This window comes from Callospermophilus lateralis, chromosome 7, assembly GCF_048772815.1.
Source record: "Callospermophilus lateralis isolate mCalLat2 chromosome 7, mCalLat2.hap1, whole genome shotgun sequence".
NCBI lineage: Eukaryota > Metazoa > Chordata > Mammalia > Rodentia > Sciuridae > Callospermophilus > Callospermophilus lateralis.
Window position 1 is genome coordinate 15,694,319 of NC_135311.1, and position 72,089 is coordinate 15,766,407.

Below are 72,089 nucleotides of genomic sequence, written 5' to 3' on the forward strand. Positions count from 1 at the left end.
ATGATAAACAGTAGGTAATGTGATTGCTCTCCAAGGGTGAAATAGGAATGAAGTTTAGCATCATAATAACTGACTGCAACAGAAGATATTTTGAGACTCATAATACTATTTCCATTGTGAAAATAGAATTGAACTATTTTATTGGGGGAGAGTAATTAAGCATTGTGAAATATATAGAGCACCTGTACTTAATTTTAATTAAGTATTATTGATTTGATGTTTACCTGGTGAACTTCCAAGTACAAACTCCAGGAAAAAGAGGAATTTGCCAATGCAACCTTAAACAACTTAGTGTACACAATGTGGGAGAAAAGGTGAAATAAAATCTAATGGGCTAATTGAGAATTTTGGTTATTGCACTGAATAAATATATAGAAATTTTTTGGCTCAATTTAAAATAATTTGGCAAATAGTAGAGCAGAGGTCAAAACAAATTGCTTTACAAGTCCTCAATCAATGCTTGTGACTCTGAGCCAATAGAAATCAGGGACATAAATTACAAATAAATGTCAAAGATGACTTTTTAAGTTTGCCAGAAATTTTAATTGTAGGTCAAGAGTTTGGAACATTTTTCTTCTGCCACACACAACTAATTAGATATCCTTAACAAACAGTTTGCTATAAATGCTTTGGGCAGGGCATTATGCATAGGAGTAAAAAGAGGAGAATTAATGATGGTAAATGATTTATATTTCAGACAGAAAACCTGTCACTTCTGTTGTTACTAAGAGATAAATAGCATAAAGTTTTTAAATTATGAATTTAGAATACACCTTAAGTTGCCAAACAGTAAGAGAAGTTTAGGCTTAACTGTTGTTGCCCATTTTAGGAAACTGTCAAAAACTTTTGCTCCCTCTGAAACAAACATTTTTATAGTCCTATAAAAGTAAAAATGTATAACTTGATGACTGATCAAATAGAAAGTTAATTTGGCTTAATTTTACAGCTTTAAATACTAAAATGAAAACAAGTAACTTGTCATTCAGTCAGAGATATGCTCCTTTTTGTAAAGAATTGTTTTACTATGTAAATAGATGTGTATATGTGTAACAATATGTATATGTGTGTGTGTATATATGCATGCATGTAGGCATATATAAATATGTATCTATATTATAACACTAGTAATATATTCCCTTATAGATATTGTATCTGTGATGGCTCTGCACTGGCTCTGATCTGTCTTTCATCTTTAATTCACTGTTGTATTGAGATGTTCAGGATATCTGGGCAGGATTAGTCCAATGTTTCTCAGGAAGAGAGTCAAAGTAAACTCCCTGAATCACAAAGAACACAATCCTATGATCCTAGCTATTTTATCTTAGTGCTGGAATAAACTCAGAGAAGAAACTTTACAAACATTTATCAAGTACATGATATTTTGCCTTCAGGCCTTTATTGAATTAATTACAGCTTGTCTAACAAGTTTATCTTTTGTTTAAACTATGAAATTTAGAAAGTCAAATTATTTTTCAGTAAAAATTATTGGAAATTTCCATTATATTTAGAAAAGAAAAAAATGTAGCTACCTGGAAATCCTTTCAGAGTGTTTACATTATTCTAATAGCTTTTTTCAACTCTTAACATTCTAAGTTTTATGTCAAAAATTTGCCAAAACTGAGAAAAAAGTTGGGGCTCCAATCATTCAGGTCAATTTAACGTTCAGAATTCATTAGTGACATAGATTGTATATCCATGTATTTGAAAGACTGAAAGCTCTTGAGAAAGGTTTCACTTGTGATAACTTTAAATGCTTTAGAAATGAGGTCACTTTCAGTCATAATTTAAGAATTTCTAGTTGATACCACTACTGAGAAGCAATAATATGAAAAGAACAAAGAAGGAGCAGAATCAGCAAGTGGGAATAAAAATTTCTTTATATGATCATTCCAATTATATCTGTCAATTCAAAAGTGGTTTAATAAATTAATGACAAAGATTTCCTTTATATGGCATGAAATCCTAACTTTCTTAGTTCGAGGGCTACAACCTAGACTTGACTCAAATTATTCTTTCCCATCTAAGTCTTTCTGATGTGGAGGTTTAAAAAAAAATGCAAACATTGAGTTACTGCTGAGATGGATAGCTACTAATCTGTGGAGAAATATACAATTTGTTCCTTTAGATGATGCAAAATTGATTAGGGAATAATAAAACTTAGCAGCAGAGGCAAGCCTGGATGAGGGGTGAAGACAGAATGTAGAGAAGCGAGCTTTAGGGCCGACTTTTTCTTCTATTAGATGCAGGGTCTCTGGTTTAATTCCTAGGTCCTTGATCCATTTTGAATTGAGTTTTGTGCATGGTGAGAGATAGGGGTTAAATTTCAATTTGTTGCATATAGATTTCCAGTTTTCCCAGCACCATTTGTTGAAGAGGCTAGCTTTTCTCCAATGCATGTTTTTGGCACCTTTGTCTAATATAAAAATTATAATTGTGTGGGTTAGTTTCTGTGTCCTCTATTCTGTACCATTGGCCTATCAGCCTGTTTTGGTGCCAATACCATGTTGTTGTTTTTTTAACTATTGCTCTGCAGTATAGTTTAAGTGGTCTGGTATAGTGATGCCACCTGCTTTACTCTTCCTGCTAAGGATTGCTTTAGCTATTCTGGGTCTCTTATTTTTCCAGATGAATTTCATGACTGCTATCTGTTTCTATCAGGAATGTCATTAGGGTTTTGGTTAGAATTGCATTAAATCTTTATAGTGCTTTTGGTTGTATGGTGATGTTGATAATATTAATTCTGCCTATCCAAGAGCAAGGTAGATCTTTTTATATACTAAGTCTTTGATTTCTTTCTTTAGGGTTCTGCACTTTTTATTATATAGATCTTTTTCATCTTTCATTAGGTTGATTCCCAGGTATTTTATTTTTTTAGAGGCTATTGTAAATGGAGTTCCCCTGACTAAATTCAATCCCTAGTAACTCCTCCCTGCCAAAAATAAAGTATTTAACTTGCATTTGGGCACAAAGTGTGATTATGGCTGATTTAGACATATGTTCCAGACACTGTTCTGAGCATAGAACTAAGAGGCTCCAAGAGGAGTGAGGGCACATGAGAAATGCATTTTATGAATGGAGCATTTTAACTTGGTGCTGCTCAAAGCAAAGTGATCTGGTATTAGCATTTATTTCAGGAATTAAATTAAGAAACTAATTTTTTGCTCTGGATGTTTCTCTTTATCCATTGCATTATTCTAGAAAATGGCAATGATCAGTTGAGTGGCATAGAGAATAGAACTCTAGAAATTTAGCTATTCTTCATGTAAAAGTTAACCAGACTTTTAAATGACCTTACATTTGCAATCATTATTTTTTAAAAAAAATCAGAAAGAGCTAAATGCATATCAAAAGGGTCTGCTAGTTGATACCCATCAGGGTACAGGAAATAAGTGGAGTTTTCACTGAAACTGGTTTGAATGTGGCTTTGAAATAAGAATTTCAGCATACAAAACATAAAAAAGGTCAGAATATCAAGGTAAATAAACAAAATGGAGACATTAAGAGAAACTAAGAGAAAATGGAAAACTAACAAATGAAAAGCATTAACTTTTTAGAGATATGGAAAACTAAACAAGAATAAGGTAAATAAAAAACATATTCCTGCAATGATTACTTTTGGATTTGTAATCACAACCACTTTTGTAAAGTATCTTTTGATTTTTTTTCTGAAAAACTATTTCTTAGACTTAATTCACATTTTTATGAATTCCATGAATTCTCAAACATTTTTCTTAAGTACTTTATAAAATTTCATATTGCTCACATTATACTGTAATACTCTTCAAACTTGATATCTCAATATTTTTGTTTGTTTCCTATAGCCTTTTGGTTTTATGTATGTGAACAGGACAGAGGTAACATAAACATTAAAACACATAATCATATACTAATAAGGGCTATAATGTATGAGAAGTTGAATCACAGCATATACAGTGAAGGTGCTGGGACAGAAGGAGACTTTGTTTCAATAGGCTAGTCAAGAACAGCCTCTTTTTAGAGGTAAATATTGAGCACAGCATACAGTAAATCAGGTAGTTAAAAAAAAAAAAACACTAGAGGAACTAGCAAGTTGAAAGCCACTGAAGTAGGAACATTCTGGAATGCCTGAGGCACATCCAAGTGGATAGCCATACTAGAATGGAACAGGAAGGTGGAGAGGAGGAGATTGAGAATGTGATCGTAGGGCATTGTAGGTACACAGCATAATCTAATTGATATTTTTAAAAGACACATGGTAAGAATGAAAAGAGAAAAGCTAGGAGATTCTTCCAGTAGTCCATTGATGTAAGATGAAGGCCTGCATGAGCTGGCCTGCAATGCAGACTTAGAAGGCGACTAGCGATATATTGGCAAAAAAAACTTGATGATGGATTGTGTTTGGAATGCAGGGGGAAGTGAAGAATCAGGATTGAAAGTGAAGATTTTATAAGAACAGAGAAGAAAAAGGGATCCCAAATATAATAAGAGAGAAGTTTGGGGTAAAACAGGGTGGGGTGTGGAAAATTGAGAATTTTGTTCTGACATGCCTGCTGGATACCAAGAGTAGATGTTGTATAATAATCAGTTTGAGATGTGAATGTGGACAGCAAGAGATGTTTGGTACTCACTAATATATTTATTGTATTTTTCCGTATGGGGAAAACATCTAAGGATTATCTAATTTTTATTCTTTCTCGTGCATTATTTATGACATATTTTCTCCTGTCTTGGAATTTGACTTCAGACTATATTATTCTCTCTGAAAAAATACAATTTTATTCCTTGGACATAAGGCACATATCTGATTATTGTACACGATTGAACAGCTGTGATATATAAGATTTCTATATATATAGAAATGAATGAGTTACAACATGCCTTTTCCAATTCTACAAAGTTTGCTTCCTTTTACTATATTCTACTTTTTCCTTCACAAAAATAAAAACTGGAGATTAAAAAAAATAGCTACTCTGAGCAAATATTATAATATGAAAAGTTATTTTACTTAGTCTATAGTTTCCTGGAAAATACCATTTAAGGAAATAATGTTAGATGTAATGTAAATTTATTATTCCCCTGGTTCTGCTAAGATTGGCAGAAGTAACACATATTTCAAAGGAGCCTTGATATAGAGTTTATAAGTTTGCACAGAAAATATGATAACTACATGCACAACAATGAGAACAAGAAAACAACATAACTATATATATTCAAGCACCATGATTGGTTAATAAAAAAGATATTATGGTGGTTCTGGGTTTTCAAAGAGGAAACTGTATGAAGATGTGTGCAGAGAAAACCTACTGTGCAATCTGAAAGTGAACATGGCTTACTGAGCGGTTGACCCTGGATGATCCTAGCATTTTCCCCAGCCACTGCAGCTCTTGCATGCTGCACACTCAGGTACTGTACAAATGCATAACCTCTGTGAACTGAGCATCCAACTATTTTCCCATACTTTGAAAAAATGGCTTCAATGTAAAATTTCTTTACAACGGCTGAGTTTAAATTGCCAATGAAAACACCGAAATTGATGGACCTAAGGTCATTATTGTTGGTGATGCTGCTAGCCTGTGTGTTGCCAGTCATGGTTAGCTCACCTAGTTTTAATCCTTAAACAAAGAAACAAAAGAACACAGTCATAAAGGAAACAAGTAGATACACAGGTATCACTGGCTTTTTAGCTTTTCAATATTATGCTTAGGAAAGCTAAAATCCCAAATTTAGTAATATAAAAGGTATACATTGCATGGCTCAATGTAACAAAAATTCTCAACATATAAGTTTGAATAAATAACTGATTCACTTATCCAAAATTTATTTCCGAAAAATGACCAAATGTTTTTTTTTCTTTTTCAGTTAGCCCATTCTTTGATCACTTATTCTATATTTAATTCTATATTTAATTGACTTTAAATTGTTTTCATAGGTAGAAAACAAAAAAGCTTTGTGTACCTTCTTTTGCAATTTCCAATCATTATCAAATGCAGAAAATGGAGAATAGAATACAAAGCAAGATGTACATGTACAAACAACTTGACAATTCATTTGAAAAACTACCCAAGCTTTTGGTTTTACTTTGATATGTAAATTAATACAGGATTTTTTTCTTCTTTCCTACTGTAGAATACATTGCTATGTAAGTAAAAGAGACATAACATAGAGAATAAGAAAAAATGAAGAAAAAGAGGAAGAGAAAGAAATTTCATTAATTTGAAATTACATGTGGAAATTGTCATCTATTTATTTTTTTCTTCCAAACAAGTAATAATACTTCCATTGTTGTAGATATTTATCAACTAAAAATATATATCCTCAGAACTTGCAGAGAAGCAGTACAATCTTTTCAAGCTTGAGAAAACATATCCAGTTTTTCTTCTACATTTGCTGTCATGTAATTAATATTATGAAGAGGTGGTCAAACATAAAGATGGTGGAATAAGATGGACATCATTACCCTAAGTACATGTATGAAGACATGAATGGTGTGACTTTTCTTTCTATACAACCAGAGAAATGAAAAATGTGCTCTGTATATGTAGAATATGAATCATAATGAATTCTGTTGTCATATAAACAAATTAAAATAAAAATATTTTTTAAAGAATGTGAAAGTATAAAAAAAAAGAAAATACTATGGTAAGGTTAGGCTCCACTTAAGGGTCTTTGTTTTCAAGTAGAAATTTGTATGACATAATCCTACCTGAAAGTGTCAATGGTGCCAATCATTTATTACATTCTAACTTGAATGTTTACAAAGAGTTTCCTTTTTCTATAAATCTAGGGGCTAAAGGAATGGTTCAATGATATACAGACAGATAATTATTAGAGTCCTTATGGGCAAGGAGAATATCTCTACTATAAATCTTCTACTATAATTTGCCTAGGCTTTTCCTTCTGGTAAAAGTACACAATTTATCCAGCTTTTTTCTTGTACCACAACTTTTAGTCTCATTTCAGAGCCACTTCAGTCTATAACATAGATACCTCCACTTTAGATCCATATTGATTTACTGATAAACACAAGAGGTCTTGTATCCTAAGAAATATGGGAGGTATTGCCTTTTATCAGGATGCCAAAGCAAATTTAGTCCATATTTGCTACAAGAATTTCAGGAATAAACTGCCTTTTTGTGTGAATGAAAAACAATTTCCATAACAGATAAAATCTGATGAAATATGGAACATAGGAATGTAACTTCCAATTACTCCTTGAGAACATGAATTTTTATTTCTCCATTTTCTAAAACAGGTATACATGTTATCTATTTCAATATCAAAACCTATTATCAGAATCCAACAGTTAATTATATTAAAGGCTCTGGAAGCAAAAAAATAAAAGGTATTAAAATCAGAAATTCAATTAGAAAGTTTAACATAAAAAGAATAATTTTGAGAATAAGAGATTTAATTAGAATTAATTCTGTACATGTTATTTAATTAAACCAATAGCATATGTCAATTCCAAAAAAGCATATGTAGTCAGTGTTCATAATAATCAGCAAATTAACAGACTTGGTAACTGTTGAAATTTTATTCTTAACCTCACTTTTTATTCCTTAAATAAGAGGCCTCTATGTTGCCTGAGGACTGCTAATATTTTTAAAGATTGTTTTCTGAGCTTGGGAGAAGGCTTAATTGTGTTTAATCAAACTCAATTAAACTTCTATTTCAAAGTACTGTAGCACTTACAGTTTTAGTTTTAAGGTCTTAAAAGCTCATTTAACTCCTATATTTATTAAGCACATATATTCTGCCAGACGTCTTCTACAGTACCTACTGATTTAAAGAAATCCTTATGGTAAAAATGAAATGTTGACAAACACACTCTCTGACACTGATGATCACTCTTGAACATTAGCTAATTGATATACTTAATCAGCAATGGATATATTTATATGAAGATTCTTAAAATATCACAGCTACCAAATTAATAAGTGCATTTGATCTTTAACAACCATTTTGAATGACATTTCTAAATTAAGCATTAAGTTAGAAGAAGTCTTAAAAGCATGTAAATTGGATATGCCTAAAAACTTATCCACTATGCATTTAAACCAGGTACTCCCAAATCAAAAGCAAACAACCTAAAAATGTTTTGAATAAAACTGTTAATTATTATTTCTGTGGTTATTAAAGCTTTACGTCAAACTACACCCCTCAACATTATGTTTGTCTATAATGAAGGCCTATTTACTAAACAAAATATTAAGCCACTTACATAAAAATTAAGAATAAGAAAAGACACCATTAGAAACAAAGTATTCCACACCCTTGTATTATTTCGACTTAGCTACATTTAAATGGCTTCTTTATAAACTAATCAAGCTAGGACTAAAGAAAGAAAAGGTAATAATTTTTTTGAAATTTTGGAACTTGAGCTATTGTAATCCTCAAGAGAAATGATCCAAGAATCAAGTGAAACAAGAACAACAACAAAAATCAAAATATGTGTATATAACAATGTTAGCTGTGTCATCCAGTGTCAGGTTCCATTTCTTATCAGTAGAGGTTAAAGTCAGTAAGATAATCCATGGATATCATATTACTTTCTTTTTCCTGATATTTGATAAATATTTTTTAAATATCATAGTCATTTTCTAGACTAAATATTTTTTATGGTTGACATTTTTTTTTTCCTGGAAAGCGATAGAGGGTTAAAATGCAAACACAAGAAATGTTAGATTATATTGGACCCATGGTTTACACAGCCCAGTGTTCTGCAATAGACAGTGGTCCTCATTCAGATTTATTAAGAAGGTACATTGATACTTTAGGGTTCTCACTTTAAATGTCAACATGTGACCTCTGACAGGATCCTTTTACCATATGAGTATGACTCCCTGGTGAACTCCCAACTGTAGATTGTGTAATTGTAATCAATGACTACTAGGTACCCTAAAGTCTATATGCATCTAATCTATCTCACAAAGACTCACTTGCCAGTTTCTGTCAGCATTGAGGAGAATGAATGATTTTTTGTGGTGCTGTGTAAATTGGATATGCCTGACAACTTATCCACTATGCATTTAAACCAAGTACTCCCAAAGCAAAAGCAAACAACCTGAAAATGTTTTGAATAAAACTGTTAATTATTACTTCTGTGGTTATTAAACATTCTCTGAAAATCAAGCCTCAAGTCTGTTACTATTGTGCAAATACTTGATTATTAGTCTACTGGTTGGCTTGCACATTGAATCAATACAAATGTATTACATGAATTTTCAATTAGGTGAGGAAGGACTTTAACTTTCAGTCATGATAAAATAACAGGGACTAAACTAATCCACCTGATTCAAACAACTAGAAAACCCAGGCAAACAGAGATGAAGCAACTGTTTTTCAGACATTAAACCACAAGCAGTACAAAGCCAAGACATCTAAGAGAAAACAAATTAAGTCCTAGGGTACCCCAGCTTTCTGCCTAGAAAGCATATTTTATATCACAGAAAATAAAGAGGGGCTGGGGGAGGTTTTGCAAATACAGACAGTGACCTGAGTTGAGGAGCTGAAGACCAGAGATCAGAGTGTCTAAGATGGCAGGATTTTGTGATGGAGTGTGTGTGTGTGTGTGTGTGTGTGTGTGTGTGTACGCGCGCCTGAGGCTTGAACCCAGGGCCTTGTGCATGTTAGGTAAGCACTCTACTAACTGAGCTATAGACTCAGTCCTGTGAGGCAGTTTTCATGAAAGAAAAGAGCTATGGAGGAAAGGAACTCCAGAAATCTGCTTCAGGGTGTCCCTTGAATCAATGCTGATCTCCATAACATGCATACAATGAGGAAAATTGCATGTGTCTGCTTAAAAAGCTATTGGAAAGCTGTGAACTATTAATCACAAGATCCACAGTGGCTCTATGAGCAAAAGTGAAGAGTCTAAACTGATTCCTCAGAACATCAAATTTAGACATCAAAAGAAGTGGACCTTAGTTAATGGGGATATATGATATCTAGGCCAATCCTGGCAAAACATGAAAACCAGATGATCAAACTGAAGAAATCAAAATGACTATCAGAGAAAAGCATGATATTTCTTTTTAAAAATAGCAACAGGACACACACCATCTCCAGCATATGATTGAAATCTCCTAGTCATCTGAGGCATTTGAAAAAATATGACGAGAGGGAAATGAAAGATACACAAATGAATCAAGTGGAATTTCTAAAGAGAAAAAATTTATATAAACATTTTTTTAAAAAAATCACTGGATAGACAACACAGGTGATAAAACTTTGCAGAACATGTAAGAAAATCTGAAGCTGTTCCAATTGAGAATAACCAAAATGTAAATGAAAAGCAAACAGCCCCACGGATCAGTGAAGAATATCAAGTTATTTAAAATGCCTCTAGAGTCCCAGAGAAGCTAACAGAAAAATATTCAGAAACAGAATGCAAAAAATTTCTAACTATGACAAAAATGATACTCCTAGAATCTCAATGAATAAATACAAGAAGAATAAATACATAGAAAACCATATGAGATACATCAGAATCAAATTATTGAAAAGCAGTGATAAAGAGGAAAATTGGGGCTGTTAGGCATTAGGAAAATGATTACATTCTGACATAAAAATGGGAGTAAGACTCAAATGCTGCAACTACAAAACAAATGACAAGGGAAATATGATTTTTTTTCAGTAAAACAGCTTATTTTTAATTCAGAAGGTTGGATGAGCTAAATTGTCCATATGAAAGCCACCATAACAGAGAAGCTGTAAACTACTGTTGCCTCAAGGAATTTTTGGTGATGATGTGAATATTCTGTATGTGTACTATCAAGAAAGTATTTAATAATCATGCATGGTTTTTGAAATGCAGCTACTACTATAGCTAAGGAACTGATTTTTACATTTTATTTCATTAAAATAAGATCATTTTCTAAGGGCTTGCTGTACCCAAAAGGTAAACAGGGTTTCAGCCCCCTAAAATACAGTCAATCAGAAAAAAAAAATCTATTTATATCTAATAGAGAATAGATATGTTTTTGGTCCTGAAGACTTAGCAAAGATCTGATTGTGTTAGTTATGTTTAAGAACAACAAAAAATAAGTTTAAGTAGCTGCTATATGAGAACTAATTTTAAAGATTAAGGTTTATATTCTGAAAATATCAGCAGAGATGGTGAATCCTCTGTAAAATCATAGAGAATGTGTTTAGAATGAAAAAAACTTTTCATTTTTACTCAAGGGAGATTTTTATCCTTGAATCCAAATAGAATATATTAACTATGAATTAAAAGCATCTCTAAAGTGTACTTTAGATGAAATATTTTGTGGAGTATATAAAATTAACAGACAATAAATTCCAGCCTTATCCCAGATTTGGTGGTCCTGAATTTCCAATGTAAATATTAGAGGCATTCAGACTCAAATAAAGAGTAAATGACAGAATAAAGAGTAAACAGAAACAATAAAAATGCCCAGATATTCCAGAGAATCAATCAACAATATTATTACATACCATATTTAAGAACTCAGAATAATATTTAAAGGGATACAGAAAAACATATATTATATCCTGAAAGCAGTATTCAAATAAAGATCATAATGTTAATTAAAACATAGCAAGTATGCTAAGATATAAAAGATGCAAGATATAAAGTCTAAAGTTGTCCTCTCTGAGAGAGCATGCACATAATGGAGAGAGATGATGTCCACCTGAGAAGATCACAGAAACCTTCTTAAAAAAGGTAATATTTGAATTAATTACTAAAAGATGTAGGAACTCAACAGACATAGAGTAGTTTTCCAAATCTTTTTAAATTCACCTCCCTGTAACAGAATAATTTTCTTAAACAAGTTTTGAGCATATATATGGATAATTATAAACAGGGGAAAACAGAAGACAAACTATTGTATTTAAGCCTCTTTTCTTGGAAAAAGTAAGTCAAAAGAATGCCATAAAAAGTCTGAATTTATTTTTCAAAAAGCATCAATAATTTAGGAAAATATAACTTATATCTACCACAACAGTTACAAATTTTCAATGGATTTTAAGAAAAACTTACCTGTCAAAAATTTTAAAAATCAGGGCTGGGACTGTGACTCAGCAGTTGAGTGCTCGCCTAGCATGGACGGGACCCGGGTTCGATCCTCAGCACCACAAAAAAATAAAAGGCATGGTATTGTGTCCATCTAAACCTAAAAATTAAATATTTTTAAAAATTTTAAAAATCCATTTGTAGAACTATTTTGTGAAAAATGTTATTTTCATTTTGTAATGAAAAAAATCACCATAGAATATTTGTTATATTTGCTTATTTAAAATTATGATGAAGAAGTCTTGAGCATTGAACTGCTTTCTGAAATAAGCTATATGTAAGTTTCTGAAAGTTAAAATTGGGGAAATATATAAATTTGAAAAATCTGAAGTGTCATATATACAGATTTAAGAAAAAATATAATCCCAACCTGAAGACATTTTGCAATTAAAATTGTATTTTTTCATTTTTTTTAATACTTAGAAACTAAGTTATAATTTAGAAACAAAAATTTTATCACTATCTACACACCAAGTATCACTACTTATTATTTGAAAATCCATTTTATTATATTGTTAAATAACTTGCTACACACGATTTAAATTCCTTCAAACTAATAAAGTTACCCCATCATATTCTTTGTGTGCATGATGCACATTTGTCTTATTTCCAATTTTCTTAGGTCATAAATTACCTTCAGGTGAAGTCTGAAAATTTATTAATGACATCCCAGCATTGAAATTCCTTGGTCAAACAGGATGCGGAATATTAGCTATCAATGCTCAACTATATTCTTGAAAGACTGAACATTTTCCAACTAGCACCAGCAGGGTAGAAACTGCCTCTTTGAAAAGCATGCTCAACGCAGATTTGTCACCTGCCATCTCTTCCCTAAAAGAAATTTCAGATTAATTAGGCTGAGTAGGAGGAATGGACGGATCGTAACAGATCCTAACAGGGCTTGGAGCTTCCCAGGCATATATTCAGTCATTATTATTTATAAATGCAAAAAAGTTATTTGGATTTTGTTTGTTCAAAGTATGCTTTGTTAAAACTGCAGATTACCTTTCCAATAAGTTGGTTTTACAATAGAATGTGTGAATGATTACTAAACAATTCAATACCTGATTATAAAGAAAGAAAAACACAGCTGTAAAAAAATAGTAATTGAAAAAAAGAAATTACACAACTAAATAATACAATCAACAATTTATACTGAATATAAATATATGGAGTATTTCATCCATCAATGAGTAAATATACTTTCTTAACAACAATAAAATTCAAAGAGCTAAAACCATATTATAGTGTCAATCAGAAGTATTCACTTCAAAAAGATTAAAGAACATTCATATTCTCTGTAATCAAACTGTATTCTTCTAGGAAATTTGTGCATGTGATAGTCTTAAACAATTTCTCCTCTGCAAATGGAACTTTCTGTAGCAAATCAGCTGTCAAAGATGCTGATTATAGTTATGTCTTTATGATAACTTCTCATTGCTTAACATGACCTAGTCAGAAAATTGTTTTGAGTTATATAAAGAAGTCAAACCAACAACCATGAGACTCTCTTACCTGACTGGGGCAAATGGGTCAATCAAGGTCAGTATCCACTTTTAATAAAAGGGTCTTAGAAAATGAAACTAGTAAAAAAAATAAACAGGCTTCCTCTGAATCATTGAATATTTTGGGATTGGCACTATATCTCCACTATCAGGGATTGTGTATTAAGAGCAGACACAACCCTAGGGCACTGACTATTGTTTGAACCATTATTTATCTGAGAGTCATGAACCATGAGACACCATTATCTCAGTTTGTGACTGTCAACAATATCCAGTAGAAATGACAACCTAGTGAAAAGCCCCTTTCCTAGGCTGGGAATAGGCAGTCAGCAGAAGTGCAGAAGAAGTAATCAATGGTACATTCATTCTTTGTTCATATCACATTTTAAAATGCCTGTTGTAGAAAATGCTTGAAATGGTTCCAAGTAGGAGATTATGAATCTTAAAAGACTATCTATAAGTCATTAAAACTATCTTAAAAAAAGTTGTACAACAATTTCTATTTAATATCCAAAGAGCACTTATTATTACCCACTACTGAGCTAGGTACTTATTAAGTATTCATTTGCTGACACTAGTTTTTCCTTTTTTCCCCACTTATCTCCTCTGGGATCTGGAGTATTTCTAGGAAGGTGTTCCAAGTTGCTTAATAAAGGTATCAATCACTATAATGCACAAGAACTACACATGGAGAGGCCTTGACACCACCGTGACTAATGTCAACTTGAGGGGAATAGCCACAAGCTGCCAGGGCACACTTTATTATTTATATTGAGAACAAATGCTTGTTAAAGTATCTGCAGAATTCCCAGAGATTGTTCTTCTAATTTTTACCATTAAATTATAAGATCTACAAAACAGTAGACCCTGAAATCATATAAAATAAAGTAGAAATCATGTACGTTTGTATTCAACTTTTTCTTAGTCACTTGATAATAAATACTATAACATAGTTCATCTTAACAAAGTTCAATAAGACAAATATGAAGAATCAAGGCAGACACTCGATATTCACTTCTAAGTGCATATTATTAGTAAGAGGATTACCCTGTGTACACGCTGAAATAAAATCTGCTTTATTCACTATATTTGGTACTGAAGAAAACATCTTTCTCTTTTAAAAACTTTTAAGTCACTTAAAACTAAAATTCCAAAGGTAAACTTTACTATGTCCACAGGAGAAATTCACTCTTAGTTAACAGGTGCATGCCATTCTTATTCTCCTTTTCAAGCTGGAATTAAATTTAGACCACTAAGTGATTTCATGTAGGCTACTAAATGGCCCACAGAGACAAACATAGATACCTTCACTTTAGATCCACATTGGATTACTGATAAATACAAGATGTCTGTATTCTAAGAAATATGGGAAATATTGCCCTTTATCATGATGTCAAGTCAAAGTCAACCCATTTTTGTTAAAAAGTTTTTGAGGAATAAACTTCCTTTTCATGTGAGTGAAAAATCAAATTCCAAAACACATAAAGTCTGATGAAATATGGAACATAGTAATGTAACCTCCAATTACTCTTTGAGAACACGCACTTTTATTTCTCCATTTTCTACAACAGGTATACATGTTATCTATTTCAATATCAAAACTCTATTATCAGAATCCAACAGTTAATTTCTTTAAAGGCTGTGGAACCAAGAAAAACAAAGGTATTAAAATCAGAAGTTCAATTAGAAAATTTAACATGAAAAAATCATAATTTTGAAAATAAGAGATTTAATTAGATTTAATTCTCTAAGATTTAATTAGAATTAATTCTGTACATTATTTAATTAAAACAATAGCATATGTCAATTACAAAAAAGCATATGTAGTCAGTGTTCATAATAATCAGAAAATTAGTAGACTTAGTAATTTTTAAAATTTTATTCTCAACCTCATTTTTTATTCCTTTAATAAGAGACCTCTATGTTGCCTGAGGACTGCTAATATTTTTAAAGATTGTTCTCTGAGGTTGGAAAAAGGCTTAAATTTTGTTTACTCAAATTCAATTAAACTTTTATTTCTAAGTACTGTAGCACTTACAGACTTAGTTGTAAAGTCTTAAAAACTCAAATTTAACTCCTTATTTATTAGGCACATCATCTTCTACAGTATCTATTGATTTAAAGAAATCCTTATAGTGAAAATGAAATGTTGACAAACACACTCTCTGATACTGATGATCACTGTTGAACATCAGCTAAATGATACTCTTAGCAACAAAAACACATTTATATGAGGATTCTTAAAATATCACAGCTACCAAAATAATGAGTGCATTTGACCTTTTTTTTAGTTTGCATATACTTTGTTTTCATTTCATTCTCACAAAAGTCTTATAAAATAAGTAGAACAGGTAATTGAAAGTTGAGTTTACCAAATAAACAATCAAGATCCAGATAATTTAAATCCCTCTAGTCACAGCTAGTAAAGTGAGAAGTCCTATATTCAAACCTAGAGTTTCTAATAATGGGACCAGTCGGTCTCAGAGTATGGCACTCAACTAACAGAATCTGGGACTTTTTTTTCCAGTATGAGTGCATTTGATCTTTAAGAACCATTTTAAATGACATTTCTAAATTAAGTATTAAAGTAGAAGAAGTCTTAAAGGCAAGTAAATTGGATATGCCTGAAAATTTACCCACTATGCACTTAAAGCAGGCACTCCCAAATCAAAAACAAACAACATAAAAAATATTTTGAATAAAACTGATAATTATTACTTCTATGGTTATTAAACCTTTACTTCAAACTAGACCACTTAACATTAAATTTTTCTTTACGATGGAGGCCAATTTAATAAACAAAATAGTAACAAAATATTAAGCTTTTACATAAAAAGTAAGAGTAAGACACAATTAGAAACAAAGAATATACCACAGCCTTGTATTGTTTGTAGTGTCTGGAGCTTCCAAAGCATATCATCAGTCATTATAACTTAGAAATGCAAAAATAAAAAGTTACTTGGATTTTGTTTGTTCAAAGCATGCTTTGTTAAAGCTGCAGATTACCTTTTCAATACATTGGTGTTACAATAGTATATGTGAATGATTAATTAAAAGTTCAATACCTGATTATGAAGAAAGAAAAACACAGCTTTAAAAAAAATTGAAAAAAAGACACTATGGGGTTAGAAACGATGGTAGAGGGGCTGGGGTTGTGGCACAATGATTGAGCACTCGCCTCGCATGTGCGAAGCCCTGGGTTCGATCCTCAACACCACATATAAATAAATAAATTAAATAAAGATATTGTGTCCAACTATAACCAAAAAAATAAATATTTACAAAAAAAAGAAAGAGAAACAATGGTAGAATGATTTGGCCATTACTAATCCATGGGCCCACATGATTACATGATTTGTGTAAATCTGCTTCATGGACAACCAGACGAAGGAGAAATTACACTTCACTGATTTGGGATGTGTCAAAGCGCATTCCACTGTCATGTGTAACTGATCAAAACAAATGAAGAATATATTTGAACAAATTAAAAAGCAGAAAGCAAGCTTACCAAAGTTCTCGGGCTGGTGTAAGTAGCAGATGCTCCTCTGCTGTCTGCATGTATGGAAATTCTGGCTGGTGCATGGGTCCTGGTCACAGGTGCTTGTGTCTTGATGCCAACAGCAGTCCTTGTGAACATGCAGGCATGTGAGGGTCCTGAGGGCCATAGGGCACCTTGCTGGGAGATGTACATCAACGAGTGTCATTCAGAGCCCTGCCAGATATATGTTCCCCATGATAAACAAAAACTAAATAATTTACAACTAGAATGCCTACACCACACAACATTCTCAAAAAAATATTTCATGAGGATGAATGTAAAAAAAAAAAAAACAGGAAAGGGAGGATCTACACTAAATAAACAGTCAACCAAACTAGAAACTAAGTCACATTAATAAGCAGATATAAGATAAAATGAGTGGGAACCCAGATCATATCTCAATAATAAACTTGAATGTTAACAGCCTGAACTCATCAATCAGAATCTGCAGACTGGCAGATTCATTTCATGGGGAAAGACATCCACAGGCTGAGGGTGAAAGGATGGGAAAAAACATCACATTAATTGTGTAAACAAGCTGGGGTTTCCATGCTCATCTCAGATAAAGTAGACTTAAAGCCAAATTTAATTGGAAGAGACAAAGAAGGATATTTCATACCTCTTAAGGGAAGTATATATGAGGAGGACATAACAATTATAAACATTTGTGTCCCAAACAATGGACATCTGCATGTATCAAACAAATCCTTCTCAATTTCAGTAGTAAAATAGACCATAACACAATAATACTGGGTGACTTTAACACACCTCTCTCACTACTAGACAGTCGCTCTAAAGAAAAACTAAATGAAAAAACTATAGAGGGGCTTGGGTTGTGGCTCCATGGTAGAGCACTTGCCTAGCATGTATGAGACACTGGGATCAATTCTCAGCACAGCATATAAAATAAAATAAATAAAATAAAGTTCTAAGAAGTAAAAATAAATATTTTTTAAAAAGAAACCATACAATAATACAATCAATAATTTATACTTAATAGAAATATCTAGAATATTTCATCCATTGACGAGTAAATATACTTTCTTTTCAGCAGCACTTGTCTTCTTCTCTAAAATAGATCATACCTTACACCGCAAAGCAATTCTTAGTAAATACAAAAAAAGCAAAGAAATTACCCTGCATTCTATCATATTAAAATGGAAGAAATTAGAAATCAGCGCTCAAGTAAAAAACAGAAGCTACTCTACCAAAGGGAGACTACATTATACATTAATTAGTGAGGAACAGATAGTCAAATAAATCAAGGATGAAATAAAAAAAATTGTTAGAGGTAAATGAGAATACTGATAGAACATATCAAAATCTCTTGGACACTAGGAAGGCAGTACTAAGAGGAAAGTTTACTGCAGTGTGCATGAATAAAGGACCTAACACTACATCTCAAAGCCTGAGAAAAAGAAGAACAAATCAATACCAAAAGCAATAGAAGACAGAAACTAATGAAAATCAGGAAAGGCAGCAGAATACAACAGAAACTAGTATGGAAGTATGTAAAACGTGGATGTATAACCAATATGATCCTGCAATCTGTACATGTGGTAAAAATAAGAATTCATAACCCACTTGAATCAAATGTGTGAAATATGATATGTCAAGATCATTGTAGTGTTTTGAGCAACCAATAAAAAAAACAGAGCTGAAATCAATGAACTCTAAAGGAAAAAAATTGAAAAATTGACAAAATAAAAAGTTGGTTCTTTGAAACAATAAATAAAATACATAAACCCTTGGTCATGCTAACAAAGAGAAAAAGAAAACTAAGATTACTGAAAAAGAAGATGAAGCAAGTAATATCACAACGGACATATCTAAAATGCAGAAGGAAATTAGAAACGACTTTGACAATTTGTACTCTAAAAAAATAGAAAATATAGAATGCATAAACAAATTCCTAGAGTCAAACTGAATGAGGAGGTCATACACAATTTAAATAGATTAATTGCAAGTAATAAAATAGAAAACACCATCTAAAGCCTACCAATCAGTCTGGGGTTGTGTAGTAGAGTGCTTGCCTGGCATGTGTGAGGCACTGGGTTTGATTATCAGCATCACATAAAAAATAAACTAAAGGCATTGTGCCTATCTAAAACTAATAAAAATATATTTTAAAAAGCCTACCAACCAAGAAAAGTCCAGTACCAGACAGATTCTCTGCTAAATTCAATGAGACTTCCAAAGAAGAATTAATACCATACTTCTCAGAGTATTCCATGAAACAGGAAAAGAGGGAAGCCTTCTAAACTCATTCTATGAGACTAACATCACCCTGATACCAAAACCAGACAAAGACCCTTTAAGAAAACTTCAGACCAATATCCCTGATGAACATACATGTAAAAATTCTCAATAAAATTATGACAAATTGCATACAAAAAATATTAAAAACATAGTTCACCATGATCAAGTGGGGTTCATCCCAAGGACCCAAGGTTGGTTTCACATGGAGAAATCAATAAATGTAAATCATCATATGAATAGACTTGAAAACAAGAATAATATGATCTCAATAGATGCATTTGACACTTCTATGAAGTGTCTTTTCATTCCTTTCCAATTTGTTGATTTTTTTGTTTTGGGTGTGGCTGACTTTCCAGCTTTCTCACCACATGTCCAAGACTAGTTACGATAAAGATATAGGGATTTGCTAAGGGGATCCATTCTAGATCTGAATAAGATTATTGTCGGTAGAATTATTTCTCAAATCAGAGCCAAAAGACAATACAATACTTCTGTTCAACTAAGAAATGTAATAATGCCATTTTTAAGTAGTTGGCCAACTCTGTGTTAGTTTTTATGATGAGAAATATACCTTCTCTGGCACATCAATTCCATTCACCAGTTCAGAAAGTGAGTTTAAGCAAAACCAATTTAGAGATCAGTGAAGCTATCTGATATTTTGGGGCACTGATTAAGCATAACTATCATTTAAGTAGATGATATTTAAAATGCTTACTAACAAATTACAGCATTGGAGGCATATTAAAAACAATTTAACTTTAAAAATGAGTACCTAAAAGAATAAGAAAACCCAGTTGCAGGTGCCCTCTGCTCTTTTTTGTAATACAAAGAACTTTGAAATTCTCAATGCAAGAAATTTGAAACAAATAACAGTATCAGAGTTTATATTTTCTTCAGGGACTAGAATTGTCAGAGAAATACCTGGATTTTTAATAGAAAAAATAAGATTAAAGATTGGGCAGGGGAGTGGGTGTTCTTGGAATGAGTTTTTAGCAGGTAATTCTACCTCACTTACCTTTAAGACATATCAGAAGGAACCACTCTACATTTTCTAAGCCCTATGTGTTTTCTAATGTATGTGATTTTGTTTCTCACCCTTCCTTCCTCTCCAGATTATTTCAATCTTCTGAAAAACAGCAAGATGAATGAAATGAAAATGTTCTCTGTGGTTTACATAGACAGCAGAAAAGGAAAAAGGGTCATATCTATGTGACATTTTGTAGCCAACAGAGGGAAAGTCAAACCCCCACAAAAGGTGGGGTGAGGGGCTGCTAAGAAGTCAACAGGCAGAATTCTATCAGATTTAGTCACTATCAAGCTCTCATATTACCTGACATGAGATAAAACATTGCATGTGCCCAGGTGCAGGGAGTGATTCAAGTACTGAGGGACAAAAAGACTGACCTGATACCTCCAGAGCTCTCCAATGTCATCAGTCCTTTCAAAGCAAACAGGTTTTCCAAGACTTCATCCAGGCAGCCATTGACAAAACAGTGCCAACCGGCTCCACCCAATCACAGGGATTCTTTTCTTGTTCATGGTCTTCAAGGATCTTCACCTGGCTAGTGCAATGTCACTTTTCCTAAAGAAAGAGCAAGAGACAGAAAGCACAAATCTGTCAACAGTTCTTAAGAATGACAGCTGCCATAACACTCAAATAAATGCTGTAACAAGAGCTGACTGGGGAAGCCAGGTTCGGTTGCCCTCTTTAGAAGAAATCCACTGCACAGGATGGGGAAGCCCTGTGCCTGCAAGACCCAGAGCTGAGGAGCACCCTGGTGTCATCTTACTCTCTTTCCAGAAGCACCCATCTGATCCTTCAGCTGCAATATGGAAGTTACTCTGACTTCCTGCTGTAATAAAAGATAGATAAACTACAAAATATAAACAAAGACCCAGGCTTTGTAAGCTTAGGGTATGAGATGGCTTGGGGTTCTCATAACACAGTGGAAGTGAACGGTCACAGAGAGTTCCTACGGTTTCAATGTAGGTTGAATCATGAGGAACATTTTGGGTTCGTACAATTTCATTATTGCGATAACCTACTCCCTATGTGAAAATCTGTCAGAAAAGCTAAATTCCAGCACTTGTAAACTCGAAAGCTCCAGGAACTAGCAAGGTGGATTATATAAAAGTTTTCAGGAAGGACAGAGAACAAAAGGTAAAACTGCTGTGACTAATTTGCAAAAGTATTCAATTACAAAGTAAAATTAAAAAAAAAAAACCTGGGCACAATGGCACATGCTTGTTATCACAGCTACTAACGAAGCTAATGCAAGAGGATCATGAATTTAAGCCCAGCTTTGGCAAATTAAACACATTAACCCCTACTCAATAAAGTAGAATAAAATAATATATAAAGGGATGGGGATGTAGCTCAGTAAGAGAGTGCTTGCCTAATATGAGTAAGATGTTGAGTTCACTCCCAGTAAGTATCACAAATGAACAAAAAAGGAAAACAAGAACTGCTCTGTCAAACAAGACACACAGGCAAATTTCAGTGTGGAGCCATCTACGATCTCTGACCTATGTCCTCAAAGATTTATTTGAAAATATTTTATTGTGTGACCTTACCTTTAGTATTGAAAGGAAATGACAATTCTCAGAGGTGACTGGGCAAGAGTGCTGTAAAACACTTCTTGCTATACTTGAATGTACACTCTCCTTGGTATATCTTCTCAGGCTCTTGGGTTCTCTGGGTTTTACATTTATTATGTAAATTTAATGCCTCAGAAATATAATTTACATCCCTTGAACCCAAAAAGGGTGGGGAAAGCTCTGCCACATTTCTGTGACTGTGTGCCTCAGCACTCAGCCGGGGAGTATGACTCAGTCACGTGTAAGGTTGGTCTCCCACAAGCAATAATGATGGATAGTTGCCCTAAATTCATATCAGACATAAACCACAGGTCCAGGGAGCTTAGACAACACCAAGCAGAATAAATGCAGAAAAAAAACAAAACCCCACAGAACAACAAAACAAAAACTCACACACAAAAAAAAATGCCTAGGCTTATGGTATGCAAATTTGTGAAAATCAAACATAAAGAAAAAATTTTGAAAGAATCCAGGGGGGGAAAAATATCACCTTACCAAAGGAAAAGCAAAGAATTAGAGCTACTTCTTTCCAGAAGCCATACAGAGTTAAAGATGGGAATATAATATTTAAAGTGAAAAGAGAAAAGTTCACCCATCCAAAATTCTGTGCTCTGTAAAATTTTGCTTCAAGAGACTTGAAGAAATAAAAGTTTTCTCAGGCAGACAAAAACTGAGTAAACTTATTGCCAGTAGACCTACCTTGCAGGAAACGTTAAAAAAAAAAAAAAAAAAAAGATTTTGTACAGAAGAAGAATGATAGAGGTCAGAAATTTTGATCTACATAATGAGGAGCATAAAAAAAAAGAAAGAAATATAATTACATCATAGTCAAATGTAGTTTTTTGTTCTTGGAAAATAAAAACCCAAATTGCTTTCAACTCAGTGGAGGGCACTGACTTAATCCTAACCTTAGCCCTAAGGTTTAAGTTTATGTATGCAAGTAGAGTTCTCTACACATTTTCCCTGCCAGCTAGTATTCTATTGTAACCCAGTAAACCAAAGATATAGTGGATTCCACACATAATCTGTTCACTAACCTGTCCTTCAATCATGCTTGTTTGGGTTGGGGTTGAAGATGCTAAGAACTATCAAAGGCATGATTTGACTACTGGTAATGTTACTAGGCTGCTGTTGTTAGAGGACTTACCCTTTTGTTGAGGAATAAAACAGAATTAATGAAAGCATCATGATTGTATAACCTAAGCAAGGAATGAACAGAGTTGAGCTAGACTTCATTCTGGAAGTTAATGCTGACTCACTAGAAAATATTCAACAAGTTTCCTAAATGTTCTGTGCCTTAGTCTGCTCATTGTTAAATGTCCTCTCTTTTCCCCAAGGTTTTAACAATCACAGGTCCTAGATTTTCAAAATGCTCCAAAGGGCCCTCAAACATTTAACAATATTTTTTGTTTGTTTGTTTGTTTGTTTTGGTACTGAGGATTGAATCCAGGGGAGCTCAATCACTGACTCACATCCCCAGTGTATTTTGTTTATTTATTTATTTTTTTGAGGAGCCTCATAGTATTTCCATAACTGCTTGACTAATTTACATAAGCATAAGCACATTAATCATTTAAGGAATATTTGTCTACATCTGATAATTTACTTCCTTCAAGGCTGAAGACATCAAGGTCAGAAAAACTAAGATATTTTATACAGACCGATTTCTTTTACTATGTCCTGTTCCAGGAACCTGGAGTGGTGCCCAGAAGTCTTCAGTCTTTACCCTACTTTTAGTACAGTTAGTCTTGGAGGCAGATCAACCCTGAAGAGATTGCCTTCTCTCAGCAGAAGCAACATAGGTCCATGGGAACTGAATAGGACATCCAGAATCACAGATCTAATAGATAAGTATCCTATGAAGCAAGTGGAAATTGCCCCTTGAATAGCTGGCAATTTCCTCAACACCAATAACATGTGGTATGATCAGAATTCAAGAAAATCATAAAACACACAACAGTTTGACCAAGACTGCTTATTACACATACTTCTTGTTTCCCACCCCAGTTCTTCCTCTGAAGGTAAAACTCACATCAGTTTCCTGAAAGACAGAATTGAGACACTTGACACTTGTACCTATATTCCTCCGAATATAGGTACAATGATTATTAAAGTTTATTTCCTTCTTTCCCCATTGTATTCTCCACTTGGTTTTTGGGGCAAGTGGTCAATTCTGATTTTGGGGGACCCACAGAGTCAGGCCTCTAGCCTAGGACGTAGGTAACAGGAAAGGTGCTGGGCAAAATCAATGAAGCCCTATGATGTGACACTGTTCTACTGTCTTAGCATTGATCTTAGCATTGCACTGCCTTAGCAGTGATCACTACCTGATTTTTATCTATTGCCTATCTTTTCCTTTTAAAATATAAACTCCATGAGATTAGAAGCCTCTATCTGCAGTAGCGTAAGGAGTAGTTGGCACATAAAGTAGGTGGCTCAATCGGTATTCATGAAGACTCAAGACACAATATTAGCTTCATAAAAACCTGCTTTGTTGGAGTTTCTATGAGCAACCAAAACTCAACTTGTTTGTAGTTCAGAGAGAATTTACTGAAGAGGGGCACACTTCTAAAATGGAAGCACCAGGATTAACTTACACGGAAATGATATTCTGATGATGTTACTTAGAAAATAATACAACTGCTGTTCTCTGTTTTGCTGATTACCATTCTAAGTTCCACCATACAGGACCTACTAAGAGTTGTGTTATATAAGAAAATATGTATAAACTCCTTAGGGTAGCACATAGAAATACAAAGTAAATACTTCTATTTTGTAATTATTATAATATTTGTGTTACTGGTATACTACATCATGAAATCACTCAAAACTGATGTTGAGTCACCCTTAACACATCAGTTCCATCTACTCCCCATAGTTTCCTTGAAACATCCTTGGGGGCATTCAGTCTTTGGTCATTTCAACTCACTAATATTCAGAGGCTTTCACTTGGCCTACAGCTAACAGGGAAAGGTCAGGGGATTTCAGGGCCTAACCCAATTCATCACTAGAGTCAACAGAATTGAGCTGGACTCCTGAGAACAGAGTAGCCATTCCAGGACTCCACCCAAGAATTCCCGGACTCACCTGGAGGATGACACCCAGCTGCAGCTCCCAGCAGAAGTCCTCTCAGCAGGAGCCCCCTAGCAGCTGCGTGGCACTCCCAGGTCTTCTGTGGCACTCCCAGGATCCTGCGCGGCGCTCCCAGGGTCCTCCATGGCGCTGCCACCGTCCTCTGCAGCATACAGGAGAGGCTGTGTACCCAGGGTGCGCGGGGCGGAGGCTCTCGCAGCCACAGGGAGGGCGACCTGTTGGGCTTCTTACCAGCTCTCCAGGTGAGCAGCAGACCCTCAGAGGTATGGACGCGGGCGCAGGAGCAGGACCCACAGCAGCAGGGCTTGGAAAGTGAGAAGTCTCCTGGTGAAGGACCGCCCAGAAGCCAACTCACTCGTGGGAACTGCCTTTGGGGCCTTTTCTTGAGGGTTGTGTTCCCCACAGGCGCCTGGGCCTTCCTGGGTCCTGGAGAGTGCGGAGCACGTGCGTGTGCGTGGGGGGCGGAGCCAGGCGTGGGCCACATCCGGGGTAGGCAGGCGGGTGGGCGGGGAAACTTGCAAATTTGGGCGGGAAGCACAAGGCTTCAGAACCAGCAGGGTGAGGTGCCCGAGGGTGTGCGATGGCACTTTTAAGTTCCCATCCTTTGCAGGCCTCGCCTGCCTGGTTTTATTAGTTGCTTCAGTCAAACTCTGAAAACTCATCTCCCCCTTTGGATTTCTTCTTCGTTGACTGTGTACGCGCAGTTGATGGTTTGTCACTGGTTACTTCTCCCTCAAAGGTGTATTTTGACAAATGCAAATAAGCAGATGTCTGTGTGTTCATTACCACACGTGTTGTCGATTTCAGGTCCACCTGCCCTCCTCTGGGGTCTTCTAAGTCTGGACAGGCGACCCGCTGCGCCCACCCTCCACTCAGCCTCTCCCAGCCTCCTCCATCTTATCTATCAGACACAGAAGGTAGTGGTGCAGCAACTGAGTGACAGAATCGCGATTAATAATAATATCTTTGCAGGTGGGGTTGTGGCTCAGTGGTAGAGCGCTTGCCTGGCATGTGTGAGGCACTGGGTTTGCTTCTCAGCAACAAGATACAGGCCCATTTAAAAAAAATCTTTTAAAGAATAATAATATAGTCATTTATTTAACATTTTATTGAAATGCTAGTGAGAACATACTGTTGGGTGTTGGACAAAACAAATATGGGCCCTGTCCACCGAGTTTCCAGACTTGTGAGCCAGTGCTTTTCAAAGTATAAAATCAAACATTCTTTAAGCTCATACTTACATGGTAAATACCAGGGAAATGTGAGGTTTTCTTGTTCTCTGAAGGAAACAAAAGTTGTGGTTCTGTGTTTTCCTTAGAAGAGGGATGGACGCAGAGGAATGGATAGGGTGCATATATGAAGAGTACAAGTCTGGAAGACCAGATATCCAATCTAAGTATGAATTTATGTACTAGCTTTTGTGTGTTCAGCATATCTCGACTAATGTTGATATGTTTAATTGCATGCCTGTCAACAGTGCGTTCACATTGATATTCAGCTGAAGATAATCTATCAGGAAAAACCTACAGGTGGACATGAGTTATTTTAGGGAAAATAAGTAGACAATAGGTTTCAAGTTTGAGGGGATGGGAAAGAATGAGCAAAAGCAGAAGTGGGGTTGTTTATAAACTGGTGTATAAGTAGACATTTTTAAGTTTGTGAATGCACAAATAAATATGCATATATAATTTATATGCAAATGTATTTTTGATAATTAAATATATAGGTCTCATTACACATGTATATTCACAATTTTATGTATGCTTTATACTAATGTAGATTCAGGTATAAGTTATATTTAGGTTTAGTGTTAAATTTTCTATAGGGTAAGGATTAGGGCTAGTGAAAAAAATGCATATGAAAAACCAGGAATACTCATTATAATAACCCATGAATACATGTATGAAAATATAAATAAATATGTTTTGAACTAGGGAAGGTTTTATTTTTTATTATTTTAAAAAATATTTTAGTTGTTGATAGACCTTTATATTATTTATTTATATTCAGTGCCAAGAATCGATCCTAGTGTCTCACACACGTCAGTAAAGTGCACTACCATTGAGCCACAGCCACAGCCCTGAACACATATGAAAACAGATTTTTAAAAATAGGACTGCATGGATTAATTATATATATGAATATATACTTATACATATTCAGATATAACATTGATAACTGTATACATAACTATCTTCAAATGAATATTAAAATTTATATATGCATTTATTTTAACGTAGGCTTAGGTATACAAGTAAATATATGGTTAGTATCAATTTCAAATTTTTGTGTACTTTTAGGTTTATCTTTAGGGAATAAATATATTCATTGAAAACATGAATACAGGGATTCTATCTCTTAGGTCCCCTTCTTCCTCGGGAGAAGTCTTTTCTGCTGTCCTTTAATAAACTTCTAATTTTCCACTCTGACCTTGCCTGGCATGCTTCTCTGGTGTTATTCTTCAACACTGGGGAAGCAAGGACTCGTCACTGGGTCAACAGCAGTAACACTAATGTTGCCTCTATGAGAAAAATGTGTTCACATTTTACACATCAATAAGGCTCAGTTTCCTTATTAACAAGTGAAAAGATTATATTTAATGTCTAATTTTAAAAGATTCAATAGGAGTACTTGGAGAAAATGAAGAGTTAAAATAAAGCAGGGTGATAATTGACTAGATAATCGAAATATGAAGAAAAGAGGAAGAAAGCTACTTCTGAGTGAAATTGTGTTAAATTACTTCAACCCCAAACCTGATGGTGACCAGGGAGAGCTTATCAATCTATTCGGAAGCAGAAAATTTTTCAAAAGGAGGAAATAAATTATGCGAAGGATGGGCAGTTGAAAGGCACTAGGAGGAAAAGCTATTTGGAAGTCATGCGATATCTCCCTGGGAAATGGAGTTGGCAAAATGGCTGATTCTAAAGAGGTTAACTATTTGCTCCAAATCTTCTGAAAGACTCTGAACTCCCTTACTTCTAATTACCCCTTGAAGTGTTTCAACACTTAAAAGACCTGCAAAGTAGAGATGTTATATGCTTTTCCAAAGTAAACACCACTAATTGAACAATTTCATCAGAAGCAAATGGAAAAGAATCTTTTTTTTTCCTTTAGTTTTCGTTTGTTCACAGTTTCAAAATACCTGTAGAAAGAAACTATTTCATTTCCCTAAGAGGTCCTCCAATATGCTTCAAGGTTTCTGAAATCCCCACCGGCAACTGCAGGCAGAGTGTGATGTGTGCATCTAGGTTTTTTTTACGAGGTGTGTAACCAACATTTTAGTAACTTCTCCAAAGTGTCCCTGGCCCTGGAAAGTTGAAATCCACTGCACTCTGCCTGGTCTGGGGGCCCCTTCCAGTTCTCAGCCAACAGTGCACTTTTAATCTTTGTTCCTCCAGCCTACGAGATCCCTGGACACCTCTCATGAACTTGACCAAGGGAGGATCCAGGACTGAAGTCCAGGTGATGCTCTGAGAAGCGGACGAGGCTCTGGGCGCACGCCCCAGCCCCACACGGCTGACTCGCAGCGGGCAGCGCGGCCGCGCCAGTCCGCCCGCCGCTGGCTCCTCACACAGGCGGCGGCGCTGGGGCCGCTCCAAGTGCGTCAAGAAGTGTAATCCCTCCGCTAAGTACTTGGCTCTCAGTCTCCAATCACTAGTGGGAGCTGGAGAGGGCAAGTGAAAAAAAAATTCCAGAGGCAGCCAAGGAGCCAGAGAGAGAGAAAAAAAAAAAAGTCCCGCCGCGGCGGCGGCGGCGGCGGCGGCGGCAGAGTGGTGGCGGTGGCGGTGGCGGCCAGAAGTTGACGGCGCGGCCCGCGGAGTCGGCGGGGCGTGCACGGCTCGCCGGAAGGTGCGGGACTGCGGCGTGGAGGACCGGAGTGCGGGAGCACAGCGGGGGCGAACTTCCATGATAACATGCTTTTGCGAAGTTCAGGAAAATTAAATGTGGGCACCAAGAAAGAGGATGGGGAGAGCACAGCCCCCACCCCTCGTCCAAAGGTCTTGCGTTGTAAATGCCACCACCATTGTCCAGAAGACTCGGTCAACAATATCTGCAGCACAGACGGATATTGTTTCACAATGATAGAGGAAGACGACTCTGGGATGCCTGTGGTCACTTCTGGGTGTCTAGGATTAGAAGGTTCAGATTTTCAGTGTCGGGACACTCCTATTCCTCATCAAAGAAGATCAATTGAATGCTGCACAGAAAGGAATGAATGTAATAAAGACCTCCACCCTACTTTGCCTCCACTGAAAAACAGAGATTTTGTTGATGGACGTATACACCACAAGGCCTTACTTATATCTGTGACTGTCTGTAGTTTGCTATTGGTCCTTATCATTTTATTTTGTTACTTCAGGTATAAAAGACAACAAACCAGACCTCGGTACAGCATTGGGCTGGAACAGGATGGAACTTACATTCCTCCTGGAGAATCCCTGAGAGACTTAATTGAGCAGTCTCAAAGCTCAGGAAGTGGATCAGGCCTCCCTCTACTGGTCCAAAGGACTATAGCTAAGCCGATTCAGATGGTGAAACAGATTGGAAAAGGTCGCTATGGGGAAGTTTGGATGGGAAAGTGGCGTGGCAAAAAGGTAGCTGTGAAAGTGTTCTTCTCCACAGAGGAAGCCAGCTGGTTCAGAGAGACAGAAATCTATCAGACAGTGTTGATGAGGCATGAAAACATTTTGGGGTTCATTGCTGCAGATATCAAAGGGACTGGGTCTTGGACCCAGCTCTACCTCATCACAGACTATCATGAAAACGGTTCCCTTTATGATTACCTAAAGTCTACCACCCTAGACACTAAATCCATGTTGAAGTTAGCCTACTCTTCTGTCAGTGGCTTATGTCATTTACACACAGAAATCTTCAGTACTCAAGACAAATCAGCGATTGCACACCGAGATCTGAAAAGTAAGAATATCCTGGTGAAGAAAAATGGAACTTGCTGCATAGCTGACCTGGGCCTGGCTGTTAAATTTATTAGTGATACAAATGAAGTTGACATACCACCCAACACTCCTGTTGGCACCAAGCGCTACATGCCTCCAGAGGTGTTGGATGAGAGCTTGAATAGAAACCACTTTCAGTCTTACATCATGGCTGATATGTACAGTTTTGGACTCATCCTTTGGGAGGTTGCTCGGAGATGTGTTTCAGGAGGTATAGTGGTGCCCACTGACCCCTCTTATGAGGACATGAGAGAGATTGTGTGCATCAAGAAGTCACGGCCCTCATTCCCCAATCGCTGGAGCAGTGATGAGTGTCTAAGGCAGATGGGGAAACTCATGACAGAGTGCTGGGCTCACAATCCTGCATCAAGGCTGACAGCCCTGCGTGTTAAGAAGACACTTGCCAAAATGTCAGAGTCTCAGGACATTAAACTCTGATATGAGGGTAAAGGAAGCATCTCCACCGAAGGCCAATAGATACTCGTCTGCTGTGGGCAGAGCAAAAGGTGTTAAAGAAGCATCTGCAGTTCAAGCCTCGAATGTTGTCCTGCTTCTTGGTGGGTTCAGACCTTTCCTCTCAGGGAGCAGCCTGGACATAGACTAGAGAAGTTCCCAGAACCACAGATTTCTCTGTGTCTGTTTGTAGGAGGGAGAAACCGCTTGGGTAACTTATTCAAGATACAATGCATGTTGCTTTCTAAGAAAGCCCTGTATGTTGGGATTGCCATTTTTTTAAAAAGAGGCTTTAATTTTGCCAAAATAAAACAAATATTGTATAAGTTTTAAGGTTTATACTATTATAGTTTAATGATAACAAAAAAAAAAAAAAAGAAAACATGAATACACCTAGGAATGTACATGGTAACATTTGCATAAAAAATAAGGTTTTTTTTTTTGTTTTGAAATAGGGAAGGGTTAATATGAGACACAAATACAAATTTTTAATATACAAATGCAAAGATAAATTTTATATATGAAATATAATAACACTTCTGCAAATATAACACTGATAAATGTGTACGTAAGTATAAATATATATGAGTATTCATATAAGTATATATGCTTTTATCTGAATGTAGGTTAGTTATGGTGGTAAAACTATGGTTAGTACTAAATTTGGTATATAGTTAGGGAATGAATATTTATACTGAAAAATATTAATATTTAAGAAAGTACATGTGCAATATTGACGTTTTGAAACTGGGAAGGGTTTAATGTGAGATGTAGGAAGACACATTTTTAATTTGTGAAAGCAAATATATATATGCAAATATAGCATTGATAATTGAATGCAAGTCAAAATACACATAAACATTAGGAAATTAATAGGTGTATTGAAAAACATGAATAATCATAAGGATATATATGTAAAAATTTGCATTAAAATACACAGAAATATGTGTTTTGAAATAGGAAAAGGTGTGAGATGCATGAATACACATTCATTAACTTCCAAATGCACAGATAAATTACATGTGAACATATATAAATACTTATGTATATGATTATCAATTACATACTTGAATATAAGTATGTGAGAATATTTATATTACTATATATGTTTTTGTATTAATGTAGGTTTAGGAATGGGGTAAATTTAGGGTTAGTATTAAATATTGTGTAGTGTAAGGGTTAGAGTTAGGGTATGAATATATATATCAAAAAACATGAATATTCAAAAAATATGCATGTGAAAATATGTATAAAACATATATAAAAAATGAACAGGGACCTAGTAAAAAAACATTATATGGAGAAATGTTGACAATAACTAAAGGAAATCCATTGCCATATATACAGTTGGAAACACTGTCTATAATTAATAGAAAAAGTACAAGGAAAAAAAGTTTATCTCAGGTATTTTGAAGCAGTGAAAGCAAGATAACAAATGCAATCATAAGTCAAGACTCAAAATTTCCTCAAGGATTTATTGAGAATAGATGATTTGAACATACAATTAAATTTTGAGTCAACAATAAAAAATAATTCAAAGGTCAACAGAAGTTTCAAATAAAGCAAAGACTTTTTATAAAAAATATATATGGAGTAAAGAAAAACATTACAAGGAAAATTGGAAATGCTTTTGAGCTGACGGATAACAAAGATTCAACAAATCAAAAACAATAGGAGGCTGATGAAGCAGTTCATAATTTCACCTGCTTACATTAGAAAAAGACACAGGGATAAAATCAGTGTTGACTCTGATCATGCAACTTGAGAAGCACTAATAATAATTTATTTTTAATAATAATTAAGAATTTGCTTAGAATAGATATGTACATGGAGTCCAGGGCCAGTGGATGTTGCATATACCAACGTGGGATCACAAAGAGTGCAGCACCATAGCAGGCAAATGTGCAAGTGGCCAGGAGCTGAATGGTGTCTTGAAGATGTGCACAGGTCAGCTGAAGATCTTGACTTTGTTGTCACTGAGAGGCAGGATGGGGTGAGAAGAGAAAGGAAGGGAAAGGACTATTTCTTAGTTATTCGTGCTATCAAACTGCCTCCAAGAAAAAGTGGAGGCAGTGCACAGAGCTCTGGCAATGCTGGGGAAGAACAGCAATGAGCAGGCTGCAGCCCAAGGTGCAGGAGCAGCAAAACACGTTTGAGGCAATGACAGGGGTGATCCAGTGCTTCTCTGCCTTCAACACACACATTTGCGCTGCCACCCCCTTGTCAGAGCACAGTGTATGCAAGGCACCTGAGGCTGCTAGAGCTGCTATGTAACCTGAAGGCTGCAGGAGGAAGGGAACGCAATAGGGGTCTGGCCGCCCAAGCCTCTGGGGACCAAGTTGGCGGTCACTTCTGAAGGCTCCCTCTCTTAGCCCTTGTTCGCCCATTCCTGTTACCTGGCTGGCCTGGGTGACTATCTATCACCCCAGTTCCTACACTCCATGGTAACTATTGATTAACTGGGAGAGATGGACTGCAGTGTGCTCAAAAAGCCTATGAAGCTGAGCGAGAACCGCTAAGGCAGAGGCTGTAGCTGTGGCGGCAGCAGAGGCAAAGAGGTTGGGAGGTGGTGGTTGCCCTGGGTTGCATGGTCAGGGTGGAGACTGCAGTGCCTGGCTGCAGCTGGGCTGACAGCAGTGGCAGCCCCTGAACCCTGGGGCTGGGGAACGCCAGCAAGTACTTTCTTTTGCACACCTTTCCTATCAGAGGTTCTGTCCACCTTCTTTGATACAACACCCAGGAAAATAGGCAGGCCAAGGGCTCCAGGATCCTAGGCTGTCATCCTCTACATTGAGTGGAGCCCAGGCACCAGGGGCTCAGGGAGGACCTCACCTTGACTTTAATAGTGCAGACACTCCATCCTAAGCCCCAGTGAAGAGACATCTGCTTGCTCAAAGGTGGCTGTGAGAAGTTTTCCTTTGCTTACCCAGAATTCTGTTCTAAAACCAGAGCCCCGGCAGACTTCTCCCCAGTGCCATGGAGTCCTTTCACCTGCATTGCAGCTCCACTGGAGCCGCTCTGCACAGGCGGCAGGGTCCCTTGGAGATTCTTCAGTTCCTCTACTTCCATGGTACCTTCCACGCTGCCTGGAGAGACATGCTGCACGCCCTAGGGAACACAGCCCTGTTCAGTGTCTCCTCTGAATGCCCAAACCACATGCAAGGATGCTACCAGTACAAATGCATCTGGTGGAAGACAACCACAAGTCCAACATGGGCTCCTGGTTCATGGAAGCCATGGAGTATGACTGTGCAGTGAAGGACTACTGCGGTCCAGGGATGGTGTACTGCTAGGAAGGCATCCAATTATTTTCCTGAACTTTGAAAAAATGGCTTCAATTTCAAACTTCTTGACAATGGCTGTGTTTAAATTGCCAGTGAAAACACCGGAATTGATGGACCTGAAGTCATTATTGTTGGTGATGCTGATGGCCTGTGTGTTGCCAGTCATGGTTAGCTCACCTAGTTTTAATCCTTAAACAAAGAAACAAAAGAACACTGTCATAAAATAAACAAGTAGATACACAGGTATCACTGGCTTCTCTACCTTTTCAATATTATACTTAGGAAAGCTCAAATCCCAAATTTAGTAACATAAATGGTTTACAATGCATGGTTCCATGTAACAAAAATACTCAATATATAAGTTTGAATAAATACCTGGTTCACTTATCCAAAATTTATTTCTGAAAAATTACCAAATGCTTTTTTTTTTCAGTTAGCAGATCCTTTGATCACTTATTCTATATTTAATTGACTAAATTATTTTCATAGCTAGAAAATAATAAAGCTCTGTGGTACCTTCTTTTTCAATTTCCAATCATTAACAAATGCAAAAAAATGGAGATTAGAATACAAAGCAAGGTGTACATGTACAAACAACTTTTTACTTTGATATGTAAATTAATACAGGATTTTTTTCTTCTTTCCTACTGTAGAATACATTGCTATATAGGTAAAACAGACATAACATAGAGAATGAGAAAGAATGGAGGAGAAGAGGGAGAGAAGAAAATTTCATTAATTTGAAATTACATGTGGAAATTGTCATCTTCCAAACAAGTAATAATACTTCCGTTGTTGTGGATATTTACCAGCTAAAAAACATACATCCTCACAAATTGCAGAGAAGCAGTACAGTCTTTCAAAGCTTGAGAAAACATAGCCAGTTTTTCTTCTATATTTTCTGTCATGTAATTAATATTATGAAGGGGTGGTCAAACATAAAGATGGTGGAATAAGATGGACATCATTACCTTAAGTACATGTATGAAGATACAAATCGTGTGACTCTAATTTCTAAACAACCAGAGAAATAAAAAATTGTGATATATACGTGGAATATAAATCATAAGGCATTCTGCTGTCATATAAAAACATTAAAATTAAAAAATATTTTTAAAAAGAATGTAAAAAAAAAGAAAAAGAAAATACACTGTAAAGTTAGGTTGCATTTAAGGCTCTTTGTTTTCAAGTAGAAATTCGTATGACATAATCCTACCTGAAAGTGCCAATCATTTATTACAGTCTTCCTTTAACTTGCATGTTTCAAAGAGTTTCCTTTTTCTATAAATTTAGGGGCTAAAGGAATGGTTCAATGATATATAGATAGATAATTATTAGAGTCCTTATGGGCAAGGAGAATATCTCTACTACAAATCTTCTACTATAATTTGCCTAGGAGTTTCCTTCTGATAAGAGTACACAATTTATCCAGCATTTTTCTTCTACCACAACTTTTAGTCTCATTTCAGAGCCACTTCAGTCTATAACATAGATACCTCCACTTTAGATCCACATTGATTTACTGATAAACACAAGAGCTCTTGTATCCTAAGAAATATGAGAGGTATTGCTCTTTATCAGGATGCCAAAGCCAAGTTAGCCCATATTTGCTACAAGAATTTCAGGAATAAACTGCCTTTTGTGTGAATGAAAAACAAACTCCATAACAGAAAAAATCTGATGAAATATGGAATAGAGCAATGTAACCTCCAATTACTCCTTGAGAACATGCATTTTTATTTCTCCATTGTCTATAACAGGTTTACATGTTATCTATTTCAATATCAAAACCCTATTATCAGAAACTAACAGTTAATTCCATTAAAGGCTGTGGAAGCAATATTAAAATCAGAAGTTCAATTACAAAGTTTCACATGAAAAAGGATGATTTTGAGAATAAGAGATTTAATTAAATTAATTCTGTACATGTTATTTAATTAAACCAATAGCATATGTCAATTACAAAAAAGCATATGTAGTCAGTGTTCATAATAATCAGCAAATTAACAGACTTGGTAACTGTTGAAATTTTATTCTCAACCTCACTTTTTATTCCTTTAATAAGAGACCTCTATGTTGCCTGAGGAATGCTAGTATTTTTAAAAATTATTTTCTGAGCTTGGGAGAAGACTTAATTGTGTTTAGTCAAACTCAATTAAACTTCTATTTTGAACATTAGCTAATTGATATACTTAATCAGCAACAAACATATTTATATGAGGATTCTTAAAATATCATAGCTACCAAATTAATAATTGCATTTGATCTTTAAGAACCATTTTAAATGACATTTCTAAATTAAGCATTAAAGTAGAAGAAATCTTAACGGTATGTAAATTGGATATGCCTGAAAACTTAACCACTATGCATTTAAACCAGGAACTCCCAAATCAAAATCAAACATCATAAAAATGTTTTGAATAAAATTGCCAATTATTACTTTTGTGGTTATGAAAGCTTTACATCAAACTAGACCCCTCAACATTATTTTTGTCTATAATGAAGGCCAATTTACTGAACAAAATATTAAGCCTTTTACATTAAAATTAAGAGTAAGACACCATTAGAAAAAGAGTATACCACAGCCTTGTATTGTTTCAATTTAGCTACATTTAAATGGCTTCTTTATAACTAATCAAGCTAGGATTAAATAAAGTAAAGGTCATAATTTTAAAAAATTTTGGAGTTTGAACTATTGTAATCCTCAAGAAAAATGATACAAGAATCAACTGAAACAACAACAACAACAAAAATCAAAGTATGTGTATATAACAATGTTAACTGTGCCACTCAGCGTTAGGTTCCATTTCTTACCAGTAGGGGTCAAAGTCAGTAAGATAATCCATGGATATCATATTACTTTATTTTTGCTGATATTCGATAAATTTTTTAAACATCATAGTCATTTTCTAGACTAAATATTTTTTTATGGTTGACATTTTATTTTCCGGACAGCGATATATGGGTTAAAATGCAAGCACAAAAAATGTTAGATTAGATTGGACCCATGGTTTACACAGCCCAGTGTTCTGCAATAGATAGTGGTCCTCGGTCAGATTTAACAGGAAACACTGGTACTCTAGAGTTCTCACTTTAAATGTCAACATGTGATCTTTGACACCATCCTTTTACCATATGAGGGTGACCAACCACCTGGCAAACTCCCAACTGTAGATTGTGTAATTGTAATCAAATGACTACTAGGTACCCTAAAGTCTGTATGCATCTAATCTATCTCACAATTACTCACTTGCCAGTTTCTGTCAGCATTGAGGAGAATGAATGATTTTTTGTGGTGCTGTGTAAATTGGATATGCCTGGCAACTTATCCACTATGCATTTAAACCAAGTACTCCCAAATCAAAAGCAAACATCATAAAAATGTTTTGAATAAAACTGTTAATTATTACTTCTGTGGTTATTAAACGTTCTCTGAAAATCAAGCCTCAAGTCTGTTACTATTGTGCAAATACTTGATTATTAGTCTACTGGTTGGCTTGCACATTGAATCAATATGAATGTATTACATGAATTTTCAATTAGGTGAGGAAGGACTTTAACTTTCAGTCATGATAAAATAACAGGGACTAAACTAATCCACCTGACTCAAACAACTAGAAAACCCAGGCAAACAGAGATGAAGCAACTGTTTTTCAGACATTAAACCACAAGCAGTACAAAGCCAAGACATCTAAGAGAATACAAATTAAGTCCTAGGGTAGCCCCAGCTTTCTGCCTAGAAAGCATATTTTATATCACAGAAAATAAAGAGGGGCTGGGGGAGGTTTTGCAAATACAGAGAGTGACCTGAGTTGAGGAGCTGAAGACCAGAGATCAGAGTATCTAAGATGGCAGGATTTTGTGATGGAGTGTGTGTGTGTGTGTGTGTGTGTGTGTGTGTGTGCCCGCACGCTACTGAGGATTGAACCCAGGGCCTTGTGCATGTTAGGTAAGCACTCTACTAACTGAGCTATAGACTCAGCCCTGTGAGGCAGTTTTCATGAAAGAAAAGAGCTATGGAGAAGAGGAACTCCAGAAATCTGCTTCAGGGTATCCCTGAATCAATGCTGATCTCCATAACATGCATACAATGAGGAAAATTGCATGTGTCTGCTTAAAAAGCTATTGGAAAGCTGTGAACTATTAATCACAAGATCCACAGTGGGTCTATGAGCAAAAGTGAAGAGTCCAAACTGATTCCTGAGAGCATCAAATTTAGACATCAGAAGAAGTGGACCTTAGTTAATGGGGATATATGATACCTAGGCCAATCCTGGTAAAACATGAAAACCAGATGATCAAACTGAAGAAATCAAAATGACTATCAGAGAAAAGCATGATATTTCTTTTTAAAAATAGCAACAGGAAACACACCATCTCCAGCATCTGATCAAAACCTCCTAGTCATCTGAGGCATTTGAAAAATATGACCATGACCAAGAGGGAAATGAAAGATACCCAAATGAATCAAACGGAACATTTAAAGAGAAAAATTTAAATATATAAAAGTTTTTTTTAAATCACTGGATAGATAATACAGGTGATAAAGCTTTGCAGAACAGGTAAGAAAACCTGAAGCTGTACCAATAGAGAATAACCAAAATGTAAATGAAAAGCAAACAGCCTCACGGATCAGTGAAGAGTATCAAGTTATTTAAAATGCCTCTAGAGTCCAAGAGAAGCCAACAGAAAAATATTCAGAAACAGAATGCAAAAAACTTCTAACTATGACAAAAATGATACTCCTAGAATCTCAATGAATAAATACAAGCAGAATAAATACACAGAAAACCATATGAGATACATCAGAATCAAATTATTGAAAAGCAGTGATAAAGAGGAAAATTGGGGTTGTTAGGCATTAGGAAAATGATTACATTCTGACAGAAAAATGGGGAGTGAGAGTTAAATGCTGCAACTACAAAACAAATGACAAGGGAAATATAAATTTTTTCAGTAAACACAGTTTATTTTTAATTCAGAAGGTTGGATGAGCTAAATTGTCTGAATGAAAGCTACCATGACAGACAAGCTGTAAACTACTGTCACCTCAAAGAATTTTCTATATCTGTAGTATCAAGGAAGTATTTAATAATCATGCATGGTTTTTGAAATGCAGCTTCTACTATAGCTAAGGAACTGATTTTTAAATTTTATTTAATTAAAATAAGATCATTTTCTAAGGGTTTGCTGTACCCAAAAAGGTTAACAGGGTTTCAGCCCCTAAAATACAGTCAATCAGAAAAAGTCTATTTATGTCTTATAGAGAGTGGATTTATTTTTTGTCCTGAAGACTTAGCAAAGATATGATTGTATTAGTTATATTTAAGAACAACAACAAATAAGTTTAAGTAGCTGCCATGAGAACTAATTTAAAAGATTAAGGTTTTTATTTTGAAAATATCAGCAGAGATGGTGAATCCTCTGTAAAATCACAGAGAATGTGTTTAGAATGAATAAACATTTTCATTTGTATTCAAAGGAGATTTTTATCCTTGAATCCCAATAGGATATATTAAAGACAGCTCTAAAGTGTACTTTAGAGGAAATATTTTTTAACAGAAAATTCCACCCTTATCCCAGATTTAGTGGTCCTGAATTTCCAATGTAAATATTAGAGGCACTTAGACTCAAATAAAGAGTAAATGACAGAATAAAGAGTAAACAGAAACAATAAAAATACCCAGATATTCCAGAGAATCAACCAACAATATTATTACATACCATATTCAAGAACTCAGAATAATATTTAAAGGGATACATAAAAATATATATTATATCCTTAAAGCAGTATTCAAATAAAGACCATAATATTAACTAAAACATAGCAAATATGGTAAGATATAAAAGATGCAAGATATAAAGTCTAAAGTTGTCATCTCTGAGAGAGCGTGCACATAAGGGAATGATATGACATCCAGCTGAGAAGACCACAGAAACCTTTTAAAACAGGTAATATTTGAATTAATGACTGAAAGATGTAGGAATTCAACTGACATACACTAGTTTGCCAAATATTTTTTAATTCACCTCCGTGTAACAGAATAATTTTCTTAAACATGTTTTGGGCATATATATGCATAATTACAAACAGGGGAAAACAGAAGACAAACTAATGTATTTAAGCCTCTTTTCTTGGAAAAAGTAAGTCAAAAGAATGCCATAAAAAGTTTGAATTTATTCTTCAAAAAGCATCCATAAATTAGAAAAATATAACTTATATCCACCACAACAGTGACAACTTTTCAATGCATCTTAAGAAAAACTGCCTGTCAAAAATTTTAAAAATCCATTTGTAGAAGTATGCTGTGAAAAAATGTGACTTTCGTATTGTAATGAAGAAATCACCACAGTATGTCTGTTATTATCCCTCTTATTTACAATTATGATGAATATTGAAGTCGTGAGCATTGAACTGCTTTCTGAAATAAAACAAATGTAAGCTTTTGAAAGTAAAATTTGGAGAAATATATAAATTTGAAAAATTTGAAGGAAATAAGAATATAATCATAACCTGAAGATATTTTGCAATTAAAATTGTATTTCTTCATCCTTTTTTAATACTTAAAACTAAGTTATAATTTAGAATAAAAAATTTTATCACAATCTATACACCAAGTATCATTACTTATTATTTGAACATCCATTTTATTATGTTGTTAAATAACTTACTACACACAACTTAAATTTGTTCCTAGTAATAAAGTTACACCATCATATAATTGTGTGCTTGATGCACATTTGTCTTATTTCCAATTTTCTTAGGTCAAAAAAATACCTTGAGATGAACTCTAAAAATTTATTAATGACAAGTCCCAGCATTGAAATTCCTTGGTCAAATAGGATGGGAAATATTAGTCATCAATGCTCAACTATATTCCTGAAAGACTGAACATTTTCCAACTATCAGGGTAGAAACTACCTCTTTGAAAACCATGTTCAAAGCATATTTGTCACCTGCCAGCTCTTCCCTAAAAGAAATTTCAGATCCATTAGGCTGAGTAGGAGGAATGGACAGATCATAACAGATGCTTTGATTTGCAATGGTGAATGAAGTTCAAGAGTTAAGTTAGGCTGGTTCCAGAAATGGAAAAAGCACAACTCCTTTGCACTCTGGGAAAAATAAAGTAGGGCTTGGAGCTTCCCAGGCATATATTCAGTCATTATTATTTAGAAATGCAAAAAAGTCATTTGGATTTTGTTTGTTCAAAGTATGCTTTGTTAGAACTGCAGATTACCTTTTCAATAAATCGGTGTTACAACAGTATGTGTGAATGATTACTGAACAATTCAATACCTCATTACAAAGAAAGAAAAACACAGCTGTAAAAAAAATAAAAAACATCTGAAAAAAGAAAGTACAGAACTAAATAATACAATCAACAACTTATACTGAATAGAACTATATGAAATATTTCATCCGTCAATAAGTAAATATACTTTCTTAACAACAATAAAATTCAAAGAGATAAAACCACATATAGTGTCAATCAGAAGTATTCACTTCAAAAGGATTAAAGAACATTCATATTCTCTGTAATATAATCAAATTGACATTCTTCTAAGAAGTTTAGTGCATGTCTTTAACACTTTAGTCTTGAACACTTTCTCCTCTGCAAATGGAACTTTTAGTAGCAAATCAGCTGTCAAAGATGCTGATTATAATTATGTCTTTATGATAACTTCCCACTGCTTAACATGACTTAGTCAGAAAATTGTTTTGAGTTATATAAAGAAGTCAAACCAACAATCATGAGACTCTCTTACTTGACTGGGGGAAATGGGTCAATCAGGGTTAGTACCCACTTGTGATAAAAGGGTCTCAGAAAATGGAACTAGTAAAAAACAAGCTTCCTCTGAATCATTGAAGATTTTGTGATTGGCACTATACCTACACTATCAGGGATTGTGCATTAAGAGCAGACACAACCCTATGCCACTGAGTACTGTTTGACCAATTATTTGTCCGAGAGCCATGAACCATGAGACACCATTAAATTAGTGACTGTCAATGCCATCTGTTAGAAATGACAGCCTGGTGAAAAGCCCCCTTCCTGGGCTGGGAATAGGCACTCAGCAGAAGTGCAGAAGAAGTAATCAATGGTACTTTCATTCTTTGTTCATATCACGTTTTTTAAATGCCTGTTGTAGAAAATGCTTGAAATGGTTCTAAGTAGGAGATTATGAATTTTAAAAGACTATCTGTAAGTCATTAAAACTATCTTTAAAAAGCTGTACAACAATTTCTATTTAATAATCAGAGAGCACTTATTGTTACCCGCTATTGAGCTAGGTACTTATTAAATATTCATTTGCTGACACTAATTTTTCCTTTTTTCCCCCACTTATTTCCTCTGGAATCTGGAGTATTTCTAGGAAAGTGTTCCAAGTTACTTAACAAAGGTGTGAATCACTATAATGCACTAGAACTACACATCGAGAGGCCTTGTCACCACCATAACTAATGTCACCTTGAGGGGAATAGCCACAAGCTGCCAGGACACACTTTATAATTTTTATTGAGAACAAATGCCTGATAAAGTATCTGGAGAATGCCCTTGTTCTTCTAATTTTTCCTAATAAATTATAAGATACACCACAGTAGACTCCTGAAATCATATAAAAGAGAGTAGAAATCACATAAGTTTGTATTCAACTTTTTCTGAGTCACTTGATAATACTATGACATAGTTCACCTTAACAAAGTTCAATAAGACAAATATGGAGAATCAAGGCAGACACATGATATTCATTTCTAAGTGTATATTATTAGTAAGAGGATTACCCTTGTATAAACACTGAAATAAAATCTGCTTTATTCACTACGTTCATTCACTGAATAAAACATCTTTCTCTTTTTAAAACTTTTAGGTCATTTAAAACTAAAATTCAGAAGGTAAACTTCACTATGTCCACAGGAGAAATTCACTCTGAGTTAACAGGTCCATTCCATTCTTGTTCTCTTTTTCAAACTGAAATTAAATTTAGACCACTAAGTGATTTCATGTAGGCTACTAAATGGCCCACAGAGACAAATAACTGACAATCCTGATTGATGTGGCTTTGGCTGGTTCTGGAGTGAAAGGTCTTAAATCCCACAACCACTGCCCTGAAATTTACTGTACTCCCCTAAAATATAAATAAACGTCCCACAAGAGGTGCTATGGTGAATTTCCTTCAGCAAACTGAAATGTCTGAGGTTGCATTAAGTAGCAAAGAAAAATGGTTCAGTGAAAATTCCTTTGTACGTATACATCAGATAAAGTCCCTATTTACAAATTTCTTAAATTCAATTGCTATGAATGTAGATGTAGTGTCATATATGATACCATCTAGCAATGCAGGTGATGCAAATAACTGATACAGAACATAATTTCTCAGTGGAAAAGATTCTATTCTTGTCGATGCATTAGTCCATTATGATACAAAGACTTTCCACATCTTCCCTCGACTTAGCTACAACATAAGGCAGAATCTGTAAAACACTGGAAAATTCTAAGAAACAAAGAAATTAAAAATTGCATATGCCCTCCTCTGGATAAGAACTACAGTGTTGCTATTAATTTTTATCCCTTCCTTTGTTTAGTCAAGTTTAAGAACTGATAAGATCTTACTCTAGAAATAATAGCAAGGAGAGTGACTATAGGTATGAGATAATAAAGCCATTTAAGTGTCTTCATTCACTGGACATTTGTAGTCCCCACACAGACTTTGTAATCATTTTAACATCAGCATAACTAGTATAACATAGAAGATTTTCCAACTTGGAGAGAAAAAATTTCATTTTCATTTTTAAAAAGGGATGTCAATCAAGGTTATGCACACAAGTATTCCAATTCCAGCTCTACCTTTTTCTTGCTGAGTAACTCTGGGCATTTATGTAGCCTTTCTGATTCTCTTTTCTATATATAATTGAGAAACGGCAATAGGAACTGCTGATATGACTTTGAGAGGTTAAAATGAGATGTAGTATAACATTATGCGCAGTTTTTGGCATAAAGGAAGTGATTAAAACTCTTACTTATTATTTAGAATATATGCACAAGTTAGAAATTCATGCTCTAGATTATTTTTCTTCAACAAAAATGATATTTACCTACTTTCAGGGATACTGAGTCAATTCAAGTATGATTTACATTTGTCCATTGACAACTTCCACATTCTCAGGCAGTCATCTGATAATCTGATGACTTTTATGAAACTAGATTTAGATAATGATTCTTAGTGTTTTACATCTGTTTCTTTCTAAAAGGGTTAGTGGGGTTCTTTGGAGATATGGCACACAACCTCCCATAATATTTGGTCTGAGGTCATTGCAATACTGAAGTTAGCACATTAATCTCAACAGAAATTTTTGTAAATCAACATTACCAGAGGGTGTTTTAATTTACGGACATGTATCACAGCATACAGGTTGATATTGACCTTGTGCTCATAAGCAGTTAGGACCCTACAGGTACCTCGCTTTGGTTTTATGGCCTAGCAGTTGGACAACACTGACGTATACACAGGAAGGACATGATGTTACAGAAGCTCTGATGTTTGGGCTTATACATATATTCTTAGGGATGACTTTCACATTCTCTGTACATCTTTGATTTTACATACAAGGCCTTTTATAACCTCTCCAGGGGCCAGGGTGATTATATAGCCAGCTCTAAGCTTCATCTGGAGTATACATTTTATGTGCTCAGGCAACAATGTTGGTTATGGCTCTTTTTAAACAATTTATACATTTTTCTACAAATTTGATATACTAATAATGAAATCAGTGTGTGTAGAGGGGTGACATTTGAGAAGGGCAGATTCCAGAGTTGGGCCAACACACTGCAGACTGCATTTGTCAGCTGTTTACCAGGTGTAATCCTACTAGCTCCTATTAGCATCCAAGTGGATGGCACAGATAGACAATAATAATCACCCGGTCAATTGCACTCACACACTCATAATGATGGTTTATGGTTTAAAAATGTCTGCACTAAACCAAAATAGAATGTCCAGAACACATTTGCGTCTGAGAATGAACGGAAACCTAGATCGCCACTCAGGAGAGTTCCCTCATCTGCACAGGAATATCTTATATTTACTTGAAAACCATCGATATTTACCCCATTGGAGTGGAGAAAGGAATCAAGTTTCCTACTTGCTCTTGGAGTCTTCTTTCTTCATATTTAAAGAGACTTATAACTTTTCCTTGACTTATTGATATCAATTTTGCTTTAATTCAGTTGTCTCTGGAGAGTTTCAAAATGAACTTTACATATAAATTATTCTCAGAACACATTATTTAAAATGCTGAAAATTGAAATGCTGAGATAGATCATGCAGCTTCAAAACAGAAGCAACAAAATAGCTCCTCCAGACTAAGGCTGCACTTAGGAAGTTTAAATATCTGGTCAATGTGCTCTATAAATTTTGCAAATATGGATAAACTGATTATACATTTGATTTACTCAAAAGATAAATAAGAAGATGGGTAGATGTCTAGCATTCTTTTTAGTTCTCATTGATATTAGGAACCAAATTCAATGGATATCTCTGTATCAACACTGTCACCCAACCTCCACCCCTACCAATCAAGCAGATAGCAATAAAATTTTCTTTTCAGATTTTTGAAATAATTTTATAACAACAGTATTCATTGGCAAATCCATTGCTTTCAATGATAATATGATGAATTTTGTTGAGAGTCAAACTCTTGACAAGAAGCAGTCAGATTCTGCTGGAGGAGAAAATCCAAACCTTTGTAGGAGGGTTTGTCATACCATATGGGTAGGAAATAGATTTTTTCCCCTTGTTGTGTCAATACAAAACTTATTCTATCTTATAGACTGTATATGGAGAATTTATCTTGTCCTTTATGTGCAGAGTGATTGTTACCATTTCTGTCAAGACCTAACAATCTAAATCAAATAGAAGTATCTATGTACATTAAGTAGGCTGGATTGTACAAAATGGCAGAGATTATCACATTTACAGAAGGAAGAGAAGCACAATTTTGAGAAGCTCAGATACATAGTAAATAATTTGAATTACATAGTTGATAATGGTATGCTTTTAAATCTCTCACAATCTTTAAGAACAGTGTTAAAAGGAATATAAATCAATAACAAATTAAGGGTTATGGAATTCTTATTTCAAATGGAATTCAGTATTTTATGATGGCCTATAAAAACATTCCTTTAGGGCTGGAGTTGTAGCTCAGTGGTAATGCACTTACCTTGCAAGTGTGAGGAACTGGGTTTGATCCTAGCACCACATAAAAATAAATACAGGCATTTAGTCCATATACAACTAAAAAATTTTTTTAAAAAAACATGGTAGCACTACTAGTCACGATAGATTCAAACAGGAAAGTAAAGCTATGGACAAGGAGTGGTTTCTATTGTATGAGGAAAAAGCCAGTTTTTTACAAAAGTATATTTAGAAATAATAGCTATCACTATGTAGCTATTGTTTAGTTGATAGCTGTGGCTTATTCAGTAAGACAAAACTGAATATCATTTAGGATCATAAACACAATAACCTCAATTTTCCCCAAGATTTATACAGAAAATATAGGTATTGGAAATACATAAGTAGGTTTTGTGGGCATGAAAGTCCAGAAGCCAAAATGATTTTTAAAGAGTGCTAATACTCTCTTACCTACTTCATGTTCAGCAAGCATTATTCATAGTATTGTCTGATTATCCCCAAGGTTCTATAAAATATTTACATATAAACTATTTACATAGGGAACTATCACTAGAACTACAAGGACTGCCTAGAGGGCTTTCTCATCTATAATTAGACCTCCACCTGCAAAACCATGTCTTCAATGTAGTCCACACCTGCAGGCCACAATCTACACAGAACACAAAGCCTACTCAGAATCTGGACTAAAGTCATGTAATGCCTATTATTAGATTGAGACAAAACTGGTGCTACTCTGGTTTGAAAGTATGCGTCCCTACAAAATGCCTATGTTGGATCTTATGCCCCAATGTGACAGCATTGAGAAGTGAGAGCTTTTGAGGTGATTAAGTCACAAAAGCAGAGCACTCATAAATGGGATTAGTGACTTTAGAAAAGTCTAGAAGAAACCAGCTCAGTCCTTCAGGTTCCCCAGCCTGTCCTCCATGTCAAAGCTGCTGTGTTGGAAGCAGAACCAGGTCCTTACCAGACACCAAACCTGCCAGTATCTTGATTTGGACTTCCCAGACTCAAGAAATAAATTTCTGTTCTTTATAAATTATTTGATCTTAGATATTTTGTTATAGCAGCAGAAATGGACCAAGGCAGACATCTATTGTTAAATTTTAAACACAGTGCAGGTCAAACAAAATGTAGCATTCAAAGACCTTAACACATCAATAATTCTTGTGATACTTTAATGACAGTAGAGTCCTAAGTCCTAAGTCAGACTAATATAATGAAAGTAGCAGCCTGAAAATCATGATCTAAGGCAAAATATGTAGTAAATTTGCATTCTTGATTTCCTCCAAGTAGAATGGATTGCCCTTTTAATTGGATCAAATAATAAAGCGAATTTTGAAAAATTCTTTTTTTTTGTCAAAAAAAAAAAACAAATAATAGATAGCTTTCACAGTGTATGGCACATGGTAATCATGTACTAAATGTTAATTATCAGCACATATCTCATACTATAGTTCCCTTAAAGATTTCTTATATAAATAATATTTTATATTTACACAGTAATTTGAACCTCACATAACCCTTCATCATTATTTTCTTTTATTCTTATATAATCCTTGTGAAGTAGATGGGACTTACTGTATTGGTTTTATTTTACACAGATAGCAACTAAGCTGAAAGTCTAATGATACTGATCATACATCTGCATTGCAAAGTCCAAGACCAGTAACATTTAACTAAGCACTAAATGTAACTCCTATCTGTGGTTCATCTTAGCACAAAACAACTAAGTTAACCTTATCATTATATTAATGTTAGTCTCAAACACTGGGATAAATGATTACCTTATTCATGAATTAGAGGTTCTTATTTTCTTCTCCAAGTGTGTTAGCTAGAACGTCACATGGTATTAGAATTCCTGTGGGAATAATAATATCTGAAAAATAGTGTTTTGGAAGTACTGTAGGACCTTTCCATCTATCTATCACAACTTTCCTCCATTGTTCCTCTGAATCACTTCCCTTTACAATGATAGCAACAAGAGTACATGGCCTCTAATGCATCAGGATAACAAGATTTTATTTAAATTCATCAACGCAGACTCTTAGAAATGTCAGCCATTAATCTATTGCCAGGTATCAACTGGTGCAATATATCCTAAATTTTTCTCCTTCAGAAAAGATCATAAATGCATATAAGGCTTACCAAAGGGAAAAATCTATAGCACAGTTCAGGTAATTGTGAAATATACTGTCCTCGGGATCTAATAATAACTGAACAAAATAGAAACTCAAATAAGCTGCTTGCAATTGCCTACAACAATGTCCAGAACCACAGCTGTGAGCTATCCTCTACAGATGCAGGGTGAGACCTTCTTTGTGATAAACATTTGCCCTGCTGTTGAAGAAAAAATAAACCTCTGGTGGTTATAAAGTTACTCAGGCTTATCTCCCATGTCACAGAACAACAAGGGGAAAACAAAAACCTTATGTGATTAATGAAACTTGACAATCCATCATTGATGGCAAATTAATATACTGCATAGTTTCATTTCTTCCTGATTGCAAGATGCTAACCATATGCCATGGTCTGAATTTCAGACTGAAAGCCTAATAGTATATCTTACCCAGCCACAACTTCTGTGCATTATTTCCTTGTAGAACTGCACACTTAGAGAATCCATAATTAGACTTTGGTAGTTGATACTTCAACAATTAAACAGATTAAATAGGGTCCTGCATGGGACAATAATACCTGTATTTCACGAGCTGATAATGATTATTAATACAATATGTGCACCTGCAGTCAATAAGGAAAAATCAAAGCAAAACTGTACCTTCAAATAATCATCATATGTAAATGATGGATGAATGAGCTCCGGGGATAGTCTCCTGGTCACTGCAGAATTTGTTGCTGTTGCTTATTTTAAGAAAAGGAGATGGGGCAGGGACAGGCATAATAGAAACACAGTGAGCAATGGAAACTCCCCCATCATTAACTTACCAGGTGAGTGAAAAAGAAACCCAATTCTGTAATATGTTCTAGATACTTTGTCAAAGCACAGGTAGCACTTTCTAGGTAAACACCACAAGGTGACAACCCTACTCGGATTGTATAAAAATGTACAATTAAGGGTTACATTGAGCTCTACTGTGTGACAGATTTCAGACATAGAAACTTGCATTTTTTGTTACCTTAAGAAGAGAATAAAATATCCATTATCCTGAAAATTTTAAAAAAAAGCAGATTGGTTAAATTTAGGCTAAAAAAATTTATCCAAAAATAATATTTCTTTCTTTCTTTCTTTTTTTTTTTTTTTTTTTTTTTTGCAAGACAGAAACTTTTATTTCCAGAAATTGTGGATAAGTAACAAGTCAAATTAAACATTCTATTTAAAAGATGGGCGGGGAGGGGGATATACCAATGTCACTTAAGTAGAAATTTCTACAATGAGCTCAGAAGCCAGTATGACCTTTAATGTTTTGTCACCCTGAAAGATATATCCTGCTGTACATATTGTCAGAGGAATTTCTGAAGAAAAGCACAACCTATTCAACTGGGTCACAAAAGTTAAGCAGTGTCACTTATGGCATTTTTTTTTTTCTAACCCCCAGGCTGAAATACTGTCACTGTCCTACTCTATTCTCTCTCCCACACTTCAATTTATGAAACACCCATGCCATCTAATGTTCTCTTGTTGTAACCAAAAGGCGTTCTGCAACATAAGCCAGGTGCTACCTGGTGTGCTGTGAGGCTAGAAGACAGCCAGGCAGGATTCCAGGATTCCAAAGCACAAGGATGCTTTACCCACTAGAGGTGGCATATTAAGTCAGCCACAGGCCAAGATCTTAGAATATTTTCTCTGCTGGAAATATTTCCCAAACCTGGCTGGTCTGCCCTGGAAGGGGACTCTTGCATGTGCCTCCAGGAGTGCTTATGAAGGTGATGTGATATCAGAAAGGCTTGAAAAGCAACATGGGAATATCAAACCTATTTAAATTGTTCTGGTTAAAATATTCAAATCCAGAGTAACACTGAGACACATAAGAGGAGAAATGTGTGCAGAAATGGTTCAATTCACCTGCGTGAGTCAATCATATTTGGTAAGTGGGTGGAACTAGAAGTGAAGCAGTGAGCTGATGGGTGGGGGGGCAACAATCAAACAGAGTCAACTCAAGGTTCACATGAACTCAAGAGCCTCAGTTTGTACTCCTGCAAGATAACGACACAGTGTCATGCTTAATGCGCCATGCTGCCTCTGGTCTCCTTAGGAGGAAGTAGTGAAGGACCCAATATTTCAGTGTTTTCCAGTGGCAATTTCAACTCTGTGACTCCAGCTCCTAGACAGTAGCACTCTGATTCTACTGTGTCTTGTCCTTCTTTTGAACTTTTCCCACTCTTCCCTGGTTTTGGTGGTTCTTTCTCCTTCTTGGTTTTATTCGGCATGGCTAGTGCTGGCCGCCGCCGCCGCTGCTCCTGCCCCTGCCGCCGCCTGACCCCGCCGCAGCAGCGCCCCCGCCCCGGCCGTCGCGCCGCCACTGCCGCCGCCGCCGCCGCCACTGCCGCCGCTGCCGCCACTGCCGCCGCCGCCGCCCGGGGACTGAGTCGTTCGCTCGCTCTTGCTTCCCCTTTTCCAGGCTCTCAGAGGCTGCGGCAGCCGCGGCGGCGGCGGCGGCGGCGGCGGCCCAAAAATAATATTTCAACTAGGAAAAATTCAACTAGACCATTTAAAAGTAAAATTGAATGAATGTGGAATTTAAGAAATCTTCTAAATAATTTAAGATGCATTTTAAATAAAATACAAAGTCTATTGTGATCCAATATAACATACTTATTTTTCTTAAATTTGAAAATTAGTTTTTATTCTAATGATAATTATGAAAACTAACCATTAAGTTCCTTTTCCTAAAGAAAAAAAAAACATTATTTCACTTAGCATAACTAAGTACATTTATAGGATCTCAAATATCTAATAACTTGTATTTCACAAAATGTTTTAATTATTAGTATTCTAAAAAATAACAATTTGAATTATGCACTTCATCTGGACAAAGAAAAGTGAGGTTGATCATACTTAGAAACACACCAGAAGACCCAGAGAATGGTGTCATTCTAATGTCATGGTGAATTTGTCAGTGCTACCATTACCAAAGTAATTATGGAGTTGTACATCACAATACGCTAGTAAGTAAAGAGAAGATTTAAAACATAGAAAAACAAACATTGTAGCTCAGTGGTAGAACACTTGCCTAGCACATGGGTTTGATTCTCAGCACCACATATAAATAAATAAAATAAAGAAATAAAAACTTAAAACATATTGTAATTACATGAGTAAAGAATTAATATAAATAAAATATACAAAACAATTACACAGCTGCATGTTTTTAGAGTTTCAGAAAAGAGTATATCATTGCAGTGTTTTGGACAAACAGTACAAACACTTATACACATAAAGCAATCTTCAATATCAATAGATATACTCTATGTAAATAACACTAGTGATAATGATTTTTATGCTATGTTCAAAGTTAGTAACATGAAATGCAAAAGCACTAAAAGAAATGATCTGAGCAAGTTTGACAGCCAGAATCGAAGATTAATGTCATATCATCTTGTTATTCTGAATAATTATAATATATGTGTGTGAGGTTGTATATTCTGAATTTCGTCCTGTCAATAAAATTAATATTTGACAGAACTAATTATTTTTAGATTAAAAATCCATGGGCAGGGATAGAAATTACATTTTTATATGCAGACTAAGTGGAAGTCACATTGTCAGAACACCCAGCATCTCATTTAATTCCCATTAGTGAGTCCAGTCATTATTTTAAATGATTACACAGTCTTATAAAATCTCCTTTTTTTGAAAAGCAATTAATTTTCATTTAATAACATTTTAGATGCCAAGTATTTAGAAGTGACTCTGAAGAACAAAGTTATTTCCTGAAAATGTTCATACTAATGTACAAATTAGCACCAGACTGAAGGCAAGGACAAAACAAAATCAAATATAAAGACTGGATTTTAAATGCCACTACTACTACCACATTAATTCCTATTTGTACTGGAGTATTTATCACAAAAAGAACATTTCTAGTTTAACGTCTACAGAATAAAGTTTTAAATAGCAATCCTTAAAATAGTTCATTTGAAAATATATAGAGAAATGTAATAAGCATGCATAAATGTTTTTTCATCAGATTTGAATACATACTGATTGTAGATGTTATAAGTTATTCACCCTTGATTATCAGTAAAGTTTGCTAGATGTCATGAAGTAAAAGACCAGAAAAAAGATTCTAGAATAAACACTGCCACTGGAAAAGACGCTGAAAAGCAGTTGTTTGCAACATTTTGAAAATTTGTTTTTTTTAATGACCATATTTCAGTTTTAAGTAGGTTTAAATATTACATACATGATGATAAATTTATACTTGTCTCATGTAGTCCTAAATTTGGTACAAAAGAAACTACTTTAAAATCACATCAAATCTCAAATTTAAAAAAAGTAGTATTCTTTTATTTTTTCCTTTTGATAAATAAGTATGTGTTTTTCAATCTCTCAATTCACAGGAATACAAAGTTAGATCCTGAACATGACTTGTGGCTGTCTTTGCCTTCCTTCAGAGCTCCTAAATCACAGTGAAGAAGTACGTTGTAACACAGTACTGAGATTCTATAGTTGAACACTTACAAAATATGACTGCTTAACTGGTTAATGTAATCATATTCGTCAATATGATATAAGATTAAAAATCATTCTCATCTTACTACTGATTTTCAATGTCACCCATCATTTTGTTTCTTTAATACTTGGTGTATTTCTCTTAAAATAACATATTGGGGAAAGACAGTTTCATTGAGATACTGACAAGAACAAAAATTATTGAGCTCTATGGAAACTTTGATGATTAAACAGCAGTTCAAGCACCTCTTACTTTCTTAGCTAAAGGTACTATTGATGGGCACATCAGGTACTAGGAAGGTCAAAGTGCATTGTGCTAACAGACATGAGAGTTGTATTTAAGGTAGTGTGTTAATAAGCACTGAAGAGATCCATTAGTAACTGCAATGAGGTTTTTTCAATCAAAGCAAGTAATTAATGGAATTATGAATAATGGTTGTTATTTAATTCAACCTCAGAAAATGACACTGAATATGAAAAGAAGGACTTGATATTATCCAATAAAGTAATGTTTGGCAAATGTCAATGTTAGACTAAAAAAGAGGTGATTGTGTATATCTCTAAGTTAAATACTACTGCATAATTGTTGAGTGACTTCTACAAGTGTTTTATTTGTAAGAAGGTGTTTTTTTTTTCTTTAAAAGTGGGAAGACAGAAATTGCTATTTGCTTACTGTATTTCAAACTTTCACAAATAGTGAGGATGGGGGTTAAGAACATAATGTTGGATTAAATGTTCTAATAAAGACAAAAAATGGAAAGAAATCTACAAGTGCTGAAAGACTGCTTATTTCTCAGTTCAGAAACTGATTTTATGGCATCAATGACAGATCATTGTTAAAAAAAATTAAGACTAACTCTGATAATAGGAATTATTTATTTTATAAGATACTGAAATTGATCAATTTGATCTTTTGCTTTACTTAATAAAATTGATTCACTTTCCACATTCCCTTCTGGTTCCTACTCCCTTTTCTCCTTCCTTCAAATACATTAACAGATTAAATATATTAACAGATTTTCCCACGAAATATATTAACAGATTTGTCCATTCTCATTAACTTTCTATTCTCATTTGATAGCCCTCCAGCCTTCAGTACCAAAGGGAAGCAAAAATAACAAAATGGTTGGCTCCAGAAATTACTCCAGGCAACAACTTTTATCTTCTGTCCATTCTTTTTCAGTTCATCTCCATTGACCCATGAGCAGTCTTCCTCTTTTCCTTTGGCACCTTAGAGAGTTCACTGGCTTTGAGTCAGCTTCTACCCAGGTGGGAGCTATAAAATTGCTCAGTAAGGAGAGAGGACTGTGTAAAGGCAAATTCAAAACCTTTTTCATGGTCAGGAAGAGATGAAAGGCTTAGAACCCTCATAAAAAATAGATCCTTCTAATCATAATTCTTAAATAGTATTCTTCCTTTATATTCATGTTTGTCTTTCCAGAGCTCAGATCTTCAACATTTTTTATAATAGTATAATAATATTCATTTCATCCTCAATTCACTTATACACATATACACACATACAATAAAGGACTCTAATAACTCTATCAATGCAATTTTCACAGAAAGTATACCTGACTGCATTATTGTCATTAAAATCATTCAATATCACTCTTTATTTTTAGGAAAATTCTATTTGGGGGCTGGTATTTCATGAGTTGGTTCCTTTTCACTAATTTGGCCTACTTCTTGGCACTTTTAAACAAAAATGCTAATTCCAGTGGTTGCAAACCACTTTGGGTTCTCTAGATGGTCAAGCTTGGGTATTTTTGTGCACCTTCAGCCCCTTACTCCTTAATATGGCATTTCCAATGCCTTATAATTCCTGCCTCATACCATGTCATTGCCTGACTGATTCCTACCTAGCTTTCTAAAGTGAGTTTATCAATGGGATGTTCTAATAACTGGTACTTACAATTCCCTCAGTTGCTCTTTCTAGGTGATTCTATGGCACTCTGTTAATTCCTATCCAATATTCAACCATATTTGTACTATGAAACTTGTGGAAGCAGTTCATACAGCTTATGATGAAGGGAAAAATAGCATTTGTAACACTCATTTCCAGATATGAAATATTTTTACTACAAAAACATCTGTCTGTATATAACACAGTTATAAATCATCTGAGGAAAAATTATTTCCTGTAACTCTACCTTGTATGGATGCGAAAGCATCAATCATTTTTCTTCTACAAATGCTATTTTGGTTCCAATATTAATAAATATAAACCTGTTTCCTTTGTTGACTTCACAGTCATGTTAAAACAACTGCTGCCTCAGTAATGCTTTTCTCAGACAGCACATACATCCTAGCCAAGCTAGATTAATTTTATCTGCTTTCCTGTTTCTCTTTAACACAGTAAAATAAATAAATTCAATATGAAGTAAAGTTTAACATATCCAAATTTTGGTACATGTAACAGATACAGTATTTTAAACATTTTTTTTTGAGGGGAAAGGTAGTTTAAATTTTAGGTTTTACAGTCCACTTAATCTGTTTTAATTACTACATTCTTGCTTTGAAGCTTAAAAGCAGCCATAGGCAATATGTCCATGAATGATCATGGCTATATTCTAACAAAACTTTATGTACAAAAACACTGCTAACAGGTCAGATTTGAACTGCAGGCCACGGTTTTTTGACCCCTGTCATGTTTTAAAAACCTGGGAAGTAATACATAAAAGAGCATGCAGTAAAGTAAAACATGACTAATAGAAGTAAATACAAAGAATTTCTAGGACATAAAGTATATTTACCTCAGGTTTGTTATTATTATCTCATAATTAAGTGGCCTACAAGTGGCTGAATAATGGAAATACTCTACCAGCATGCAGGTAATTCTAACCTAGGTCAGTGAAAACTACATTGCCTCTCAAAAATTCTTTGTCAAAGCTCTAAACAATTGCTTTGGTTAAGGTTCAATTTTAATACTATACTTTCAAGTTTCAGATTAATGTTTTTACTAAGGCTCCTTAAACTGAGGTGGGGGGGAAACTGTATTGAGTGTGTGTGCTAATTGAGACACCTTCATTACACAGTCAAGAGTGTGTTCATGAACTTTTGATATCCTCTGCATCACGTCAGGCAGAGTTCATATCCACAGACCCTGTGATACTACCTGTCCCTGCACTAAAACTACAGATTACATGAGCGATTCCTCACTGGGCATAAAGTGTCAATAATGTAAGATGAATACAAAAAAAAAAAAAAAAGAAAGATGAATACATTCTAGACATCTGCTGGACAAATTTGTTCTTCTTAATGACACTGTCTTCTATACCTAAATGTTTGTTAGGGGATACATCTTATGTTAAGTGTTCTTACCACAATAAAACAAGGTTTTAAAAACACAATAGATTAAATATAACACAGACATTATATTATTATAAAGAGGAAGAAACAGAATTTGAGTTACCTCACTTCTGTCATTCAATATAACAACTTGATTTTTTTACACTTTCTGGAATTTATTGTGAAATAAGGTTTTTATATATCTTTCAAAATTGATTTTTCTTTTTAAAATGTTCTGTTTGTTATTCATGTTTGGGAGAACCCGCCCTTTACTAGTGTTCTGCTAGAGCCCTTGTCACTCCAGTTCACTCCGACAAGTCACACCTCCTGCCTTTGCTTAGGTTCTTCCCCTGCCAGGTGTCCTTCCACTTGATGAGCTCTTTCTCCTCTGAAAACCACATTCAGAATTATTCTCACTCTCTTTGGATACCCCATAGTATTTTCTCTTTCAAATATTTTGTTTTAATTGTAGTTGGACACAATACCTTTATTTTATTTTTATGTGGTGCTGAGAATGGAACCCAGTGAACACTGTACCACTGAGTCACAACCCCAGCCCACCCTACAGCATTTTAAAAGTATCTGCATTATTCTGCACTTATAATTTACTAGATTATAGACTAAGTTTTTGGTTTTACATATTTATTTTACTTTCAAGAACTCTTAAGACGATTAAGACCTTGTCTCCTTGCACTGGATTTCCTACCGACTAGTCTTATCTCTCATAGAAGAGAAATATCAGTAAATATTTGTTAAATGAATGAGTTTTTTTTTGAAAGTCCTATCTATCTTGATTTATAAGGTGCTATCTATTGTAACACTATCTTTCAAGTCACCAAAAGTTTTTCAGAAAAGAAAAACTACATTTAACATTTACCAATTTAAAAATGCACCTTAAATTAAGGAATATGAAAATGGAAAAGTATTTACATATCTGAATTGATGTAATCCAATAATGTCTAGAAAAGAGACTAAATATATTAAATTAAAGCATGTGTGCAAAACAAATTAATGGAAATCAAAATATTCCAAAATAAATCTGCATCTTCTGTTTTAGAAAATAGCACTGCATGAAAAATGTTGTTTTTGTTCAGAAAAAGCTTTTAATTCTAACCTAGTATGTTTTCTCTCTAAGCAGTTTTTTGAAAAAAATAACTGCTTCCATCTCTCCCTTCTTTCTGATGCTAACTGCACTCCCAAGTAATTATCTCATCTTTTCATCAATTATTACATTTCCCTCCTTTAAGTTAATGATGCCTTTGCTTGGATGCCTATAGGTAGAATTAAGGTTAAGGATAAAGGCACATTATTTAAATGAACTGCAATCATTTATGTTATTATTAAATGGAGAGCAGAAGACTGTTAAGATGAAGTTGGAATTTCTGGAGTACTACCATCCTGTGAAAGTTATTAATCAGCTACATCACAATGGCCTGATGGACCATAAGAACTCAGAAGCCTTCAATTATGTCACAAGGTCTACACTGCTGCAACAACTAACACTCTATGTCCCTAGAGGGTGAAGGAGGAAGACTCTATGTCTTTAGAGGGTAAAGTATGTACCTAGTCTGGTGTTTGACAATTTATGTATAATCTGCAGAGGAAAAAAGTAATTTAAGATCTACTATTTTTAGAGTATTAGCATCATACCACAGCCATGTAAATTAGGAAAAAAATAAAATTACATTTAATGATAACAAACTAGAAATTGAAATAATTTTATATTTACTTTAAATGCTAAATGTTCACACATACTTAATTTCATTTTGTTAAATTCTAATTATCCAATTTTTAGATCTTCAAAATATGTTCAAAGTATACTATAAGGAATCACAAATTCATTATCTTTAACATTAAGATGCTCATTTAGACACAACATAGAATAATATAGCTCATATTAATTATCCTCCAAATCTAGGCACAAAAGCAATATGCTATTTTCACTGTGTGGCTAATAAGGGCAACAATTAGTCAACATGAATCAGTTACCTGTATGAGTGTCATCAGTCTTATAACAGTACACAAACTATTATACTTATGCTATAGCACAATAAATTATTTTGTTAGTTTATAATTCTTTCAAGGAAGAGTATATTAGTGAAGATCATTTTATACCTATAAGAACAAGAATAAGATACATAGCTCCCTATAGCAATTTAAAAACAAAATCCAAAACAGTGAATCACTATTTTTTAAAAAATGTGCTCCGAGATACACAGTTCCTTATTGTGTGTGTCTGTTTTCTGTGGGTCTTGCTTCATGACCATTTTGTGCAGCTTGTGTGTGTCCAGTTACAAACAGATAGAGACTTTTCAGGTTGCTAAATGGTGAATGGAATTTCAGTGGCTGCTTGACTGCAGAAGAGCATAGACAAATGATGTAATTATTTAACAGCTAAAAGAACACAAAGCTTTTATTTAAGCATAAATTAGCACAAAAATATTAAAAATGAAATTAAAGATGTTCAATACTCAATATAACTACAAAAGCAAAGACTTTTTACTACTGGCTCATAATGATTAATATGAAAATAACCTTGTTACACAGGGCACTTTTTCAATAGAAATATCTATTATGAGATTTGATACTTAACTTCATTTGAAAAATTAAAACAAGGGAAAAAACTGTTATTGCTTTGTTCTCAATAATATGGTTCTATCACAAAGATCATTATTTTAAACTTTTTCTGTTTTTTTTAATGTAAAGCATAAGCTTACTAATTGAAGAACATTCACTATCAAGTAACAATTTCTTGACATAAATTTGCATATAACAATGCAGAATGATTGAAAAGGCAACAGGGACCCTCAGTGGAATCCTAAGTTGACACAACCACTATGGAAATCAATATGAAGGTTCTTCAAAAATGTAGTTATATTACCATCATATGCCCCAGCTATACCACTCCACAGTATTTATCCAGAAGAACTCTTAGTTAGCACATATAGAGCAAACATAATCATGTTTATAAACATGCAGAACATGCACAATTCATGTTTATAGCAAAACAATTAACCATAGCCAAGTCATACAAGCAGCCTAGGTGTCTGTCACCAGATGAAAAGACAAAAGAAAATGTGATACACACACATATACACACACACACACACACACACACACACACACACAACAGAGTTTTACTGAGCCCTAAAGAAAAACAAAATTATGTCATTTGTAGGAAAATGAATGAAACTAGAGAAAATCGTTTAATGTGAAAGAAGCCAGACTCAGAGAGAGTCCTCTGTTTCCATTCTATGTGGAAGGTACAGAGAAAAGCCGGAGAAATGCAATAACTCATAAAAACAGAAGAGAGAACAGTAGTGTAGGATGGGATCAAGGCGCGGGAGGATGGGAGAGAAAACGGAAGTACTGGGTAATGAAATTGACCAAATTGTGTTATGTGTGATTATAAATATATCACAATGAAGATGAGGAAGGGTCCACAGAGGAGGCAACGCTCTGGGGGAGCGGGGGTCTACCTGTGAGCAGAAGTCCGCGCCCTGGAAGCCCAGCTGGATGCACGTGGGACGCTGGAGCTTGATCTCGCTGTTGCAGCCGTCCATCTCGCACACCCGCGTCTCCACCGCCGCTGTGCTGCCCGCCTGCCCGCCTGCTGCCGGTGGAGGAGCGGCTCACCAGGGAAGAGGTGGGAGGGAAGGGCAGTGCTAAGGGGAGAGGTGGCCACCGAGTCCACAAAGGAGCTCCGCCCCCTGCGGGTCCAGAAGCAACTGCTGGAAAAGCAGAATCCCAGAGGCGATCACGCTGTGCGTCCCGCCCCACCTTCAGGCCGGAGAGCACAGGGGGTCAGCAGTGGAGTCCAGCCTCGATTTGCGCTGGTTCGGCGCAGTTCACTGTCTGCTCTGACAATAAGCCTTGTTTGTTCTTTCATAATCCATCAAATGAGAGTGTGGAGCCATCATTGTGGTTTGAACCCAGCTGCAGAAGTCTGTAAGGAAATGAAGCCTTACAAGACAGAAATATGAGACCCATTCCTAGGTGTGTGCTAGGCTCAGTCTGGCATCTGACCCTGCCCAGTTCAGCTGCTATGAATAGAGGCCTTGAATGCTAAGCTGTCTTCTGATCTATCTTGTTGACAAGCATTTTGCCTGTTACTAAGTCATCCATTTAGCATTCTCACATCTCTGTCAGATCAAGATCTCGGCTTAGCAGACTAGACATGGAAGATAGTTACTAGTTCTTTCCATCAGTCTCCAATAGTAATAGGGGGTAACCAATTTGTCTTTTTGGCCCATTAAATCAATTCACTAATTGCAAAGTTGTTTTTTTTTTTTTTTTTTTTTTTTTTTTTTTTTTTTTTATCCTCATTTGTCAAATACACAGTTTTCACATTTATGGGAAGGACACAAAAATGTTCAAAACATGATTAACTTATATTCCCTTTCAATTCATTCATGCTATAGAATGCTTTTAGCATCATTCACGTGGGTGACAATAGGTTACATCAAAACCAACAGTCTGCAAATCACTGATCCAGGTCTTTCTGAGCAGGTAATATTAATATAAATATTTTTCAAGATCTTTATGAAAGCTCTTAATTTTAGCTAAAAAAAAAAAAGTTGTTTTGTTTTGTTTTGGCTTTGTGTTGCTATTGCTGTTATTTTCTACAACCACAATAAAACTTTCCTCATTCCAAGAGTAAGGAATGGGTCAAGTAATGGCCAAGGTGCATTGGGAGAAAATGTAAAAATACTCAAAAACAAGACAAAAGTTAACATAATCAAAATAAAAGTTAAAAGAATCTTATAGAAAAGGGGCCTCGGTTTTCATTTAGGACCAGCCCTCTCATCTCACAAACCAAGAATAGTGGCTATGAAACAACTTTAAAGCATTTTTTTTTCAAAATTAATATGTCTGCCTTTATATCCTTGATTCCAACATTAATGGTAAAGTTAGCAGTTTACTAAGTGCTAAGAATCTGGGACTCCTTATTTAAACTAATCCAGACTTCTTCTACCATAATGCACAGATATGACATAGAATATGAGGGTCTGTGTTGAAAGTTTTGCAGTATACTAAAGACTCATAGTTATTCCCATAAGCAACTAAGGTTTCTTAAATGTTTTACTATTCAGTATTCCTTTGCAATCTTGTTTACACCTTTACTTTTCTAAATAAACCATTTTTCTAAATAGTAAAAATAGTAAATAGGTATAGTCTCTCCCCTTTTTTGTGGTCAAAAAAAGGAAAGACCATATTATTAATTAAGTTTCTGACTTGAGGAACCGAGGCAAAGCATTTCTATGCTCACAATGGCTTATTGGCACAGATAATTGCCCCTCCCTAATGTGAAAATCAGTCATTTTTTTTTCAGGAGCAAAAATGGAAGCTCTGAACCCCACAAGTCACCTAACCTCAAGGTTTACAGTCTGGGACCTGCATAGTGTTGAGACTGAGGCTTTGGAGCCAGGAGGGTGCCTAGGATAGGGCTTCCCTCTGCCCACTAATCTGAGGTCCAGAGAGAAGATCCTTCCCACTGGCCTCTTACAGAACTTAAATCATTTCTAGGTGACCAGTAGTCACTTATCATTCTACTTTGTAGAGTTAGTGGTTTCTCTTTGAAGAAAATAATAACTTCACTGTTTTTAGTCTCCAAGAACAGCATGAAGGACAGTCAGATATTTATCCTTCCTCTGTCTCAGTGGGTGATTCCAGGTTTCCACTGTTCTCTTAGGCAACCAAGGATCCTCTGGGTCCCATGGAATGGCAGAATGACTTACCTTTTAACTGATTGGCTATCATATTTAATGACCTTAGAATTACCCATTTGGAAATGGTTAGGGATTAAAATTTCTGCAGGCCAAGGGATTCTTGGTTTCTAATTGCTAATGTTTGAAGTCAGTTTGATTCCTTGGAAACTTGTTTAGGCTGATGAAAGCAAAACTCAAAACCCCTCAGGGCTCCAGGTGTAAGATCCTTGGGTTCTGCTTAGGGGGTTTGTTTTGGGGGTGATGTCTTTTACCAAGGCTTCCTGGTTACCCCGGCATCCCCACACTTCCCCAGGATGTAATTAGAGTTAAGAGGAGCACAGAGCATCCCTCAGGATTCTGTTCTCCCCGATTTCAAAGGCCTCACCTCAATCCCCAGCAGGCATGGCAGGGGAACAGTGGCCAGGGAGCCAGGCTCCAGGACCAAGAGCAGGACCTTGTGGCTGGCACTCCCAGACCGGCAGTGGGACCTCCCTACAGGCCTTCTGGGCCGTGCCCATAGGTGCCTCAAGGCCTGGACGAGGGGCAGAGCGCAGGCAGAGGCAGCCATTGCCCAACTTTGACTTGGTGAAGGTCACCAAAACTGCCTTGTTTTCCTAGGAATGGGTTAGCAGGAAAGGATGCAATCCCAGTTCCTTCCGTGGACCCTTTGACTAGTATTACTCTGGAGAGTATCACAGGACTGGGATCTCACAAGGTGTTATCGACACCTGCCTACTGTATAATGAATACAGTGTCTACAATTTGCTCAGGTAAATCTGCTGAAATTGAAATTTAACTTTAAGACATCTCTGTGGGAAACTGGGAGATATGAGTTGCACCCTGGTGACTCTAATTTGAATTAACTGTGTATGCTCATGCACCAACCCACCCAGCAGAAACCTCAACTAAGCTGCCAATGGATGTTACCCTTAATAAATCTCCTTAGAAAGGGCTTTTATATGAACAGGTTAAAAGGTTTTTCTCAATTTTTCAAATTCCTTTTATTTTTAATGTTGCATTGGAGGGTTTGGGGATTCTATCTAGCCAGGAACAGTCCTGACAGATACATCTAACAGTAGAGGGAAAGTGGGGGAGAGGTTTTTGGTTTGTTTTGTTTGCTTAGACTAGTCCTGTTTACAAAAAAAAAAAAGCCACATTACAGCACTTGCGTTACTGGTTTTCCAAGGGATGGAAACAATGTGTTTCCACCCTTTTCTCTAAGTGTTAATCTTTGGTTTTAATTCTGGTAATATGTTATGCATTTATTTTGAGCTAAACATGAAACTAATTTCATACTAAAACTGTTACCATTAATAATATTTGACAATATCATCAGTAATCATTTGCCTATTATGTTTCTCAAAACCAGTACTCTAATAACACAAATAGTTATTGGAAGAAACATACATTTTCTTTTTGTTTTTCTTTATTTTTATTTAAAGACAGGGTGTTGCTAAGTTGCTGAAGTTGACTTTGAACTTGTGATCCTCTTGTCTCAGCTTCCTGAGCTGCTGGGTTTGCAGGTGTACACCACTGTGCCCAGCTAGAAAAAAATCTTGTCTGGTCTTTTGGTGGTGATATAGACAGAAGTTAATTGAGTCACTGTATGAAATTCTTGCTTGTGCATCAGTCAGTCCTCTGATGATTCTGTCCCTAAGAGTGGCAGGTACTGCCAGCATTCCACCCAGGCTCCTAGGGAGCCCTGGGCACCTCATCACACACAGTACCCACCATAGCTTTCCAAACTTCCTGAGTTTGAAATAAGCTGAAAAAGCTTGGTGGATTCCTCTTGTTCTCTTTCTTGAATTTCTCCAGGCCAAGTATTTCTAACAATTTTAGGACACCTTTGACCTCAAGAAATTCTATCAGGTACCAATTACTGTCCAGGGAATAGAAGTGTTGAAATAAAACATTTGACAAATTCCTTGACACTGACCGCCTAAGGGATTCTAAGTTCCTTTCCTCACATATTTTGCCTCCTGTCCCAGAAAGGTCCATAGGTAAAGTGATACTTTGGAAATCCTTCCTTCTAGCAGGAAATGCTGTAATTGACTAAAGTGTACATCTCTTATTTGGGGCTTTCCAGCCTCTGTTTCCCCTTCTTCTGGTAATAGCACCTTGGTTGTCCCTTGGGGGAATCATGCTTCCTCCATTCTTGGGTCATGTAATTTGACTAAGCAGGTGACAGGTATGTCCTTCTTCTGGCTCCAGACATTGGTGTGGGGCCAGGAATGCAACCTAAGCTGATCCAATGAGACTCAAAAGCCAGAATGTTGTTGGGACCCATGTAAGAGATTGGTTTCTTTTCAGCTTAGCTGATGCATGTCTGCAGCTCCTGGGAACCCTAGCACATAGAGCCTTCTGAATATAGAGAACTAAAGAGGAAAGAGGGAGGGAGGGACCAAATACTGATGATATTGTTTGAACCCCTGCTTCTATTCAGGTCTGAAATATGTATTTCCACTTCTGGGTTGTTCAGTTAAGCAAGCCAATAAATCTTTTCTTCCTGAGCGTAGCATGAATTACTTTTCTGTAATTCTCAATCAAAAGGATACTAACTAGTAAAGGGCCAATGAGGAACATGGGATGGAGGAGCAATTGGAGCAGACTTCCGAGGGACACTACATCTGGGCCCATCTTGAAGATTATGGGGCACCTACAGATACCTAGAATCCCATGTGGTATGAATGCCAAGGATACCACGAGAGGCTAGAACTTTTCTAGAGTGGAACTCACCTGCCCACAGCTGATAAGAAGATGCCAATGGACCTGACAAACTTTTCTAAACATGAGCCAGTCATATAGCTGGACAACAAGTCAAAGAATGCTTTTCAGGGTGGTTTTTCCTAGAGAAATAGATCCTGTGCCTGATTCTGGGTAACCCTTCAGGTCCAGGATAACAAAGCAGCTGGAGTGCACCCTTTACTCTGAGAGGAGCCACCAGCTAAAAGGGAAGAGGCAACACACAGAGGATAGGTGCTGGGTCATTCCTTGTTGTCCAGGAAGTTCCTCCAGGGTAGTTTAGCCAACTTGGCTCTGACAGGCTCCCTAGTGAGCAAGGATGCTCGTACAAATCAAAGGTGTGTGGAGAAAGCTGAGGGTCAATTTCTCAAGTCTCTCTAAGCCATGATCATTGCACTCTTGCATCTCAGTATAGTTCATTATTTTGGGTCCCATTCCTAGACTTCAACTTCATTATTAATTCTCAATTGTGTACTTGCTCAAAGTTTTACGCTGGAGGTTACTGTCCTTATGAAGAACTACATGGCTTAATAAGAAGAATAACAGGAGATGGTAAAAAAAACTAAATTCAGATTTAAAACAATCTCAATATTTAATATTTATTTTTAAAATGTGAGCCTCTGCCAAAAGCCTCATTTTAATATAGCACCCAGAGCACGTGTCAGCTTAGATACAAGGTATTAAATCAAGCCACAATAGAAAGGGAACCAGTCAACAATTACTAGGCTCATAACATATCACAGACTCTTTGAACTCTTTAAGAAATTAGCTGAAATTATTACAGCTCATGGAGGATGACTGAGAGCTTCCAAGACTGGTAAAAGCTAATGTAATGGGTTGGAGGTAATGATGCTTTGTTGGGGGAAGTGTAGGGGTATGAGTCAAATTATCTCTGCTGCACCCTGGTCCCCAGGATGCCAATAGAAGTAAATACAGATTGGTTCATTAGGAAAGGCTCTTTACTGCAAAAACAGTGTTTGCTGTAGAGCTAGGCTCCCCTGCACGTTGCCACCATAGCTGGGAGCCAGGTTATCACCACATGGCAGTCTCTTTATCCCTACCTTATCCCCTCCCTGTTCCCCCACCCTCTGCCCTGTTCCTGACTCAGTGCATTCTCCTTTTCTTCAGTGACCAGCTAGGCCAACCAACTTTTGTCACCATCTTTTATACCTGTACTAGACTGGTCTTATTTCCAATAGTCACTTGCTATGCATATTTTGGTTCTTTTTCTGCACTGTCTCATTGTTGGGACTGACATAGAATGCTGATGTGACTGGTGAGGGTGGCCACTTTGCCTTTTAACCAGTGTGAGGGGAGGGCATTTGGTTTTCCCCAGGAAATATGATGAGTGTGATGTTAGCTATTCCATTTCATAGATACCCTTTATCAGTTTGAGAATTTTTTCTTCTATTCCTAATATGCTATTTTTTATCAACAGTAGATGTTCTCACTGAATTGCCTTTGCCCCTTTTTCAATAATCAATTTACCATACTGATGGGGCCCTCTTTGTGTAGGTTAATTTTTTTGTTATTTTCATTTATGTGTTTATCCCTCTGCCCATAGTACAATATCTTGTTAACTGTGGCTTTGTAGTGAGTCTTAAAATTGGGTAGTGCAATACATATTGTCAAATACAGTTTCTATGCCAACTGATGTCATTATGTAATTTTAGTATTTAACTATCAACATAGTGAATTACAACAATTGATTATTTTACAGAGAGCCAGTCAGGCATCCCTGGGATTAACCCAGCAATTGGGGAGTTTCTCCCCGCACAAAGAGAACCAATAAGATATATAGATATGAGAGGATGCATTATGAGAATTGACCCACAATTGTGAAGGCTAGGAATTCCATGATATGCCATCAAACCTGGAGACCCAGATGTAATTCACTCTGAGTCCACAGGCTTAAGAAGCAGGGGAGCTTTCACTGCAGAGTTGAAGTGATGATGGTCCCAGCTCCAGAAGACAAAGTGAATTAGTTATTCCTCCATCTTGATTATTATTGCTGTTATTATTCTTTGCAGTATTGGAGACTCCAGAGCCTTCTACATAGTAGGCAAGCAATATGCCTCTGAGGTACATTCCAGACACTTTTATTTTATTTTGTGACAGGGTCTCACTGAGTTTTCCAGGCTGGCCTTAAACTTGAGACCTTCTTGCCTTAGCCTCTCAAGAAGTAGAAGTACAAGTGTGAGCCATCATGCTCAGTTCTCTATCTTTATTTTTTATGGGACTGTGGATGAATTGAATAATATGTACCCACATCAGTGAAGATGGATCTTCTTTCCCAGTCCTGAGTCAAATACTAATCTTTACACAGGCAGAAAAAAAAATGTCTCACCAGTTATTGGTGTGTACTTTAATGCAGTTGAATTCACATTAGAAAAAAAAATCACACCCACTTTATTGTATTGCTCATTTTGTATATTGCTGGAATTAATTTGTTAATACTTTATTACAAACTTGCATGTATGTTCATGAGAGTTACTAATCTATAGGTTTTGGGGTTCTTTGGTTTGTTTGTTTTTTTTTTTTTAGAAGGCAAGGATCTTTTTGATATTGTATTAAGGTCATGCTAACTTCACAAAATAAATTATGAAGTATTTCCTCCTTTTCCATTTTCTGAAAAAAAATCTGTAGCTTTTATAATGTTTCTTCTTTAGTTGTTAACAAAATTACCCAGTTAATTAATATGGACCTAGAGATTATTTTTTATTATTAATATGGTTTTAATAATAGAGCACTATTCAGGTTATTTGTTTCATTTTGAGTTAGTTTAGTAGCTTGGGGTTTTCAAGAAATGAATCCACATTTGAATTTATATGATAGGGTAGTTCATAATGTTATAAAATTTCCATATTAAGTTCTTGATATTTTAGGATCTTTAATGATATTCCATGTCATTCTTGATAATATTACTGTGTGTTTTCCTTCTTTTTTTTATAAATACCAGTTAGAATATTACATTTTTTACTTAGAGAATTTTCAAAAATTAGAGGAAGAATTGGGGGAGAGAGGATCTGAACAGTGGAGTTGGAGAGTCAAAAGAACCACTGAGAAGGTAATGAAGGTAATGCATAGAGCTGAAATGTCAGTTAACTCAAGTGGGACCTCAAGGAAAGAAGTGCTGGACTCACATAGGTGAGTTCTGCATCCAGATATCTGGGTATGGGTCTCATGCCACTGCAGGTCTTTGCTGGGCAGCAATCATGAAGGAGAGCTCCATGCAAATGGAGGAGAGCAAGGGAAAGCTGGAACCCACCAGTTCTTCTCCATCTCTTCATCACCACACTTAACCAGAAGAGTCCTAAAATTATAATCTAGACTAAAATTTAATTGATATTTTAAGAAGACATGAAATTCATAAATGTGCATGAACCTAAAATAAGAGTTTTAAAATACATGTAGAGAAAAAAATGACAAAAACTAAAGGAAATCTACCATCACTATATAGTTTTAAACATTTGTTGTCTGTAAATGGTAGAACAACTATAAGAAAAGAAAAAAGTGTGTATGGATATAAAGGATTTAAATACTACAAGGATATTTAGATTATTATATCTAGCAGATAGAGAAGACACATTCATTTCAGGATTACATGGAACATTCACCAAAGTAAACTGTAAGGTACATTGTGGTTATAGTTTTAATCTTGTATTTTCCACACATACTTAAGTGCTGAATTTTGGGTTCCTCACTGATGGCTCTATTAGGAGTAGTGGAAACTTTGGGAACTGGGACCTATTTTGAGGAAGTAAAGTCATTGGAGGCATGTCCTGGAAGGGGGCAATAAGGACGTGGGCCCCCTTCTGCTCTCTCACTTCCCACACACCATGATGTGAACACCTTCTTTGATCCACCACATGACCCCAACCAAAGTGTTTGGCTTCACCACAGGTCAAAGGAAAGGGGCAAAGAATCCATGGATTTAACCTTTCAAAACATTTGCTTAAACACATTTTTCCTTCTTTGAAGTTGTTTATCTTAGGTATTTTGTCATAGTGTTGGCAAGTTAACTCATACAATCATAAAGTGAGTCTCAAGATTCTCTTAAGAACTTTTTTCAGTGTATATTATTTGACAAAAGAATTAAATTATGTGTCAACAATGTAAGTATCTGAAAGATAACCAAACCTTTGGAACTGAGTAATGTATTTCTTTTAAAAATACATGTGTGTTAAAAAATTACAAGGGAAATTGGAAATTATTTTGAGCTGAAGGATAACTGAGATTCAACCAAGCAACAGCAATAGTAGGTAGATGAAGAAGATCTTAAAAGAGTATTTCTATGGCCACCTGCTTACATTAGAAAAAGACACATAAAATCAAGGATGTCTTGAGCCCCCACCTTGAGAAACTACAAATAAAGAAAGGAAATAAGCCAAAGTAAATGGATGAAGGGAAATAATAAAGATAGGAGGAAAAATAAAATAGAAAATGATGACACCATAAAAAAACAATAAAATAGAAAATGATTCTTCAAAAAGCTGAGAGTAAGACCAAGCAAGAGAGAGAAGTACAATAAGCAATACCAAATACAAAAGGCATCTCAATAGATCGTAATGTACTACAATAATGTAGTATTGTGTATCTTCCTGTTCAATGACAACACATTTTTTTAAAAAAACTTAAAAACCAAATAATCAAAATCCATACCAGAAAAAAAGTGAAAAATCTGAATAACTATATACATGTGATAGTAACCAAATTTATAAAAACATATCAGATGTACCCTAAAAATATGACTTAATTGGTGATTATGTCAAATATTTAAGAAAGAAATAATGCTAACCTTATCCAAAGTTTTTCTGATAACATGCCCTGGATATATGATACAGCCAAATCCATAATATGAGGTCAAAAGGATCCTGGTCACAGAATGCCCAAACAACACTTAAATGCTTTATTAAAACTTATAACTAGTATTACTTTTTCAGTGCTGGTGATCAAACCCAGGGCCTTGTGAACCCTAGTCAAGGATTCTACTGCTGAGCAAGAACCTCAGTCATCCCAAGGACATTTTGAGATAAGAAAATGACAAACTAATATTCTTCATGAACAGAGACACAATAAACACCACCAAATATTAGGAAAGTAAATCTCAAAATATTACAAAATGGACATGGCATCGGGAGCACCTGTGTGTGGAGCTGATCTCTGGGGCTGCTCTCCTTCCCTCCTCCTTTGGCCCCCTTATGCTGTGGTCGCAGGCCTTCACTAGGATAGGAGTCCCTTAGGTGCTGTGGCAACATGCCACTTCTTCAGGCTTCCGTGTTGCCTGCATCTCCAGCTGACATGCCACCTTGCAGAGGAGCTGAGGTGCTGAAACCGGATGCAGAGAAAGTCTTTGGGGGAGATAATCCTGCAGTTCCTGGACACAGTGGCACATGGAATGTTGACATATCCAACTAGATCTTGAAGGACAAACATGATGCCCTGCAGGTCACTCCTACTGCCTTGGAGGAGAAACTGAGGAAAACTACTGCAGAGAACCAGGAGCCAGTCACTATGCAGATGGCAAAGAAGGCCCAGGAAGGCAGCTCCCTCAATGCAGAGAAGGAAAAGGACTCCAGGAGACAGCAAGCCTGGCTGCAGAAAGAGCTTGCCGAAGCCACAAAGGAACCGCTGCCCGTTGAACAGGATGATGACACTGAAGTCATTGTGGATGGGACAGAGCACACAGAGGAGATCTCTTCTGTGCAAGCTATCAGCAGAGCAGCTGCTAAGTGACTCTCACAGCCTGCTGGAGGCCTTCTGGATTCTATCAATAATATCTTTGGGAGATGCTCTGTCTCTCCCTTTCCAGTCTCCCAAGACAATGTGCATCCTCATCCTGGTTCTGGTAAACATATGAGAGTACCAACTATTGCCTTATGTGTCTTTTGATGCACATGATGGGAAAGTTAGTGCTGTGCAGTTCAGTGCAGGTTCCCTATTACTGGCCACAGGTGAATGGAAATGTTAAGTTATGGGAAGCATTTGGAGACAAATATGAGTTCAAAGGCTCCCCATCTGGTAGTAATGCTGGAATTACAAGCATTGAATTTTTTTTTTAGAGAGAAAGAGAGAATTTTTAATATTTATTTTTTAGTTTTTGGTGGACACAACTTCTTTATTTTTATGTGGTGCTGAGGATCGAACCCAGTGCCCCATGCATGCCAGGTGAGCGTGTTACTTCTTGAGCCACATCCCCAGCCCCAAGCATTGAATTTTCATTTTTTTCTTTTTCTACTTTTTTATTGGTTCTTTTTAGTTATACATATCATTAGAATTCATTTGATAGTGCTGGGGCTTACAACTTCAAATAATTTTGGAAGTTGAATCTGGACTGTGGATGATTACTGATTATGGCACATGCACACAGGACATAGTGGGAAAGTGTTCCCTGCTGATTTCTTGTTGGACAATGCATGGATGTCTCAGGAAGTCATGACCTGACCCTCGAACTCTGGGATCTATGCAAGAAAGCATAAAGACAGCATTTGTAGGATTCAGTTACCATGATGTTGTTTGCACAGAGCAATGTGTGATGAGTGGGCATTTTGACAAGAAAAGTCATTTCAGGGACATTTGATCAGAGTGTGGTGTGAGAAATGGAGCTATTGGGGAAATTTTTTGCTTTGGATCTAACCCAGAAAGGACTGAACTTCTGAGCTCTTCCCATGATGACTTGCTGAAAATCATTGATTTTCAGACAAATGCCCTCAAGCAGAGGTTCAGTGCACCTGGATTCAAGTGCAGCTCTGACTATACCAGAGTGTCTTCAGCCCTGATTACAGTTATGTGGCAGCAGTCTTGGCCAAGGGCTCTCTCTATTCTCTCTCTATGTCTGGATTTTGCTCACAGGGAAAGAGGAGAAGGTTCTTTCAAAACAGCACAGCTGCTCCCTTAGGCTGGATTCAGTGAGGCCCGACTGCTAAGTGAGCTAGACTTACAGTGCATGGAGAATTTCTCTAGAATTCTTTTGCTGTCAATGAGTCTCTGCTTGGGCAAGAACAGCTGGACTTGGAGTGCACTGGGTCTGGTTTACAGTCTTGACTCCAGTGCTCTTCTGGTGTCTCCCAGAAGCTCCTCTGTCAACACTGTGGCATGGTCTCCCTCCAGTGTGCATGTTATCAGTGTGAACAAAAGCAGCAAAGCTATGATAAGGGCACAGAACTGATGACCTTTAGGAGAGGAGCAGGGATGCACACAGCCCTGTCCTGTGGGCACAGGTCCTTCCAGAGAAGAGCCCAAGTCATGCAACATGGTGGCCTTCCTTTGGACAGGATTTCTGAGAATTTTGACTAAGCTCTCTAATGGCCCGGAGGAAAAAATACTGAAACAGCCTGACCCTGCAAGTCACCTGGCCAAGGATCAGGCTCTTGTCTCAGTTGGTGTGGGAAACACTAGTAATTCTGATCTTCCATACCTCATTGGGGAGCCACAGGGTCCCCTCTAGCTCTTCTCACTGGATGACAGTGCCAATGACACCCACATGTCCAGGTTTGTCCTCAGCTGTGCTGTTCCCATCCAGTTCCTCCAGATGCACAGCTATGGGAGGCCATCCTTGCACGTGATTTGAGTTACCTCCCTGGCTGGGTGAGAGACGCTTAGAAACAGCCATGTTAGAGCCTTCTCCACCCTTTTCCAGGTCTGAGGGCTTGTCCATGCAGAGGCGTGTCTGGCCACTGCCCTGAAGACCCAAGCGTCGCCCCTGACCTTGGGATGCTGCCCCCTTTAATCTTCATTGGGTGAGATTTTCCCTGGAAGTTTTTGATCCCCAATAAAAGCTCACTCCCTGGTGTGTTCTCTTTATCTCTCTCTCTCTCTCTC

General features: G+C 35.8%; 3 pseudogenes; all 3 read left to right on the forward strand.

Moving 5' to 3' along the window:
• The first annotated feature begins 28,923 nt into the window (after nt 1-28,923).
• Nucleotides 28,924-30,402, forward strand: LOC143404622 (bone morphogenetic protein receptor type-1B pseudogene; annotated as a pseudogene).
• A 2,003-nt stretch (nt 30,403-32,405) lies between these two features.
• Nucleotides 32,406-33,710, forward strand: LOC143404054 (dual specificity protein phosphatase 4 pseudogene; annotated as a pseudogene).
• Nucleotides 33,711-69,524: 35,814 nt separating this feature from the next.
• Nucleotides 69,525-71,436, forward strand: LOC143404055 (autophagy-related protein 16-1-like; annotated as a pseudogene).
• Nucleotides 71,437-72,089: the final 653 nt, after the last annotated feature.